This window comes from Micromys minutus, assembly GCF_963924665.1.
Source record: "Micromys minutus genome assembly, chromosome: 4".
NCBI classification, from domain to species: domain Eukaryota; kingdom Metazoa; phylum Chordata; class Mammalia; order Rodentia; family Muridae; genus Micromys; species Micromys minutus.
In genome coordinates, this window is record NC_137973.1 from 28,025,713 (window position 1) to 28,097,801 (window position 72,089).

General features: G+C 38.4%; 1 protein-coding gene across 4 annotated transcripts; it reads right to left on the bottom strand.

The window, feature by feature from the left end:
• Nucleotides 1-2,676: 2,676 nt before the first annotated feature.
• Nucleotides 2,677-31,246, bottom strand: LOC308420401 (uncharacterized protein; the record flags this gene model as incomplete). 4 transcript variants are annotated; one of them, XM_080916407.1, is made up of 2 exons in its annotated part: nucleotides 2,677-2,766; nucleotides 30,878-31,246. In XM_080916407.1, 2 exons carry the CDS (start codon nucleotides 31,244-31,246, stop codon nucleotides 2,677-2,679), a joined length of 459 nt encoding a protein of 152 aa, XP_080772533.1. The 4 variants fall into 4 exon arrangements, with proteins under 4 accessions (XP_080772533.1, XP_080772532.1, XP_080772534.1 ...); XM_080916408.1 differs by lacking the exon at nucleotides 2,677-2,766 and having other exon boundaries at nucleotides 30,639-31,003; nucleotides 31,121-31,246; XM_080916409.1 differs by lacking the exon at nucleotides 2,677-2,766 and having other exon boundaries at nucleotides 30,639-30,901; nucleotides 31,046-31,246.
• Nucleotides 31,247-72,089: the final 40,843 nt, after the last annotated feature.

Sequence of the window (72,089 nt, forward strand, 5' to 3'; positions counted from 1 at the left end):
ATGTAGCCAAAGAATCCTCAGTTGAAGAATGACAGGTGATAGGTACATATTTTTGCTGGCCATTATGAAGTCAATAGGGCAGAAAAAGCAAGAATCCAGAGAAACATGATTGCTTTAGTTACAGTAGTTGTCACAGTTCAGCTGAAAGGAAGAGATTTATAGAAATGACCTGGCCAGCTGGTTAGACTGGGAACTCTTGAGCTGCTAGTGTCAGTGGATTTTGGATTGTTCCAGTTTCATAGAAGAAGCCTGGGGCGGAAATATGGAATAGTGCCAGGACATAAAGTTCAGTGGTTGAAAGGGCTTGTATCTAAGGCAGACAACCTGATTTTCATCTCCGGGACCACAGAATAGAAGGGAATCAATATCTAAAGGTTGTTCTCTGACCTCCAAACACTGCATGCCAATCGTATATACACATGCAATTACAAAGGCAACAAATAAAATGTAGTGATTATTAAGTATGTGTGAAAAGTAAAACTCCTAGGAACTCTTTCAGCAAGGAGTCATCGACAGGATCCTTGCTCTCTTTGTATGGGATCTATGCTGAAGAACCCAGGAATGATTTTGAAAGAGCAGAACACATAGCCTTCCTTTAGCTTACTAGTAACTTGACTGGCTTATATTAAGTATCACAATAATCACTATAAAATAAATACTAGATAGCATCACACAATGCAAATTATTCGGAAAGACAGACAAAAGTGAACATTAACAAACATTGCCAGGAAAAAGCATTATTTGTATTTTGCTGAATTTGGCACTAGGGTTTTTTTCATGTTTCAAAGCTCATTTGAGTTCAGGTATTTTAATAAAGGTATGCACTGCGTATTGCAACAGTGCCACAGAATTATGCACCATAAACAATCTTAGCAGGTAACATGCATTATATAAGTTAATCTATAATAATACACATATTATAGTAATGTATTTAAAATATTTTGAAAACCACAACTCTAAACAATAGGAATGATGAAAGTATATTACTCTATATTCATAGTAGCTTCATATCACACACTGGGCATCTGTACTTAGAATCAGCTTACTTAAGAGTGATTCATCCGGCACTCATCTCTAAACTTTTCCATCACTGAAACCAGTGGTGATGTGAAGCCACCTCAGCATGTACATACTATCAGGTAACAGGGATGTCCATTCTTACCAGTCTAACAACTTCTCATCATGCGGTGATGATTTGGAGAGTGAGTTTTCTTCTGCAATTTCCATATATTTCAAGAACACTTGTGAAACCTACTCGAAGTACTTGTGTAACACGCTGCTTCTACTTGCGCCGGACTCATACCTCTGACATCATGGAACTTACTAAGAAGGCAATGCATCACCTAGGAACTAGTGCAGGTTTTCTAAAATTTATGCTTTGTCAACTGCTGGAGATGGCTCTCCTCTCCATTACAGACTCACCTGTTCGTCATCCCTGAAACCAAGATTATCTCATAGGAGTGAGCAATGAACTGAGATTCTGAGCTCTAGGTGTGAGGCAAACACATATTTATCATTGTTTATAGAAAAATGGAGCAGCTGTGCTCAGTGTTCTTGTCCCCCCTTTACCCCTGTGTTGTCAAATCCCAGTGACCAGCACTTTCCTAACTCATCTTGATTATGAATTCCTTATCTGTGCTTAAAACTCGGGCTCTCTTTCAATCACTGCATAAATTATCCTGTGCATTATTCCTGGGTAAATCGACAATGAAAAAGGAGAATGGGAATCATAGACACATATAAGGAGTGAGTAAGGCATGCATGTTTGTATAAAAAGGGAGCAGAATATTATAATCACTAGAGGAAACAGACCTGTTCAAGGGGAGCACTGCGTTTTCTTTCCTCCTGTGTCCCCGGGCACATGACTTCTTATATTCTGTGTGTGTAGAGAAAGGGAACATTGCCTGAGTAATGAGGGTAGAATCTGCATTGATCATGAGAGTGTGTAGAGATGTGCAGGGAGAGTGGTTTGGTAAATATCAGTGCAAATTAAAAGGGGAAAACAAGGGAATTAAAAGGCAAAGTGAGAAGAGTATAAAAGTAACTATCCATTGAATGGTGACTTCAATACTGTGTCTAAGAGGTATCTTAGGGCAGAGAAAACATTTAGCCTAAGGATTAGTAAAGTACAGAAGGGCCTTGTTTAAACTAGTGCTCCAAACAGACAGGTTTTATGTGCTGGTAAGCAGTACCTAAAAACTCTCCCCTGATAACCTCCTAATGTGTACCCTCAAGGCCTTCTTGGAATGTACTGTTAATGTTAATTATATTACATCCATGCCACCCTTATCAGTATACAGGTCTTGACTCACAAAGGAAGGCAAAGGAAAGAAAATGTTTCAGCAAATAACACACAGAGGCAAGAAGTTGAGTTTAAAGTGATTATTTAACGGTGAAACATGCATTGTTTTTCACAGAAAATCCCATAGAGTTCTGAAGAACTTAAAGTACCCAGTGGCATTCAAGGCACTAAGATATTCTGCTTAACTCAGAGCCTCTGGAGACACCTTAGAGGGTATGAAGAAGGTATAACAGCATGCAATTTTAGGTTACAAATAGAGACCATAGCAAAATAGTGTTACATGGTCTCCAGACAATGAGGACACAGAAGCAGACAGGAAAGACTTCAGCAGCAGGTGGTCAGCTCTTTAAGGGCATGACTGGCTGTGCACTATATTACTTCTGCTTGGTCTTCGGCTGAGCTAATCCTGGGGTGCCAGTTGTGGGACACACCTCAGGAATCCTAGACTGACATGGCTCTGGTACCTTAGAGAATCCCTGGTCAGGTATCTTGGTGTGGGTGGGCTCTGAGGTATTCAGGTAGCCAGATTCACGAACATTGGTAGAACACGACTCTGAGCTTGACTCAGAGATGTTGGTAGCGCATGGTCCAGGAACCATGGCACAGCCTGGGTCAGGGATTTTGGTAGAGGATGGGCCAGGAATTGTGGTATAATCTGGCTCTGTGATGTTGGTGGAGCATGATCCAGGAACCATGGTAAAATCTGGCCCAGGGTTGTTGGTAGAGCATGGCCCAGGCATTGTGGTATAATCTGGCTCTGTGATGTTGGTAGAACATGGACCAGGCATTGTAGTATAATCTGGCTCAAGGACCACAGGGTTGCCTTGCTCAGGCACTTTGGTGCTGCACGGTTCTGGAATCTTGGTGTTTCCTGGTTGTGGAACATCTGTATGGCATGGTTCAGAGGTGGCTATGGGAAGAAATTGTCCTTGTGGTGGAGGTTGACAAGGTTGTTTCACTTGGTGCTGTTGAGGCTGAGGAGGTGGGATAAAGGGCTGCTTTTGCTGGTAAGAACTCATGCTTCAAAGGATGTTGACCCTAGATATAAGACATCTGATTCAGTTATTTGAGGAAATTGGTAGAATCCCAAAATTTCCTATTTGCATTTTCCTTATAAATTAAAGCCTATTCTATTTCCCTGAGCTGAATGGAAATTATTGGTTAACTTATGTATTTGTTACTCATTTTTAAGGCAAAAGATTAAGGCAACTTGATCATCTCTGTATATGAACTATATGTTTATGCTCAATTACAGTGTGATGGGGACTACACATTCATTCATGTTACAGATTACAAAAGACATAGAATCCGATCTCCCCTAGCTGACTTGGCACCTGTTTGTCTGTGAGTTAGATAGCCACAAGCAGTTTGCATTGTAACAGCCTATACCCAGAAAAGGGGGAAGCTTCAAACACCAAAGTATAACTGTTTAACAATATTATTATTATTATTTTAATTTAGTAATATCATTTAATAAAATAAATTTATTATTTCATAAATATAATTATTATTAATTAGATAAAGCTCTGTGTTCTAAAACATTTGTAAGAGAAATTTGGGAAGGGAGCAAGTTCTGACCTATTGGAAGAAAATTCAAGAATTTCTTAAGATCTTGTCCCAATCTGATACTGCAGACACCTTTATTTTTTTTCTCTGCTGACATCCCTATCTGCAGAATGGTACATTAAAAACTGCTTCTTCTTCACAGGTATCCTGAATGTTATTTTTTTCCCCACATGTGTGAATGAAGACCTTCTTTGATATTTTTCTGCATTTTTTAACCTGTATACAGGCCATAAACAGAATACAACTCAAAGTAACAGCAGGGTTCTAGGATTGCTGGGAAACCCCAGATTTTGTATAATCTCAGAGAATAACAGGGCAAAGAATTCTAGATTGGAACTCTCTTAGGAAGTTTTTTGTGACCATCCTCATGCCTACAAGATTCACAACTGAGCCCCAATTCACACTTTTTCTGTACACATGTTTACTGTGAGTTCTCACTGTATTGATGCCTGTTCATGCAGGATTACCCATATTGACTTCCCAACCCTAGGCTTCTTCCCTATTCCAAGTAGTCTTCTCTTCCTCTTTATTATACTCATTGATTGAGTATATATGGAGCAAAGAATATTTTAAGATTTAAGCATCCAACTGCTCTGTGCAGTACCCTTGATGATGAAAATTCTCAACAAGATTAGAGGAGACTGGCCTGACCCAAAACTTGCTGTTAGGATTATGCTGTTCATTATAGAAGAGCCCCCTTTCTGATCCTCAGTCTTACAGCTGTAATTTGAGAGGTAAGTCAAATGTGTACAGCGAAACTCAAGTAGATGAAGTTTAGGTTGTCAAGAGTTCCCAACCATGATAAACAACAAAGACAGAAAGTTCTAAGTGGAGAGTCTTACCTTAGATACTGAAGCTCTCTGGACTCTTGGATTTGTTGCGGACTCTCTGGTCAGATGGATTTTTATACAGAAAATGAGCCCTTCCTTCAGGAAGTAGATTTTTGCAGTTGTTCTGCCTACATTCCAGATTTTGTGAATGAAAATCTGTGGCTTAACATTGCATTCATGCCTAATGTCTGACGGTGATGTCACCTGGCCTGACTCCATTGTCCACCCTTATGGCTGCTATGATGGGGAACAAGCTTCTTGGTAGGTGGTGCATTAAATCAAGAGGAAGTGCTACCTAGATGCCCTGGACAAGAAACAATGCTACCAATCCACTAATCCAGTTCAGCTTTTTAGTATTTGGAGTGGATGTAGAGGTATATCTGGTTCTTCTGGATGTTCAGGGGGAAATGGCAATGAAGAACTCATGTGTCACTAGAATCATGCAGAAGAAGGGAAATAAGAGGCTTTGGAGACCCCTTTTATTTTTTTCCTGCAGTGGAGAAAGCCCTTAACATTCCAGACTGACATTTAAAATATTTTGAATTGAAATTATTGATTCCCACATCATATTCACTTTTATGAGTGAAAAGGTGATGTTTTGCTTCATAAAATCATTGGGTAAAAATCAAATCCAATTTATTAGTCTCTATCACTTTAGACATGGTGTTCCATCTTCAAGGCAACTGCATTAAAAATTCCCTCTTTCAGTTATTTTGAAATGTGAAATGCATCATTGCTCACTTATTTATGTCCTAGTGCCATTTCACAGTCTCAACCCTACTCTCCAGCCTCTGATAATCATAATTCTACTTCTAACTCACATACAACTGTGTGGAATGGAGCTTCCATGTAAGCATGATTATGTAATATTTGTCTTCCTCATTTTACTTACCACAGGTTTACCAATTCTAGCCATACTTTTGGAAATGAATAATTTCATCCTTGATTATGGTCCTATACAATACCATTGTGTATATGTATCCCATTCCTTTGCCTATTAGTTTTAAACAGGGTTGCAATGAAGTTCAGAGTGTGTTGTCTCTAAACATGTTGATTTCACTTCTTAGGGGCCTATGCCTAGTAGTGGGATTGCAGGATTGTAAAATATACCTGCCTATATACTTTTCTGTGTTCCATAAAAGCTATAGTAATTTGCATTCTCACCAGTAGTAAATGCGAATTTTTCTTGCTCTTATTGATAATAGCATTCTCACTGGAGTGATGTGGTATCTCTTTGTAGTCCTGATTTGAGTTTCTCTCATGGTTGGGGGGGGGCTGAGCTATAAAAATGTATCTATTCATATCTTCATTTGACAAATTCCATACTTTTCCCGCTAGTTTTATTGGACTTTTAGGTCATTGAATTTTATTGAATGATTTTAATGCCTGTATAGTCTGCACAAGAATATCTTTCCAGATATGCAGTTTAAAGGCACTTTTTTCCCATTGTTAATTAGCACTTCTATTTATGTTTATTTTATTTTACTTTGAAGAAGCTTCTGAGCCTTACCTAATTGTACTTGTCAATTTTGGCTTCATTGTTTATGTTTTGTGTGATATTGAACATTTTTAATCAGGGCAGTGACTTGAAGAGTTTCCCAGTGTTTGTCCAGAAGTCACATAATTTTTTACTATATATTTAAGTTTTTTTATCCATCCACAGTTGACATCTCTAACTAGTGATGGATAGATAATGTGGTGTAACTCCTCTGCATTGTGTATACCATCTGTACAGCACTGTTTATCAAGGAGTATGTCCATGCTGCCCCAGTCTTGGCTTCTTTGCTCAATGCAGTTGATTCTACATACATGGGTTTTATTTCTAAGCTCTGTATACTGTTCACTGATCAAGGAGTAAGGGTTTATTTAATATCATACAGTGTTAGTTTCTAATGATTTGTGGTATGTTTTTCAAGTCTAATACTAGATGCTTTCAATTTAGTTGTCAAGATAGATTTGACTATTTGGTAATTTTTGTGGTTTCTTACAAATTTCAGAATTTTTTGTATGTCAATATTTTGATATTTGGAGAGGCATTTCATGGATATTTTTTAACACTTTAAATGTATCCAACCAACTAGTATGGAATACTTTTCCATGTATTTGTATCTTTCTTGGTTTCTCCTATCAGTGTTTCATAGTTTCCATTTTAGACATTGTGAATAAAACTTTTATTCTCCTGAAGTCTCATTCCTTCTGTTTGGTAACCACTGCCTATTCCTGCAAGCTTCTAGTCTCTGTAGAATTGTATCTAGACCTAGAATGTATTCAGTCTCTGAGAATTTCTACTGAATAAACTCAGCCCTTCATAGTTTTTTTTTTTTTTCCTGAACTCTGGATGGCTGCTCAACTAGACTGTTCTGGATCAAAATCTTCTCCGAGGTGACTGATTCAATCTGACATCTCTCAGTTTGTTTTAAATTACTCTGCTTGGTGTCATACTAAATTTGGCCACCTGTTCTACTCTTCTTGCTCCTTTTCCTTCTCTGTTTTGCTTTTGATTTCTTATGTAAATGTTGTGATAATGCCTCCTTTTCTTTTTCTTTGCTCTCTTAAATAGCCTATCTTTGTCTTCTCATAAGAATTGGGCATATCTTAATTTGTCAAATTTTTTTCTGATTTTTCACTTTGTCTGCCACCCAATTAGCCTTCACTTTCAAACATAGCTGCTTTCTTCTAGAAACTAACTTTTCCTTCATTATTTGGGACTAAAGGTTTGTACTAATGATGTGCCTGTATATGAGCCAGAGGGATTAAAAGTGTATGTTAAATATGAGCCTTACCACAACTAGAAACAGATATATTAGTAACTAATACAATCTTGGAGTTCACAGTGTAATAAAATATTCTGCAACATTTATAATCTTGTTATTAAGTTTCTTAATAGATATTTTATTGTTGTAAATATGATAATTGAAATGTGTTCTTAAAATTTCTTTTTATGGAAACTGTGCTATGTATATGTAGAAATGTTATTTTCCACTTGTATCTTATACTACTGAATTAATTTATTACATTTATCATATTTTTTGACTTCTGTATAGTTTTCTATATATGAGATGTTTTGATTTCTTGTCTTTGTGTCTCTTATAATAGTGTTATTTATTTGGGAAGATAGTTATATTTCTCTACATTTATGTATTTTTGATACTGGCAGAACTTCATGATATATTCTGTCCTAGATTTTGATGAGACCAGCACAAAATGCCCTGGCCAGACACACCTTGCTTTCAAGTCTCCAGTAGCATGAAGTACTGAAATCGGGTGGACCAGGTTATTTTTCTTATATCTGGTGATTAATAGATCAGTGACTGATCTCTGCAAGTAATTGGAGCTGCTGGAAACAAAAATAGTCTATCCATTCAGCCACTATCTAACTTATTGTTCTTATCACTGAGACAAAATATGGAACAGATACTACTTGAGGAAGGTCCAGGTTGTTTGGATCTCATCTCTCTTAAACATATCCATTGTAGTAGGGAATACACAGAAGCTAGGGATTGCTTTGTTGTGGTAGGAGCTCATGACATGACTTGTTAACCTTTCAGTAGATTAAAAAGCAGAAAGCCAAGCCAGGGGTAGGACAAACACTTGATACTCAAAGTTATACATCTCTTGGTCCTATATTTGACAGCTACACCAAATGTGCAAAAGGTACCACAATCCTCAAAGAAACTGCCACCTACTTGGAACCAACAAATAAGCCTCTAGGGACATTTAACATTTATGTTATAATAGCTCTACCACCAGCAGTAACCACTATTATATTTCAGTAATTAAAACAGTCACAGGAGGGGGTCCTATGGTTCCATGGCTCAGGGTGAATCGGTCAAATGCTGTTTAGTAAAAGGCTGAGGCTGGAGGAAACACTCAGGTGTGGCCTATCAGGCATTATTCATGACAAAGATCTTTACCTTCCTTGGGTGGATCAATGGTTATGGAGTGAGGCTGTAACTGGAGACTAGCATTATAAGAATTTAATTAATACTTCAAGTTTTCTGGGAGTGACCAATTAACACTGCATATTTTCTTTGAGCAGAATAGAATGAACCTTAGGTTGTCTTCAATATACAATCATTTTCTAGACACTGCCTTTATCAAGCCCCAACATGTACAAAAGTCTTCCTTCTCTACTGCTAACAATATTACCTCCCACAAACCTGATACCACAGGCTCAGCTACCATCTTATCTCCTTCCATGCATTTTTCAAAGCCACTTCATTCTCACGAACTCTCTGGTCATACATTGTCTCAGTGGGGCTACCCCTTCTCAGAGGAGAAGTGGAGGAGGAAATGGGGTGCACATGCAGGAACAGATAATGGGAGGAGTAGGAGGTTGATATTGAAATACAAAAATAAATATTTTTTAAAAAATAAATAAAACAGTTATTTGATGACATATTCTTAGGTCCTTGTGGACTTGACCCATGTGTGAATATTTGAAGTACAGGGTGGTTAACTCTCAAATTGACTAGTGGAATTTTGCTAGTGGAATTCTGGTGCCGATAGGAAGTTTCTTTTCTATTATCACCAGGGCAAGGTCTCTGAGACATAGTTTCTATGCATTATCAGAAGACTGCCTGTGGACGAGAACTAGTTATGTTGGTGGTATGTGACCATCATCTTTATGGTTCCTTTTCCTTTTCCCTACTTTGTCTTTATAAAATATTTATATTTTACTTCAAATTATGTGCATGCATATGTGTACACCTGAGTCCCATTACTCATGGAGGCCAAAGGCATCAGGTCCCTCTGCATTGGAGTCACAAGAGGTGACTTCACATGGGTAATATGAATCAGATTCCAGTTCTCTGTAAGAGAACAGTAAGACCATTTAAGCTGTGATCCATCTCTCCAGTCTGCTTTGAGATAATTTTATTCCTTATCCTCTCCTCTACTGATACTTTTGTAAGTAAGTTATGTCTGCATAAAATTTTATTTCAGAAATCTTGGCTAATATTTTAATCTAGGCATGTATTTTATTTGGAATAAAGGGGAGAGTATAAATTATGAATCAATGTTTGCTCCAGAATTAGGCAAAAGTTGACTGATGTATTAGCATAAACATTTGGAGTTGATCTACAAGTTTTTCTAGAGGCTGTAACACTAGAATGTCAAATAGAGTGCTGCGGCTTCCCAATGGTTGAGTTTTTTTTCATTTCATACACAATAACATTTATTGTAAATGACCATGAAGAGATAAAAATCAGCAAAGGAAATGATTTCAAGGGTGGAATCCTGAATGATTGAGGTATGAGTTGCCACTTAATCATTCACCATTGCATTCACATGAACACCTCTTAATTCTCTCAGCAATAGTGACTGAAAACCCACTCAGTGACTTTCCAGGGAAGGTCACCAAGCTTCAGTGCACTTGCTTTTTATTAACACTGACTAGATACTCACTCTAAAGCCCAACTAGAAGCCAAATTGATTCAACATGGTGGAGACGCCTAAGTGATTCATAAAAAGACATTTATTAAGTTACTTCATTAGCAAAAACTATATGTGGCTACTCAAGATACCAAATGTGCAAAAAAAAAAAAAAAAATCACTGATATGAAACAAGGTAGTTCATATGCTCAGTCCATCCCAAGATTGAAGAGTTCCAAGGTCTTCTTTCACATATGAATTGATGAGTTGGTTAAAGAATCTACACAGATTAACAAAGAAAAAAAGTTATAAAAGAACAAAATAGGAAGACATGCTTTGCTATTTCAATACTTGTTCAGAGGAACTGTGCTAAAATATGTCTAATATGTCTTACTCTCATAGAGACACATATATAGGTTAATGGAACTTGATTGAAAATTGGTAGCTTACTTGCAAGGAGGTTCTAAGATCATTAAATTAGTGAAAAGAATCTTTTCTATAAATAAGAAGGATGGACATAGATACATAGTTGCATGCAAAGGATTGTTGTTTACTGTTTCTTAAACCCTAACAAAAAGTTAGAACAAAATGCTTAAAAAATTAATGCAAATACTAAAATTATACAACCCAAAGTAGAAGACAGAGTTTGTCTTCTGTTTTCAGATATTGCAGCCAATATTTCCTGTTGAAATTTTTTTTATCTCTTTGTTGATTGTTCCACTTCTTCATATTTAACTTTCATAACTCTCACCACATCTTTATTAAGCACTTAGAGAAAAATTAAGCCTTTGTCTTATAATCACTTTTTGCCTGACATGTATCATCAGGAATTTTCAAGTTTATCTCTAGTAATTCACCTTGTGTTTCTGTAGCACATCATATGTTTCCCTTTCTTTGAAGATTGTTTTAATACCTGTACGACTGGCTGTAATCTACAGAATAAATTAATTTTGCCATTACCAGGTTTTACCATCATTCTTTTCCTTATATTATTGTAATATGAACCTGTTAAAAATAAGCCTGGTCTATGAACTTGAGGTCCTTTAAATTCATTCACCAGACTGTTACTTACCATGAATTTGCATTGGTCACCTTTGTCAGTGTGATAAAACACCAAGGACAAAAGCAACTTATGAAAGAAAAATTATGTTTGCTTAGAGTTCACCAATGCCAGAGACACCATGGCAGCAGAAGCAGGAGGCTAGAAGATCTCATGAGACAAAGATAGTAAACTAGAAGTGAGGCAAGGCTAATAAGCTCTCAAAATCTGCCCCAGGAAACATACTTTCTCTAGAAAGTTACTATATTCTAAAAGTCTCATAACCTTCCCAATCAGCACTAAAGACTGGAAACCAAATATTCGAATATGTGAGTTCATGGGGTACACTTCTCATATCCTATTTCCTGGGCACCACAAGCATGTAAATATCTGTTTATTCAGCCCAACTCTAAAGTTATTATTGTCTTAACCATTTTAACACTGTGCAAAAGTCCAAACATAAGACTCTTCCATGATTCAAAGCAGTCTCTTAACTATAATAAACAATAATAAAATGATACTAATACAAAATTAAATAATATAAACTAAAACTTTAGTACATTAAATAATAAACCAATAAATTACATATTAATTAAAATAATATTGAATAGTAAAAAGACCCTAAAGTTATTTACTTCTAACATAAAATGGTATAGGATATATATTCATATTCTAAAATGAAAGAATGAGGACATAGTGAAAAGTTACTGGCTATGGAAAGATTCAAACCCAGTTGGAAAAATACCAAATACTATAGCATCATGTCTAGCATCAAATGGCTTACCCTCTAGCTTTGCTGCCCACAACATATATTTAGTTACAGGCTGGATTCAGCTCTCCTTATCAGATGTCTCATAGATCTAGCATTTTTAATATTTTAAGGTCTTCATCTCAAACTAGATTTCACTCTCACAACTTCACCCAGTGGCTTCCTGTCATTTCAAGGCCTTCATGCAAAGACTTCCCTGGCATATGTTGCCTGGTCTCGATGATCCTATGAAACCCCAGAAGAAAAATCCATAACTCATATATTTTCCATGTTTTCAAAGTTAGTAAGACATGCACTACACTGACAAGTTCAGCTGACCACTTGGGATGGACCCTAAACCCCTTTTGACTCTGTCCCTAGCATCTGTTGTACACTGAAACACCTTTCTCCTAGGAGAAAGCAACTTCATACAGATTCTCCTACAGATTAGAAGAACTGGGTGGTATATGTCTTGAGCTGACATCACCCACTGTTCTAGAGAAGAGAAAACCAGACCTTTTTTTTAATGTTAGTAATTTTCATAAGATTAAAGCATCTTTAAGCATATGGTGTGGCTGTCACATTTTGCATCCCAGTCCTTCTTTTTCACAATAAACTACATTTTTTCTGCCCCTCTAATTCTTTTTCTTTGTAGATACCTGTAAGAATTTTCATCAATAACCATTCTAAAGAAAAGCTAAGCTGTCTTAAATTTTCTACCACCGAATATTATCCTATTATTTTTTAATCCAAACCTAGGCAAGTGCTTAGGACTCAAAAAGAAGGCAACTGGAGTATAGACCATAAATTTTCCAAAAATTAAAAATAAAAAAATTAAAATCTCTAACTCAGTTGTTGATAATGTGTTCATCTGAAACTTCATGAGAACCATGTATGTATATATATAAAGAGAGATGATGCTGGCCCTTTAAATTTCTTGAAAGTAACTTCAGCCAGATTACAAGGGACTTTTAACTATTAACAATTCCACCATATTTTTCTTTGTACTACCATGTATAGAAACAATAATCAGTAATATTCAGAATATAGGATACGCCTGGTCCCACCATAGATTTTCTAGTTGGCTAGAGACAAAGATGTCTATCATGACACTGGATGTCATGGGATGGTTGGATGTTTTCATACTAAGAGCACAAATAGACTAAAATAATTATAATATAGTATTTAAGCCTTAACATGGTGACATCACATTTTAGACAGACTCTGGAATTGTGAACTAGTTAATAAAGCATAGTTTGTCAATATAATTGTATAGATGGAGAGATGGGGCCATTGTGCATCTCTGTAATCTCTAAAATTAAATATATGGACAATTAATAAAGGCAGTACTATTTTCAAAATTATTTGTAACTCTGCTCTTTGTTTTTTTGTTTGTGATTTGTGCACATAATGTAAAGATGTAATTGTAGGGGAAGAATTTTAGTAAATTGTTGAAGTGAAAACAATGGTTTAAAGTATAATTTCAGGATGTTATATATAGACCTCATGCCAACTACAAAGGAAACACTTATAGAAGTAGAATATAAACAAAGAAAGTAAGTAAAAAATAAGTAGATTAACAAAGTAATGAATGTGGGGAATGAGATAGAAATAGCAATAATCAAATACAAAACAAAAAATGAGATGATGGACATTGGGTCTTCCCAGTATCTGCTACTACTTTGATTGTAAATACATTTTGCCTTTTTTCAACCAGCAGAGACCTGATGGACCTCTCTATGTCCCGAGAAGATTTACTTTAGACCCAAAGAATCAAAAAGCTTGAAAAGAATGAAAAATATTAACAAATATTTTTGTATGGTCCACACACAAATTTTAAGCATAAATTTATCAAACAAAATAGACCTTTTAAAGGGATGTTCAAACAAGATTGGGTATTATATAGTAACAAAATTTTCTAAAGTAGCAAGAATATAATACAATGACAAGCATGTTATATGCTTAATGTTGGGAAACCACCTATATATATGAATAGAAATAAAGTAAAAAATAGAAAATTAATAATAATAATAATAATAGCTGGAGATGATATCAATATTTCACTGTTAGTGTGGATAAAATTAAGACAGAAGATAAATAAAAAAACAAAGGACATGGACAAAGAAATAACTTGATTAAACAAATGCATACTGAACAAATGTGTAAGAAGACAGAATAGCTATTCTCCTTAAATATATGTCAGCGTTTCTGAGAACATAACATATGTTAGACCAGAAGTTAAATATTTTCTTGTATGTATGCATGTGTAGTATGCCTAGAGAGGTGTGTTTTAGTGACTGTGGTCACACAGTTATATAGGTATATGTGGAGGCCAGATAAAAATATATTACTAGAAAACTACAGATCAGTAATTCTGATGAATACTAAGATAAGTATTCTCAACAAAATATCAACAGACATCATTATATCATATTCAAAGAACTATATGCAATAACCAAGTCAGATATCTAGAATACATGTGATAGAATTGATTAATGTATTACACACATTAACAAATTTAAAACATCCATATGAATTTTTATGCCCAAAAAGAATTTGAATAAATTTAACATCTTTCCATGATAAAAACTCATAGAAAACTAGGAAAATCAATATACATATATCATAATCAAATATTTAAGAAGCCAAGAGTCTTATCTGAAAAAACAGAGCTAGCATGCTACTAAGTACTGAAAGACTAACATGGTTTTCTCTAAGTGAGACAGAAGGCAATAGTGCCTGATTTTTAAAACATGTACGAGTAGAAGTTTTAGTCATAACATTAAGTCAGGAGAAAGATATACAAGTTCCTAAGGTGAATAGAACAAGAGCAGGATACCTGTATTCTCAGATTATATGACCTAACTATTTCACACAAAATTTTAGAACTAGTAAATTAGGAAAAACAATGGGACGCAAAAATCAACATTAAAAAACAATGTACTAAGAATGAGCAATTTGAAAGGGTAGATAAGAAAATAATTTTACTCCAAATGGTACAAAACCAAGAAACTTCTTAGGAATTAATAAAGAGACACATAGACTTGTACCTAGAAAACTATACAACTTTTTTGAAAGAAAAGAAAGGCGACATAAATTTAGTGCAAGATCTTGTTTATTGGGTTGAAATGATTTCGCACTGATGAGAAAGCTGAAAAAGCCAAACTAATGCACAGTCTCAATGCAGTACCCTTTAAAGTCTCACTAATTTTTCTATGGAAAAAAAATACAAAAACATTTATAAAATTGATATAAAGTCTCAGGGGATTTGATGTGCCCAGAAGAACCTTAAGAAGGAAGGAGTATAGGTGATTATAAGGAAAATTTTGATAGCTATGTTACACTTGAAGTTATGCACAGAGGATATGACTAGGTAGCTTTCATGAACAGACATTGCCTCTAGAGAAACAATGCTAATAAAGCTCTTCTAGGCAAATAGCAGCCTGGTACCTGGCTCATGTAGTATCTGATTTGTAGAGAAATCTGGGGACTCCTAAGATATTTAGAGTACTTTAAGAAAAATTCTCAGGTGATTTACAGCCACTAAGTACTAAAACTTAGTTCAAAAACAATTTTTTTTTTTAGAGTTCTTAGTGTTCAGATCTGGTTCTTGTCTTCCCTGGGATTGAAAAACACACTAAACCTGGCAACTTGATATAAGTTTAAAAGTTTTCACCACAGCAGGTCTTCAATGGACTAGCTCTGTGCCTGAAGCTGGTCACACAAGATAATTTCTGCCCAATATCTAGTAAAGTTATCAGGTGACTTTTTTTTTTTTTTTTTACCAACTCTTAAGAGACACGCTCGGATTTTTTTAATGAGCAAAATGGGAGTGACTGATAAATTGATTTATATTACTCAAAAGAAAGAACATTATGCCTCTTTCCTTCCACAAAAGAAGAGAGTAAGCATTAAGCAGACTCCCTTAAGACCTTCTTTTAGTCTGGCCTCTACCTTGGCCCTCATCCTAACAGGACTTGAAGGGCCCAGTTTTGCCAAAACTTCTGATTAGTTAATTTAAGAAAAACTTCTCACTCTAGATATCTGGTCATCTTGGCTTGCCTTTATAAATATTCTTGTCAAGTGGCTTTTCCTTTTTTTTTTTTTTTACTCACGATGTTTCTTCATACTTATTTTAAACCTGTTGACTCTGTCTGCACATATTCATTCATTGTTTTGATGGTTGAACTTTGGAGTGTGATGTGCAGAAGCACAGTCTAAATTTAGAGGGGTCATAGATCAGTGTCCAATGTCTAGGGTCAAACAACGATATGTTAGACATGATGCTGTTTTGTGAGGCAGACTTTTGCTATAGGATCTAGTAATATCCTCTGGCAAAGGGGATCATAATCTTTATCATCTTAAGCACCCTTGTATGCATCTTAGAGAAAACCATTCAGCAGGATTTTACTTCTCAGAATATTATAAGAGTATAACCACTATCAGTTATTTTGTCTACCAGATTTTCATGTTTCAAGCAGGTAGTTTTAGCACTCCCCTTCTCCCCAACACATATATCAGTTAGTAGAATATTTCTCTTCTTTCTTAATCGTCAGTTTAAAAATCAAGTATAGATGAAATAGTTCCATATATTTAGAGTACTAACATGTAGGGTCACCACAAAGCTCCCATATTCTGATTGGAAAATTTTATGAGTTGTTTTGGGGTACAAGTCTTGGGTAATTGAGGGCAGCTCTTGTATTTATTATAATTAATAATATCCCACTATCCATAATCAGGCAATATACATATACATATATCCTGTGTGTCATTGTACTATTTCTGTTTATAAAGTTAGATATGCATTTGTCAAAACTTTAACATTATGTCAAAGAATAAGAGCATATTGCTGTTTTACACATTTTTCCAAAGAAGGCCTAACACATAGGATAATGAATATAAGGAGCTACAAAAGAAAAAGATAGATTTGCCTATGAGGAGAAATCAAGTGTGTGTTTCTTTTTCTGTACAGAGATCATCAATAAAGAAGTGGACCTAAAGTTTATGTAACTGTATAGTATGAACTTCAAAGCTATCATAAACAATATGCTGCTTTATGAATTGCTAAACTAGCGATATACATACTGCCATATCATGGAAGAGAAAGTTAAAAGCCAAGAAGTATAGGCAAGAAGGAGTAAGGCCTTCATGTAGTACTTAACTGGGTTCATAAAAATCTAACTGTTCAAACTGGAAGGTCTTGGGCTGCCGCTGCAAGGAATAGTTGGATTCTCGTAAGTTCTTTAGTAGAAGATTAGGAATGGAGTAAAGGCACCATGAGCATTCTTAATAAGGAAGCATGGTCTACACCACTGGACCGTGTGTTTTTCTGTGATATTTGCAGAACGCAAGATCATTCTGGATGGTTAGGAAAATTTTCTTCTAGCTCCAGTTTAGTAATTTCTTTGATAGCCTCTATATTTTTAATACTGAAATGAAGTAACCCCATATAATGGGGGAAAACACAAGATGTTTTTAAAAAGGAATGTTATAATAGGCAAGTTCATCTTGCCAGGTTTACTGTCAGAATTTTCTGAATGGGTCCATATGTGTGCATCTATTATTAGCACGATGAAGTTTTTCATTCATGTTACTTAAACTCTCCGTGTTGTTGATATAATCTGAACCTTTTATATGTCACTAAAATTATTTTATGGCAATCTTTTAAAAATAAGTATGTAGCATTCTTTGTTGACAGATGTTTCCTGTATGGTTTATAACCAACCCAGATTCCATTGGCAGTTACTTAGACTCATGTGACAGCTGTGTGAAAAAGTTGTCCAACAAGGTGATGAGTAGTTGTCAAACTGGTAGAGAGAAGGACATCATCTGTTCTGTAAGGGATGGGCATGCTGATGTAAGTACATATCATTGCTCATATTAGTGATAAAATAGTCCAGAACCCATAGATGACTCCAGGATCATCATAGTTAAGTACTTTGACCCAGAGTGAGAAAATGAAATCTAAAATGCACAACTATTGATAATATGAATATGAGAATCTCTAAACATTTAATTAGAGAATTTGTCTAGAGGGTTTCTTGTAACTCTCACCCTTGACATTTTGCAGCTTAATGACTTACTGTTTACTAAATTCAGAGTTGATTATTTGCCTGAGGTAGATCAAATATTCTCATCCTTCTAATCACTGCTTAAGATTTATTCCTATTTTATTCTTTAGTTTTGTCTTTTAGTAATATTTTATTAATTCTTTGACAATTCATACATGTATTCAATATATTATGATCATACTCTCCCTTCTCCCATTCTTTCTAGAACTCCTTATTCTTATCTATCTATCAATTGATTGATCAGTCTATCTATCTATCTATCTATCTATCTATCTATTTATGTATCTATCTATCTATCTATCATTTTTTTTCTCTGTCTTTCTTCCTTCTTTCAAAACCTACTTTGTCTAATTTGTACTGCTCATACACTCATGGTAGATATAGAGGCATCCTCTGGACCTTGATTCATGTACCAAGTGTCATACCCTTAAAAAAAACTTAGTTTTCTTCCTTAAAAGGCATTAATTGGCAATAGGTATTCAACTAGGATTAGTATTTCATAAGCCATTTTCCCTCCATCCTGAAAAGTTTACTAGATTGACTTCCTGCAGGTCTTGGGCAGGGGCTGTATAACTGCTGTGAGTTAATGAGAGGAGTTTTACTGACAGTATTTCCCTCAGGTCCTTGTATAACCTTTATCTCTGTCTTCATGATTTCCCTGAATCTTAATGGTGTGGCACAGATGTCCCATCTGTAGATGAGCACAGCAAGATATTCTTTCTCTGAGCTTTGAGAAGCTATATTCTGGATTTGTTTCAGCACAGAACTCTGAGGTCACATTCCATTACTTAGGGAAGTCAAGTCAAGAACTCAGGGCAGGAACTAAATCAGAGGTTATAGAGGAAAGCTAATTATTAGCCTTCTCATCAGAGCTTGTTCAACTTCTTTCTTATACAATCCAGGGCCACCTGTATACTGACACCTACTCCCACAGCTGGCTGGGCCCCTTTACATCAATCATTATCTAACAGACTTGGCTATAGACGAGTCATTAGAAGAGATTTTCTCAACTAATCTCTTCCTAGGTATGTCTACATTTGTAACAAGTTGAAAAAATTAACCAGCACACACACACACACACACACACACACACACAAACACACACACACACACACACACACAAAGAGAGAGACAGACAGACATAGAGAAAGAGAAAGAGAGAGAGAGAGAGAGAGAGAGAGAGAGAGAGAGAGAGAGAGAGAGAGAAATGTGGATGTGTGAATGTATGTGAATCTATAAGTTTTGCGGTATCTGAGAAATTAAATGAATGACGTGTCTCCATGGAAGCTCACAGTGACAACTGTGACAACATCCAGACCAAGTCTTATCAGTCTCTAGGTCTTAACTCACAAAGATAGACAAAGAATGGGTAAGATTCAGCAAAAGTCACCCAGAGGCAAGAATGGAGTTAAGAGTAATTTCATGACCAAAGTAGGAATCATTCATTTTCTTCTATAAGGAAATATACTTCAGCGGAGTTGAAGAATACCCAAGGCACAAAGACCTTCTGCCTAATTCAGAGGGTGTATGGAGTGTATCATGGCACTTTCTCATTACATCCTGCTATGCTATGCTATGCTATGCTATGCTATGCTATGCTATGCTATGCTATGCTATATTATGTACTAGACAGGGTTTCTCTGTGCAGCCTGAGATGTCTTGGAACTTGGACTTTGTAGATCAAGCTGTCTTTGAACTCGTAGATATTCTCCTGCCTCTGCTCCTGGAATGCTGAGATTAAAGGCTTGTGTTAACACTGCTCATGGCACATACTTTTAGGATACAAATAGTGTTGTTCAGTGTAACTACAAGTGGTTTCAGACACTGAAAGTGGCCTCTAGACAATAGAGACACCAAAGGAAAAGAATGTTCATCAGATGGTGGTAGGCTTGCTGAGAGCTGGACTATATTACTTTTAGTTGGTTTTCAGCACCAATGGACCTAAATTTTCTCTTGAATGGTATGCTTCAGGAAGCATGGTATATATCTTATCAGAGACCTCAATATATCCTGGCTCAGGAACACAAGCTACAGTAAGATCATGTGAATACAATCACATCAAGGCTGGATGAGGCAATACAGTAAGAGGGAAAGGGTTTCATAAGTAGGCAAAAAGAGTCAGAGAGGCTCCCCCACACCCACTGTTAGGATTCCCCCCAAGAACTCTAAACTACTTATCCATAACATATACACAGACAGCCCTGGTCAGACCCCTAAAGGCTATCTGATCTCTTAGAGCCCCACGAGTCCTGGCCAGTTAATATTGCAGCCCTTGTTCTCCTGATATCCCTCATGTTGCAGAAAATATTTTAAAAAGAACAGAGTTCATTTCCAGTGTGTCACTGATCTAGGATGCATCCTGGTCTTCTCTGACCTGGGCAGTCTCACCCATGTTTGTTCCCTCACTGGAGGGCCCTATAGGACTAACAATATATTTATCTCAGCAGTGGCCATCCTCCAGTTAGTACCTCTAGCAATTCCCTCTCTGCTAGCCTGGAAATCCACTCACATTCCCTTGTAGCCATCTTCTTGTCCCATTGGTGACTACCCTCTTACAATTCCTTTGGTGAGTTGCAATCACACCAGGCCCACAAATCCAATTTTCATGGCGGGCTTGGTGCATCCCACCACTGTACTTTCTCTTGAACTTAACTGAGTCACTTCGTGAAGGAAAACACATAATAAACTCTGATCCAATTTTCCCACCTACACAAGACAAATCATCCTGTATAAATTCATCTCTTATAAAATATTTATAACAACCTGTATGTGTAGAGGATCATCTGTGTCTTTCTCTCCATCTTCCTCCCCCCAGGGCCCTGGCTTTTCCCTCTCTTTCTCAAACATTGTTCCCAACTTGCTTTTTTTCTTGTCCAAGGACAGGCCTCATTTTATCTTGTGCCATTTCCCGATTCTTTTAATTCAGACCACACCTGATTCCTCTGTTTTCTCCAATCCTTCCACCCCTTCCTCCCCAGAGCTCCCTAAAGTTTGAATGTGGGAGTCTGACTCTACTTCCATCAGTTGCTGGATCAAGTTCTCATGGTCTCTTTGGCAATGATTCTCATATGGCTCTGAAACCAAAACACTCAGCAGGCAGAACACACCATTTGAAGGTATATTGTTAACCCATCCTTTCCCGTCATATTTCAAGTGCCTCACGTCATTTTCTATGCCTTCTATGTGCATTTCTTCATTTCCTTTCTCTGTCAATGCAATAGGGATCACTAGCCTTACCCAGACTTTTTCCACTTTCCAAGTAACTGATAACACACAGACTACTAGAAAATGTTTTACTCCCTAAAACAATGCCTGCTTAGGAAACTATTAATTTTGTGTTTGATTGTGATGATAATACTTTCATTATGATGTTATATTTTTATCACTTCTTTTATTTTTTGAGATTATAATATCACTACATAATTACTCATTTTCTTTTTTCCAAATCCTCCCATATACCTCTCCTTGCTCTCTTTCAAATTCATGACCTGTTTTTTATTGATTGTTTTTACATACATGTATGTGCATATACATATATTTCTAAATACAAGCTATTCAGTCTGTATAACAATGCTGCTATGAGTATTTCGGGGGGGGGGGCTGAACATTGATACTGGGTGGCTAATTCATGTATTCTTTCCTAGTCAAGACTAATTCTTCTGGTTTCAGCATTCTTTAATTGCCTCTACTCCTTTGTGTAAGGTTAAGGCTGTATGGTATTTTCCCCATTCTCCTTGGCATGCCCTCTGCTCTCGTCCTTGTTCAGGTCATATTTAGGGAGTCTAGTTAGTGAGACATTATGTGTGTAGCTTCTGGATTTCCTGGGAGACACAACCTCACAGCATTCTCTTTGTGCTTCTAGTTTTTAGAATTTTTCTGCTCCTTCTACAATGTTACTTGAACTCTATGTGCAGTATATGTTTTCTAGATCCATTGAGACTGGGCTCCACAACTCTATATTTTTATCAGTTGTGATTTTTTTCTGTAATAATCTCTATCAGCTGCAAAGAGAAGTTTCCTTGATGCAGAATAATGACTGTAGTTAACAAGGCATAAGAGAAAATAGTTATCTCTTGACAGTGCTTATTGCAGAATAAAATATTTAAAAAAAAGAATAGTATTAAACATTGTTCACTAAGTCTCATGCAATAGTATACTCAAAGCAAACAACATCACATTATAATAATTAAGTTCCTCTTAAATTTTGTGAACACTTCTGCAGAGAGAATAAGAGAAAAATCTAAGAGAAACAAAGCCAAAACAAACAATAACAACAAGAAAAATCAAACAAAAATAAAATGTAATCTATGCCTTAACTTCAGGTGCTTAATTCCCAATCAAAAAATCACAAGTTAAAGTATAAGTTAGTGCAAAGTATATAAGGGGAATTTAGGGGCTGGAGACACGAGTGGTGCTTAAGAACACCTGCTCTTCTTCTAGAGGACACAAATTTGCCTTCCAGAACCCATATCAAATGACTCAAAGCTATTCATAACTCCAGCTCCAAGGAATCCAACATTCTTTTCTGGCTTCTCAGTGTATTTTCATGCATGTACACACACACACACACACACACACACACACACACACACACACACACACAGAGAGAGAGAGAGAGAGAGAGAGAGACAGAGACAGAGACAGAGACACAGAGAGAGAGAGAGGAGAGGGAGGGAGGGAGGGGAGAGAGATTCACATATACATGGAAATAATAAAATAATCTAAGTGAATTTTAAAATGACAAATTTGATAAAGAGATTGATAAACAGAAGAAAGTGAATAGGAATAAAGAGATGATTAGGTTGGTAAAGTGGTTGCTATAAAACCATGATGACCTGAGGTTAGATCCCCACCTTCCATATACAAGCTGCGGATGGTACTCCACATGAATACTCTAAGTACTAGGTAAAATAATAAAAGAATGACCAGAACTTACTGGTCAATTCGTGTAACCATTCATACAGCTCTAGGTTCATGGAGAGACTTTCTTTCAAAAACTAGAAAGTGATAGAAATAGAGGCCTGACAACTGTTGGGCTCCACATACATTTGAACATGTGTACATGAAAATGTATATCCACACATGCATACATGGATGCAAAACAATAAGTAAGTAAATAAATAAATTTTTCAAGAAGAAATATAATGAAAAAATAACTTAAACACAGGAAATGAAAAATTAAAAATAATTCTCTGTGAAAAGCTTTGTAACTAGAATAAATCAAAGAAAAGGCATAATATCTAAGATTAAAGACAAAGAATTAGAACATTTAAGCAAAATAGAGTATAAACTAATGAGAAGAAATGAATGAATCTTCAAAACATTTAGGAAACTATGAAATGACTAAATCCAAGAATCATGAATGTAGAAAAAAAATAATTTTATTCTGAAGGCATAGAAACTATTTTCAGCAAAACCATAGCAGAATATCTTTAAAATCTGATGAAAAGAGGGCAATCCAGTTACAGGAGACATAGAACTACAAAAAGACCAGATCAAAACATAACTTCCCTCATAATATTATAATTTAACTCCTAAGTGTGCAGAACAAAGGAAGTAGAATAAACATGACAAGAAAGTATAACTAAGTCTTATACAAAAGCAGGCTGGTCAGGATACAGGCTTTCTTCATCAGACACTTTAAAGGCCACAGGGACTTGGAATGATGCATTTCAAGTTCTGAAAGATGCCTACCAACCAAAACGACTATGCACCGTGAACATATCTGTCATCATTAAAAGAAGTATAAACCTTTCCTTGATTAAAAACAGGAAAAGGAATTCAGTCAGCTCTGTAGCAGATAATTGCAGCAATGTTTTGGAATGAAGAGGCAGAAAAGGACTCTTGAAGTCACGGAATAAAATAAATCACAGTAGGATAATAGTTAAGAAACAGAGGAATGAGAAAGCTCCAAATACCATAACACCAACAAAATGGCAGGAATTGGTGCATCCTTTTTAGTAGTAACTGATTATTAATGATCTAAATTTTCCAATTAAGCAATAAAAATAAGAATTTACTAAAAAGTAATATCCATCCATGTGTTGCCTGCAAGAAGGACACATTATCATTATGGACAGACATTACTTTGGGCTGAAAGAATGGCAACGGGTATTGGTATTCTTGGGCTGGGAACATCACTCAGCAGATACCAGCCCATGCTGCTTTTGCAGAGTCATAGGTAAGGGGAGAGTGGTCTGCCACAGCTAAATGTGCGTGGAACTCTCATGAGAAAACCGACAACTCTGTAAGCTAAGTTTAAAAACAAAACTAAATAAATTAGCACCCAGCCTAAGGTAATAAGGCTTACTTGGTGTATCAAGCCCAGAAACTTGAGAATGCAAAGACTGTATTTGAAGACAGGACCAAATACTAGCCACTAGTTGTAAGTCATGTGTCAAAATAGATGTGAGTGAATGTGATAATATTAGGTGAAGTAAGTCAGACAGAAAGACAAAATGTATGGTGTTTTCTCTCATTCATGTGACTGCTGTGAAAAATAAAATATGTGATTATCATATGAGGATCAGGTTTAAAGCTAAAAACACTATCACATTTGACCCCATTGTGAAGCTGGCATTTCAGCAGAGAAGGAGGTGGGGAGGAGAGCTGAGGGAAAAGACAGAGAGAGGAAGGGAGGAGGGAGGGAAGGTGGGAGGGAGAGAGGGAGAAAAGAGAGAGAGAGAGAGAGAGAGAGAGAGAGAGAGAGAGAGAGAGAGAGAGAGAGAGAGAGAGAGAGAGAGAGAGGAAGGGATTGGGATATATCTATCTGGAATTAAGTAGACTTAAAATACAACCTGAGGGTTTGCCAAGAATATCCAGAGGCCAAGGTGGAGAGAACAAGAGGCTGAGAGGTAAATTAATGAAAGGTGAGCTGTAAGGGTAAGAATTTTTAGACTTACATTTCCTATTTAGGCTGTAGTTGCTTTGGAATTTATGATGAACAGGAGATTTCAAACTGTAACTCTTTTATGGGCCCACTTTGAGCTACCCAGTCTGCAGATGCAAATTATACCAAACCGTCTAGTGCAAAATATACGGAATGATATGTTTTGATGCCTCTAACTGTTACGGTGTCTAAATGTTCAAATTTTTAGGAGTTTCTACAGTTTTTGGAGGAAGGTAATTACAAAGGTGGATCCAGGTCATATATGATTGTCTTTTGGGAAGAGTAAATTTGCTATGTTAGGAGATACCCGTTCATATCTTCTTACTTGATAAAAAAATAAAAATAAAGCAATAGTAACCTAAGGTGCATTAGCAGACATCAGTTTTATATTCTTAATTGATGAAAACAAGTCAATAGTAATTCTAACTAGAACACACTAGCAGAGATTAGTTCTTCTGTTCTTGGTTGAGGAAAATAATTTATTCTGTGACCAATTTGAAAAAAAATGTTTTAATTGATGAATGTTAAAAGAATTTATAATTTGGATATCTTTGATAGCACTTCATGGAAAGTTTTACATAATGGCATTCTGATATTTTTATAAGTTATTAGTTCTGATAAAGAAAAATGCTAAGCAAATATGAGACTCAATTGCAGTGCACAAGGCAAAACTAAAATACTAACATCTGATAGGCTCAAGTCCTATGAAACATGCTATAACACCCAAATCAGAGTTGTGTCATTGCTTCTATGCGATTCTGAATCTGGTAATCATGCAGCCCTTCTTGCTCTAGCAAAGGCTGGATTAATGACTCAGTGCTTAAGAACACCAGGTGTCCCTTTAGAGGACCTAGATTTGATTTCCAAAATCCATATACTGGCTCACAGCCATATGTAACTCCAGTTCCAGTAATCTACCACCCTCTTTTGGGTTTCTCAGGCAGCAGGTAGTGCACTGATATTCAGACAAACAAAATACCCATACATATAAAATAATGCAAAAGTTTTTTTTAATTATGATATGTAGAAAGCAATCCTTGCTCATAACCCCGATTTAACATGCAAGTATGGAATATGGTGAGAAAGACCGTGGAAGGACTTGCAAGGTTTTATAGAAGCACACCTTGCCAAATGCTAGCTTAAGATCTTCAAGCATTTTATAAGCATGGCTATAGAAGTTAATGGTCAAGGCACTGAGATGGGAGAGGGTGTTGGGAGAGGGAGCATCTTCATGGAGGCAGTGGGAGGGTGAGGGGGAGAGGATTGGGGGAAAGGGAATAACATCTGAAATGTAAATACAGATAATATCTAATAATAATAAATGAGAAGTTGTTAAGAGTCACAAAAAAGCTCGAGACATCAACACAGATAATAGAGGACCTGGGGTTACACCCAGAGTGAGGTTATGTTACTTAGTAGGTAGAGTTTCTGCCATCCTTCATCCACACAAATATTATTGAAAATTTCCTTCCTTTATTTACTATGCCACATTGCTTGGGTAATGAGAAAGAGATAATTTGTAGTTTTAATGTCCTAATATTTTTGGTTTATAAAGACCTGATTCATTCTAAGCTGATGTAAATGACTATATATCACCCCTAAAAAGTGAGGTGAAGAGTGAAAGGTTAACTTCCTGCTGTCACTCCTTTGGCAGAAGCTGTTGTATATGAATGATAAGTGGGTGGCAGTGTTTAATATACAATTGATGGATAAAGGATTGGGCTGTTAAAGTCTTTAAAATATCCTTGATATCTGTGTTTTTTTTCTCAAGCACAGACATGATTTATACTCCATATTTGATATATTTTCATAATATTATAGAAATGCTTTGGTCTCAGTGGACAGTAGGGCCAGTGAAGAAGATCACCTCTGGGTCCCAGGAATTAGTTTTCCTGCCCATGAGCAGGCCTTTTCAAGTCCCTACAGTAGTGTGAAATTGAGAGACTTGGAAGGTGTTTGAACTACACAGGGAAAGTCACCTGGGTGACTGGGTAGAACAAACTTCTTGGCCAATCCATAGGGTAGATATTTCTGTTAAATCACTCATTCTGCAAAAGGATGAACTATCAACATCCAATGCCTTGGACAACTTGATGGAGCAGGCTGAGTCCAGTGTATACAGGGAATGTTCCTGCCTTCATGGAAAGTCAGATCTGAGTACAGATAGAGTATGTGACATGGGAGGTACAAAGCACTTTGGGATGAGCTGTGCACACTGAGTGCTGAACCAATCAACATTCAAATATCAGAGGAGGTCTGATAACCAAACAATCCAGACTGGCCACTTGGCTCAGGTGAAGGATGATGTGGGGGGGGAGGGGGCAGATGTTAAACATAATCCAGAAAATGGACAGGGGGCAAAGGAAGAACCAGAAGAGAAATGAGGAGTCAAGTAGAGGTGGAGACAGTTGGCTGTAGAGGAAGCTGACTACAGAGGAAGCTGACTAGTTAGGTGGTTGGCACAGTTACCCACAGAAGAGACGTCAGATAGAGCTAAGTTGGATTCAGCCAGCAGTCTAGTATGAACTACCTCATACGTGGTTCTTGTATAAACCAGATACTGTGACTTTTCTACAACACACGTGGATGATATCAAACACAGACTATGTGCTCCAAAGCCACCCATGCTCAGTTTGGCTAGGTAAAAGAGCCACTTTGGGGGCCAGGGAGTTGGCTCAGTGCTTAACAGCCCTTTCTCTTCTAGCAGAGGATCTGCCTGATTTTGGTTTTCAGCATTCATATGGTATCTTAAAGCCATCTGAAACTCCAGGTTCAGGGGATCTTCTACTCTCTTTTGACATGCTTTGGCACCAGGCACACATGGAGTACATTTACATGCATGCAGTCAGACATTCATACACCATATATGTTCAATAAAATAAATAAGCCTAAAAATATTGTTGAAAGACCCAAATTAATGGTGAAAAGTAGAAAATGATTTATTCAATTGTTCAGATTGGAGAGGTGGACAGAAAGACACAAGACAAACCCTGCCCCAAGTCTATCTGCCTTAACTAATTTAAAGTTTAAATATCTGTTGAGGGATATGCCAACTAACCAGGCCTGGTCAAAGTGTGTCCCTCATTGTCTGGTCTGTAATGTCATCCTGTAAAGCATTAAGCTCGTAGAATTGTGTGAAGTATCTTTCTGGAGATACAAGTCATACCTCTGGCCAGGGCATTTTCTTTTTCTCAGCATGAGATTCTTGGAGAAATTTTCATGTCTTTGGGATAAAATTATTAAGTCTGACAGACAGATTGAAAGGCACAAATGGATCTTTACAATATTTTGTTGGTTTGTTTGTTTCTATCAGGCTTTTGTGGCCCCACTAACAGCGCTGATGTAACCATGAGGAGATTTTATCTGCATAAGGAGCAGTGAACCTGTAGTTCTTTGATTCTTCATCAAAAGACAGCAACTGCCCTCTACTGTTCACACAGGAAATGACAGACTCTTACCGTAAAAGAGGACCTGTGGGGGAACAGGATAGTTCTGTTCCTGCCCAGTGCCCTGTAATCTTGGGATTCCAGTTTCAAAAGTCAGCAAGCCAAACTAGAGTAGCTGTGAATTGAATAGAGTAATAGAGTAACATTGGTTATCACACCCAAATTTGTTTCTGGCCTCTGTGCCCACACACAGGGGAGAGAGGGAGGGAGAGGAAGAGGGAGAGGAAGGAGAGGGAGGAGGAGAGGGAGAAAGAAACTTCCAGGTTTTTGTTTTGTTTTGATTTTCTTCTTTCATATATTACATCTCACCACAGTTTTTCCTCCTCTCCTCACAGTCCCCATGACACAGATCTTCTTTTTATCCTAGATCTACTCCTCCGTTTCCCTTTGTGTTGGACATAGATATGGTTATGTGTATTACATGCCACGGTATTTTATATGACTCTGATACTGTCCAGGATTTCTTCTCTATGATTATTCTTATTTGATCATAGTCAGATACACATTTAGACACAAACATCCGAGCACTTTTCTGTGAGGATGCTGCCTCAGTCTCATCCTTCATGTTGTGTGTAAAACTGAGATGTATCAGGAATGACTGATTTCCAGTACATGTTACCATGTGTGTTTCTGGGTACTATGTATGTTTTACCTATGTAGCTCCACGCTCTGTCACTAAACTAAATCCCTCAAAATATTTTTCACTTATTTTTTGAAGCTGGCTGCAATGAATGGATAATCCCATATAGATTTATCATCCTTTATAATCCTTCTGCCTTAACCTTCCAAAATGTAAAGAATTTGATTTTGCTAAACCCCCAAAGTCTCTTTCCCTTATATCTCTGAAAGCTAGTGTCCTGCCCAGTGACCTAACTCAAGGTCTGCCTATGATGACTGTTTCTAGAGACACTAATGACATTTTTCGTCCTGGCAACAAGCCATGCTTTGAAATTATCTCACTGCATGTGCACACATGTGATGTCATTCTCTCTGCCAGATTGCCAGCGGCCAAACTTACAAATCCTTGGCAATCAATTTTTACCTTTGGCTTACCAAATATCTCTGAATATTTTCAAAATTCGGAACCCATGTATACCCCACATGTACCAAAATTCTGTTAGACACATCCCAGGGAACCCTGAAGCCCCTCTGAAGTTTCCCCTTGCCTTCTGTAGTCAGTTTCATGAATGCAGACCCTCTGATTATGAGGCAAAGCTAAAAGAGAGTCAGAAGGATAAACCAGAGACATGAGCCATATTTGTGTTCAATAAATCATAAATGTAATTTCTTGGTGACCTTTAGTAATTATAGCGTCATGCCAGGTATCTGGAATATGAACTAGATCGTTTTCACCACTCCTTTACTCCAATATTTTATGTCCTACTAACCCACTCACACTTGACTTTATGTTTTGGTTTCATCTTATCTGCACTAGTCTGTCATCTGAAACCTGTTCCTTAACCCTTTCCATTTCATGCATTTTCTCTTAAGTTTTATGTAGAGCAGTAAAAGGTGAAATACCAATGCATGTAAATATGAGGGGGAGGGAGGGGGATGGGAAAGGATGCTTACATGGGGGAGGGCACTGGACAACTTTTCTTAGGTAACTCTTAGAGCAGGCACCATCCTCAGTGAGCACTCAGTGGTACTCAAAGAAGAATGACTGAAGTGATGTGGTTAGAGAATATGTTGCATGAGTTTGGAGATCTAACCATGTGGAAATGTGTTGCAATGTCTGTGGGAAGAGTTTTTCTCTTGTGTGTGTTTGGTCTATATCTATTTGAGGTCAGAACATGTTTCCATGTTTGGCACTAAATATTGTGGATGTCAAGAAGGAAAGATAGATTAAAAATAAATATGCAGATTCAATACACAGCACTGTTTCTTTGAAATAGTTTAAAGAAAATCAAGTGAGCAGAATAAGAACAATCCAGGGCAAAGCCTTCTCAGTGATTGATGAGACAAAATATGCATTAAACACCCTTGTCTGTGATCCACTCCGGTGAAAGAAGAAAACCCCTGGCTTTTCAAAGTAATTGACACCAAGTGGCTTCGAATACATTTGTACCAGTGTGTTCTGTGTATATTACAGCTACACACACACACACACACACACACACACACACACACACACACACACCCTACATACTCAATCACAAAATTAGGCATAATTTAACTATAGACCTATTAGCCAGTTTTTTTCTGTGCTAGTTCCTGCTTCCTACTGAGAAAATAATGGCAGTTCAGCTAGACACTGATGCGTACACACACAGCCAGGTAATGGGGTTAAAAGGTATTTAATGAGGGGAAGAATATTGAACATGCACTTGTCTCACCCCCTACCCCTTACAGCTGAATCCTGGGTCATGAAAAGATGAGCCATTCAGTGAGACTTTGGGCAATGTTGAGAGGCTCAGGAACCCTTGAGGATGAGGATTTAGGTGGTGCAAGGGGGGAAGATTAAGACTGAGGTAACAGCATGTGTATCACAAGGCAATGGGACTCATAAGCAGGACTGAAAGCAGCTTCAGCATCTGGTAATCAGGTCTCCGGGGATGGCTGTGGACAATATTACTTCTGCTTGGTCTTCTGCTGGTATGGTGATGGAGTGACAGTTGAGGGGCAGGGCTCAGGAACAACAGGGTGGCAGGGCTCAGGTGCCTTGGGGTGGCAAGGCTCTGGCACCTTAGGCTGGCAGGGCTCAGGCACCTTAGGCTGGCAGGGCTCAGGCACCTTAGGCTGGCAGGGCTCAGGCACCTTAGGCTGGCAGGGCTCAGGCACCTTAGGCTGGCAGGGCTCAGGCACCTTAGGCTGGCAGGGCTCAGGTACCTTGGGGTTGCAGGGCTCAGGAACAGGGTGACAGGGCTCCTTGGTTTTAGGAGCACAGGGTTCCTGAGGTGGTGGCTGGCAAGGCTGTTTCACCTGCTGCTGGTGCAGCTGAGGGGGTACGGTGCAGGGTTGCTTCTGCTGATGGGAACTCATGATTAGATAGCACTTGGTCCTGGAAAAAGAAAAGACAATTTAGTGATTCACTGAAAGAGAAGGTAACCTCAACATCAAGTCAACTTAATTTCTGTCCCCTTTAGAGAAAAGATCCCCTCTTCAGGATGACTTCTACACTTAAAAAAAAAAGCATGGTGTGATAATTTCTGGACTTTTTAACGATGATGAACAGGAGAGTGGATTGCTCTGGTCCATCTCAGTAGTTCTCCCTGGTCATGTTTTCTACCTAGTTGAAGAAGCTCCAAGGCATATGTGAAAAGAGCAAAGCATAATGACACATGCATATAAAAATCTCACACTAAAATCTATGCTAACCGACATATAAATAATACTTTTTAAAAGGCAAGGACGTATCTCAATAAAGCTGGTTTCCGATAGGCTTGTGAACATATCCACCAGGGCATCTGGAAAGTGGTGTCACCCAAAGGCAGCAACATACCAACCTCCTTGTCAAATAAGTCGCTGTATGACTTTCATGAGGACTGCATGTGAGTCCATGCCCATATGCTTTTGCCTGTTTAGTTTCTGCTCTCATGGCTTCCTACAGATTTTCTCCATTTTTGTCCCTGCCTATCAAGAGCTCTCCCATCATATTACATTGTGCTCCCACTAATGGGCAGTCCTTGAGCCAAGTCTCCCTACCATTACTTCTTTCAGGAGCACTGTCTATGCATGGCATTTCAATTTCACATGTCACCTTCTCTGCCAGACTTTAAGTATTACCAATATGCTCCATATTGGCTTAACAGTTGCTTTGGAATATCTTTTTTAATGACTGAATTTTCTATATTGATGTGCCTACCAGTAAGTACTGCAATAACTCTGAAAGCTGTCTGACATAAGCCTTAGCCTGTATCCAGCTGTGTGCTTCAGTGAGCATTTGAGTGGATCCTTCCTTCCCCTGCCCTGATCTCTGATCCCATGGCTTGCTACTAACATGGCCAAACGAACAATCTCTCAAGTTCCCAGACCCAAACTGTGCTATGAATTGAGCAAACAGTGACTCTGTCCTCTAACTGTCAGAAACACCCCACATCAGCTCCGTCAAAGGAGGATTTCAAATCAGTTGCAAGCAGAGACTTACCTGATATTCAAAGAAGAGCAGGCTCTGTTAGCGTGGATTCTGTGTGAAGGCAATGGGTAGCTGGCTTTTTATAAGAAGAACACCTCCAGGAAATACACTTGTCCCTGATGCTCTGTTTTCCTTTCTTACCAGTCACCTATGACTCACCCTCCTCCCCTAGTTCGCCCTCTGACTCAGCTTTTGTGATGGAAACCGCCCAGCTGACATAATGACACTGACAGTTTGACAATGATGTCACCTGGGTTCCCTATCACCCTCCTCCTCAGGCCCAGGTGTCATGCTTATGTTGTGAGAGGGTTAATGAGCTGGCATGGAGGAGGTTTGAAGTGGTCCAGACACCTGCTGCCTTCCTTAAGGTGGCTTATCCTGGTATTCTGTATGGAAGAACATGGTGTGCCTGTAAACAAGAGAAGGGGAAAGGGGAGATGGGGTGGGCACTTGCTATCTCTTAGTGAAGGTTTGTGCGGTAGACTCAGAAGTATCATAGACTTTACTAACTGTGTGGATGATTTATAACTTTATGCACACTTCTTACATTTTCCCCCAACTCCATAGAACTATACACATTAAAAATTATGTGCATACCACCCACAGCCCCACCCATTTCTGGTTGGTCCCTAAGCTGGGAAAACCTGCTTTTGCTTCCTTACCACACCTTCCCCACATCTCCCCACAACCTGATTCTGAAATTTCCAACAGCTAAAGCTGATCAGTTTTCCAGGGTAACCTTTCTTCCCACCCCACCCAATCATCTGTCTGTGGCTGCTTCCTTTTTTCCAGATCAGTTGAATTCTTGCCCACACCTGAAAACCTAGAAGCCTTTTGTAACTACATTCATCCTAGTGACAACAGGAGAGATTTGGATGGCTCTGTGAGGAGCCAGAAAGAAGCCCGGGCCTGCCTTGTGGTGGGGCCCTAAGCTGTTACTGAGATGAAGCTGTGAAGTAAGAGTAAGACTGTGCTTACAAGGCTCTGAGGATAAACAATAGCCACTTCTAAATCTGCAAAAGGTAGAGGGGTTATGAACTGGCATAAGAAAGGATAAAATAACTCCAACAGCTGACCTGGGAAGTATGGGTTTTAAAATTTTTGTACAAGTGTATATAATTGTGTGTGTGTGTGTGTGTGTGTGTGTGTGTGTGTGTGTGTGTGTGTGTGTGTTCTATCTTCATGCACACTGAAGAGGGAATCAGATCTCATTACATATGGTTGTGAGGCACTATGTGCTTGCTAGGAATTGAACTCAAAACCTCTGAAAAAGTGATGAATGCTTTTTAACACTGACCAATCTCTCTAGCCCCACAGGTTTTCTCAAGCCAGCAATCCCAGTGGTTGAAAATGATGCAGTGTCTCCCTCAGAGAGGTTCCACATTTACCATGGAAGCTCCTGGGACAGAAATATTATACTGTTAGTATTTGTTGGAATGAAGAAATATAAAGAAGAAACACATATCACCATGGGAATATCAGTATTCGAACAGGCACAGAAATGGCCTTGAGAGCCCTCAAGGGTACTGATTCAAAGAAGGCAGGAAAATAGTATAGTTCATGAAACCTCCAGACTGTCAGTGTCTGAGAGAGCAATGAAAATGCCATGATGCTAAAATGACAGTTTTAGATTTGTTTATTTAATGTGTATGAGTGTGTTACCTTCATGAAATGTATGCAGGGACCACAGATGTATGAAGAAGGAATCCATGTAACTTATATGAAGGATGGTGGTGAGGAGGCAGGTGGGTGTGAAAACTGAACCCAGGCCTTCCACAAGAGCAGCAAGTGGAAGCAATTATTAACCACTGAGTCACCTCTACAGACCCCAGAGACTATTTTTGAGCACAATGTGGCATCAATAATAGTGTGGGAGTTTGGTGCCTGCCCATGAGATGGCTCCCATGCTGAGCCTGTCACTGGATAATCTTTCCTTCAATCTCTGTTCCATTTTTGTCTCAGCAGCTCTTTAAGTCAGGAACAATTCTTTGTTGAATCCATCCCTCCACTGGTAGTCCTTTCTATCTATTGGAGGTGGTCTCTTCGGCTTTCACCCAACACTGTTAGGCATTTTGGTTAGGGTCATCATCATTGAGTCCTGAGAGTTTCTCACAATCCAGGTCTCTGAGACTTTATAGAAGTTAACACCCCCATGCCCTGCAACTGCATGTTTCCATTCATTCCCCTGGCCCTCTGGGTTTCTCTCCTGACTCCCAACATACCTGATTTTGCCCCATCTTTCCCTTCCATTTCCCCTCTCCCTCCCAGGTCACCTTCCCTCTCCCTCCTGTGGTTATTTGTTTTCTCCCTTCTAAATGGGATTGAAGCATCCTCACCCTGGTCTTCCTTCTTAAACTTCTTATGGTCTCTGAATTGTATCACGGGTATTCTATACTTTTTGACTAATATCTACTTATCAGCGAGTACATACCATGCATTTCCTTTTGGATCTGGGTTACCTCACTAAGAATGATATTTTCTAGTTCCATCCATTTGTCTGCAAAATTCATTATAGCCTCATTTTTAGTAGTTGAATAGTATTCAAATTTGTACTTTCAGACAGGAGTCTAGCACAGTTGTCCTTTGAGAGGCTCTACTGGCTGACTGAGACAGATGAAGATACTTACAGCCAATCACTGGACTGAGGTCAGGGACCCCTATGGAAGAGTTAGGGAAAGGATTGAAAGGGCTGAATAAATGACAACCCCATAGAAAGACCAACAGTATCAACTAACCCAGACCCGTGGGAGCTCCCAGATACTAAGCCACCAACCAAAGAGCATACATGGCCTGGTCCATGGCTCCTGGAACATATGCAGTAGAGGACTGCCCTCTCTGGTCTCAGTGGGAGAGGATGTTCTTGATCCTGTAGAGACTTGAAACCCCAGGAAAGGAGGATGTGGAAGGATGAATGGGATGGGGGTGGTTGGGGACAATATTATCTCAGAGGCAAAGGGGAGTGGGAGGAGATGAAGAACTCTTGGGAGGGACTGAGAAGAAAGGCAACATTTGGAATGTAAATGAATAAAACAACAAAAGTTTAACTTTTAAAAAGAACTATTTTGAATTCAGTTTATATTACTTAGGAGAGGGTTTTAAGATAACACAGTGACATGGCTTGGGGGACACATGTCTGAATACATGCCAAGAAGTACAGTCCCTTTATGATGACTATTTTCTGTGGATTCTCCCTATCACAGAGACTTGTGTGTTTCCGGGACATACAAAGAAGCAATCATTTAGACTGGCACCGACAAGTTCTTCTGATCAACATAACATGAGACTAACGTCACTGATTCAGAGCCACATTCCAAACACTACCTGTTAAAGGGTGTCACTTTCGGGACATCTAAATTATCTTAAAACTCAGGTGTAGATGGTGCCTCTACTTCTTCCCACACCTTTGTTCCCTCCTCTCCACAAACACGGCTAAATGTTTTTGAGACACCTGCGAGCTGTACAGCTAGATCACCTCTTGTGAACCTGAGTCAAGATCTTCTTTGACTCTGTCCCAGTAGCACTGGCTCTCATTCATAGAAAGATGCTGCCTGATGTACAGTATTTGCTCAGTGATGGGCAGTTGTAGAACTGAAGAATGGGTAAATGAATAGAGAAATAAAGGAGGGAGGGAGGGAGGAAAGAGGGAAAAGGAAGGGAGGAAGGGAGAGATTTTTTTCTAAAGAGAACTTTGAAGAATTCCCTAAATTCTTTCTTAGTTATATTTATCTTACTTTATGTGTATGAATGTTTTGTCACATGTATATATGTTCACCTAATATGAAGTTCACAAAGAAAGTGTTGGATCCCTTGGGATGGGCGGTAAGAATGGTTGTGAGACATTTTGTAGGTTCTGGGGACAGAAACCAGGTCCTCTTCAAGAGTAGCAAGTGCTCTTAATTCTTGAGCCATTGCTCAGCTGTGAGCCTTCTTCAGCAGTGGTTAGAAATTTTTAAAAAATGGTATCCCTTTTGTGATGGTTTTTCAGGATGATATGAGGAAAGGTTATAGGAACTCCGAACAGGACATATGATACCTCTGCTGCCTTCTTTTTCCCTCTATATCATTATTACCTAGTGTCATTACCACCTTTTTGTGAGATGATGGCTGAGCAACCAAGAAACCTGAACCCCAAGTCTATTGGTTCACTTCAGTCTGCTCTACTTGGATGTAAAGTTGTTTCTCCCCAAGTTCCCTCCTCAGGAGCTCCAATAGCAGAAACTCTACAGTGATACCTGATGCTATCTTCAGGCAGAGGTTTTTCTCCCAAAAGAACCTACTTCCCACTTCTCTGACACTTGCCACTACATAGAAAACTTCTCTGGTCTCCATGAAGTCAGGCAATGGTTGTCTTTAATTTCATTGATTAGGAGGCAGAGATAGAGGCAGAGGCAGATCTCTGTGTTAGAGGCCAGGTCTAAAGTGAATTTCAAGACAGCCAAGACCACATGTAAAAACTCTACCTGGAAAAAACAAAAAACAAAAAACAAAAACAAAAAAAACAACAACAACAAAGGAGCCTTTCTCAATGGGCACATGCCCCAGGTTTATTCTTCTTCATGTCTCAGTCTGTGCTGCTTTTACCCTAAGACAGACTCTAACTCTAGGTACTGGTACTTTCTCTTGACACTAGCACTAGTCCTCCAACTAGCAGTGGTTTCAACATCTGAACACTGCTAGCTTGCCAAGGAAGTCTTATCCCCCTCAGTATTCTTAGTTTCTCTCTCACCAGGGCCAAAGTGAGTACCACCTCATAAACTACCACACGAAGAGTTAGGAAACTGGCTAGCTGCCAAACATCTTTCGGGATTTCCAGTCTTGTCCAGGATCTCCTACTGGTCCCAGATGGCTGCTGTTCTCCCCATGATGGAAGCTGGCCCCTTTCATCTCAGCCTCTTGATTGGCCACTGAATAGAACAGGAGTTGTGCCTCTTAGATACCTCTCATTTACAAAGTTATTCAGATTGACTAGGGTGGTCAGGCTTTCCCCAGGTTTCAGGTTTCCCTCCACTTCACCTCTGTTGGGGTCTGGATTGTATGAAGAAAATCTAATTTTCATCTTTCTGTAAAACTGCACATTTAAAGTACAATCAAATTGAGAAACACTGAGCCTTTAAAAATACTTCCTTTGACTGTTACCAGGAAGAACAAAGAATAGCAGAAATTGGCTTCTGAGTTCAGGCTATCAAATTGTTATTAAAGTTTCTACAAACTCATGATTTTTTTTTAAATAAAACAGCAGAAGTAAAAAAAAAAAACAAAAAAAACAAAACACCAGCTCCTATAAGTGTTGTAAGTGTTGGATCCTCCTGGAAAATTTGGTCTAAACAGACTGGAGAAGATTGGGGTGGGGACAGTAAATAGTGAGCACTTGAACTCAATACTAGGGCGATTTTAAACAACCGCTAACCCTGGGTAGGGGAAGGACAATGTGTGGGAAGGACACACTTCAGGCTCTACAGCTTTCTTCTTAGACAATTTGGGAAAAGTCTGTGGTTTCTGAATTTCTCTCCCTTGGGACAGAGCAATCTTAAATCCTCCTTTTATTTTTTCATCCTTATAGAGTTGAATAAAAAATTTAACCTAGCTTTTCTTGTTTGAAGTGGTAGAAGAGTAAGGTAGACTTAACTAACCCCAAGCCCAACTCTTTATGTCCTTTTAGTTGGGTTACCATGAGCAACATAATTCTTCTTCCTATACTTTAATGTCCTCACCTTTAAATTTAATTTACTCTACTCACGAAATTCTTATAAGGATGAAATGAAAGGATGCTTCAAATACTTTGAACTATTCTTCCTGTAGACAATGTTTCCCCTCTCCCTCTCACTTTCAGATAGAATACTTTTTTCTAGCATTCTTGGCCTCTGAGATTACATTATCTCCCTTATTCATTTTTATAAAACTTTCAGGTTTACCTTATCCTAACTTTACCTCAAAATATTAGGTAGTGGCAATGACAACTAAGTCTTTGCTTTATAAGACCAGATAATGACTAAAGTCAGTTGGTCATTCCATGACCTGAGCATGCCCTGGTTAAAGAAACAGAGGTAGGGAAAACGTCAACTTTCCAAGAGTTCATAAAGATGAGATGTACAGCATTACAGTCCCTTGACAGCTATGTGCAGTGCTATGGAAAGTAACTCTTAGAAGAAGCAATAGCCAGGTCATGACCTGATCACAGATCTCCACTGAGCAGATATGAGATCCCCTGTGTTTGAGTGATCAAAAGATACGGAGACTATACAGAACAGTGGAAGTTCAGGCTGATGCACTCTTGCTCAGAGCCTTCATTAATCCATGGCCTGTCGAAGGACAAATATAAAGCTAAAAAATTTCTGCTAGGACTATCTGTTGTTAAGAAAATTTGAGAAAACATTGTGGCTTGTATGGTTGATGTTTCCTTCTATTTGTGTAGTTGTGCCTCCTTAGCAAGTTTCTTCAGAGTACAGGGTGTCCTCTTGTAGACCACAAATTTGAAATCTCAGCTCTGTGTCTACCAAGTTATATTTGTGATGTCAGAGAGTTTATAACAATAACTGTTACCATTGTTTTCATCCATATCTACCCCCTTATAGCAGTATATGAAAGAGAGACATGGAAGCTGAGGCACAAAATCTCTTGAGAAGTTTGGGCTAATCAGGTGACAGCCAAGATGTGAATGCAACGCTGTGAGATTGGATTTATCTTACCTGTATCTTCAGAGTGATAATATTTGCCTTCAGAACTGTTATTACATGAAATTACACATGCAAAGCAACTCTATGGTGAGTGGCACAAAGCAATGAGCAGCAGATAACACGTTCATTTTTCCTCAGGGTTTGAACCACAGCTATTATTAGAAAATCATTTCTAGTGACTCAGAAAATTGTTTCATTTTCTTCATTTTTGAAGCAGTCACTCATTTGTTGAGCACATGGCTGCTGAATGACCAGCAAATGATCAGCAGGGATCATCTGAGAAGACTGGTGAGGAAATAGGCAACACTCTTTGCACTGCCTGGAACTACATCAGATCATAGGAAGAAAACTTTCCAAACTAGTGTAAGAGTAATAATTGTATTAAAATGTTGGGGCTGGAGAGATAGCTCAGCATTTGCGATCACCGGTGGCCCTTTAAGAGGTCCTGAGTTCAATTCCACGCAACCACATGGTGGCTCACAATCGTCTGTAATGGAATCTGATGCCCTCTCTCTGGTGTGTCTGAAGACAGCAACAGTTTACTCACATACTTAAAATAAATAAATAAATCTAAAAAATTTAAAATGTTGCAATGCATACAATTTAATTTTTACATTAACATTTTCTAACATGGAACTAATTTTAATTCTAATGAAAGAATACTAGAAACTGATATTGATTCTGAGATAAATAGCTAAGAAATGGAACTATAGAATCTTGTTTCTGGAAACAGACCTTGGGTAATTTTTGGGTCAGATAATTTGGGCAAGAGTAGAGTGTAAGCACAATGCCTTCCTTTCTTAATTACAATTCACATCATCTGGTGTCTTTAAAATTGTACATATCCAAGCTTCACCAGAGTTTTCTCTAATCAGCATATGTGTGCCTATATGTGTATATGTTTTAGAGTCTACTAATAAAACTAGTCTTGAAGAATGACTACTTTAAGGGAAGTATCAACTTCTAGTATCTAAATCAAGTAGGACAATCGCAATCCTGTAAAGCACCACAAGTAGAAGGAAGCTCAGGCAGGTGCTAAGGTGCCTGGGCAGATGTTGATGTTGATGAGTCTAGGTGCTTTTCAGGGTAGGTGTTTGGCCTAAGGACACTGGGAACCTTGTGACACAATTATGTTCCATCTAAGGAAGGCTAAGTACTTCCACACACCCATGTTCCTCACTCTCCCTCTAGGGAATCATCAAAGGGCAGGCTCCGGCTCGTTTAGCAGGTCCGGGCCTAGATCCAATAGCCGACAGCCAGGAGATGATCCCATGTCACCTTTCAGGACACTATAATGTCCACAATATGAAGTCTCTTTGCTATAATAAAGGACCATTTGCCAGTCTCCAAGGACCTTCTGGGTAGGCCAAATTAAAACCTTCAAGAACCAAAATAATATCAAAATTTCATTTTCTGCTATTTGACAAGAACGACATTTCTCTCTACCTGTTAGATTAAATGATATATGCCTGAAAATTTAACTGACAGACACAGATTGACAGGAGAAAAGCATAAAAGTTTTATTTATTTCAATTGTTATACATTTGTTCAAACTTCATAGAATAGAGGTGAGTATTCTAGGATTAGAGTTAAGATACAATCCTAAAATTCATATGTAACAACAAAAGGCCCAAATAACCAAAGTGTTTTTAAGTCAAAAACTCAAAGCTATGTACAATATACTACCTGACCTAAAAGTAGTCTACAAACCCATTGTAACCAAAACAGTGTGGTATTTTTATTCACAGACCAATGGAATGAAGTAGAGAGCTAGGAAGTAGGTACATTCATTTATATGTAAGTTATTTTGACAAAGTGTTGGCAGTATACCCTGGGAAAAGAGCACCAGGGAAAGAATAATAGGCTTTTTCAATCTACAGTATTAAAAAATAATCACATGTAGAGGAAAAAAATAGCTTAAAATTGATTAAATAATTAAATAAAAGCCAAAAGCCATGAAGACAGCAGAAGAAAATATGAAGGAAATTTCATGACGTATCATACCCTGGCAATGACTTCTTTTTCCAGTTGCCTTAAATGCACAGGTAACAATAACAGATAATGGGGTTATTCAAAGGTAAAAAGGCTCTACCCATCAAAGAAAGTCATCCACCAAGTTGAGACCATTTAGAGCATATAAGCAAATACATCCTAACCATAAATATTAATTTTTATTAAAATTTATAATGCATTCAATTGAACAGCATGAAAACACCAAGATAAAAAAAAAAACAGGTTAAAAAACTGAATATTTGCTTCGCAAAAGACTACACTGAAATAGCCAACAGATCTGTGAACAAATACACCAGTAATCATCAAGAAAGTGCAAGTCAAAACCACGATGAAATACGACCTTGTACCTGTTAGAATGGCTATTATTTTAAAAGCAAATATAAATGTTGATTAGGACTGAGAGATAAGCCAAGTAGTGCTTACTGGCTGGAATCTGATATGGACGCCTCCTCAGAGGCACTGACGCAGCATACTGATACAGAGGACGATGCTTGCAGATGGTCATTGGACTGAACACAAGGACCCCAGTGAAGGAGCTAGAGAAAGGACTGAAGGAGCTGAAAGGGTCTGAAACCCCATGGGACAAACAAAATTATTAACTAACCAAACCAGCACGGCTCCCAGGGACTAAAACATCAACCAATGAGTTCTTATGAAGAAGCCCATACTCCAAGTGCATATGCAGCAGAGGATATCATTGTCTGGCATCGATGAGAGGAGATGATCCAGCGAAGACTTGTTTTCCCAGTGTAGGGGAATGCCAAGGCACTGAGTTGGAGAGGGTGGTTGGGAAAGAGAACATCTTCATAGAGGCAATGGGAGGGGGAGGAGGGATGGGATTGGCAGAAAGGAGATAACACCAGAAATGTAAATACAGAAAATATCCAATAAAAACAAAAAGGAAAAGAGAAAGAATTGAGAGATAAAGAACCCTAACATACCCTTGGTGAGAAAGTCAGCCTAGCCTTCCTGGGAAGCACTGTAATGTTTCAGTTAACCGTCTATATGATATAGCTATAAACAAAATGAAGTAAAAATGAACATGTAGAAGAGATCCTCCTATTTCTACATCTAGTATAATTCTTCTCACACTAGTTAGAAGACGATGAGGCACCCCACTGCTCACCAACTGATGAACGACTAAAGGAAATGTTCGACACAGTGCAATACTAATCAGTAAATAAACAGAAAGATGCTGCTGCAATTGGTGATAACATGGAAGATTTTTGTATGAAATGCTTCAACCATGCACAGAGAAACCTCAGTGCCTCCCTCGTGTTCAACTTCAAAGGGCTGAATTCAGGAACAGGGAATAGAACCGTGGTAACCTTGGAGATATGTACGGTTACTGGGGAAGGAGGACTGGGTGACATTGAGGAATCTGGAGTTGGATTTGAACAGTGAAGTATTTTAAATACATGCAAATAATAAGCCAATATGAAGAGATGAGAAGGGGATAATTGGCTGAGGTTAGGGGCAAGGAGGGAAGCAATGGGGGAGGAAAATGAGATATGGGGGCTGATGTGCGTGGACTCATGTTTCTATGATGACATACTCTGAGACAGGCTGTGGCGATGGCTTTACAACCCTGGATGTACTTAAACCCATATATTCTTTAGACTCTAAGTGGGTGATTTATATGATGCCTGAGTCATATTTTAATAAAGCTGTTTTAGAAAGAAGGAACACCAAATAAAAGGAAAATCCTTTAATAGCTGCTCTGGGTTTGTAGGGCTAACATGGCAGAGAGAAGGGAACATGTCATCTTGTCTCTGTGAGCCCAGTGATAGGCTTGCTACCAGTGCCCTTGCCAGGAGAATGGGTAAACTACTACTACTTTTAGACCAATAAAAGGGAAGGCAGTGCACTGTGTGTGTGTGTGTGTGTGTGTGTGTGTGTGTGTGTGTGTGTGTGTGACACATAAAGCTCAATCTGAAGTTTCTCTTGGAATCTGAATTTCATCCATTCATCCATTTATTTATCATTGCCTTGTCTTGCTTTTAGGAGAACACTGCCTTGTTAGCTACAACACAGTGGAGAGGAGAGGGAGGAGTAGAGCACAGGCGCCACAGAAATGCAAAACCTCCAAAGAATTCTAGGATCCGCCTAAGTTTAAAGCTGGGAGAAAGCATCCAACAAAACCTCTGAGCCTCTAGTTTTATGGACTAAAGTTAGGAATGTTACTCAAAGTCACAGATCTTGTCTGGAACAGATCCAGAACAAGAATCTAAATCTCAAACATCACAGCCTAGAGTTCCCAAGGCTAAGAAAGAGGGGGCTGTGTGTGTGGGGGGGGGATCCTGTTCAAAAGAGGAGGTGGCAGGGAAGTTGAGACTGTCAGGTTTATAACAGATGGGAAAGGTGGGGTTTGTTTTGGTTCTGGGGTGGAGTGGATTTTCTGGGCATGTGGAATGGTAAGGAAGGAGAAAGGAGATGAAAAGAGATGAGTGCAGTGGCCTGGCCTGCTATGTCATCCTTCAGAAAAGCAGACATGCTTTAGTTTCACTACTGTGTGAATGAGGTTTGCAGGTGTAATGGAGATAAGAATCTGGAGAATTCTGCAGAGAAACAATGAAAAAATGTTTAAAATACAATCCAAATGTTGCATTGATACCAACCATTTCATTCTATAGAGTTTTTGAAAAATCAGAAGTACAGGGAAACGTACATAATCACTTTTCACAAGGTAACCATATATGTGTTTTGCTCTCAGACAAAATAGCACCAGCTTCTGAAGTCCATTTCCCATCATGTGATATTGAAGTCCTGGAATGTATACTTTTAATATATACTTCCACTCAAGATTGTGAGACATCCTCATGGAGTAGTTTTTCTAATCTCACTGTTTTGTGATATACATTATAGAATTATATTGTGATTAACTTGGCAACAACTTTGCCAATGAAAATTTGGAGAGGGGTTTTTAGGTGGGATTATTACAATAAATGCTACTACAAACAAACACATACATGCTAACACTCATGTGTGTTCATTTCTATTGTGTGTAAAGAGTGAAGTAATAAGGATGTGGATATAAGAACTCGGCTTTCAGAATTAATTTGTTATGAGTGTATAATTCCACAGTATTTTATGAAGAGTACCAAGCTATGTGCAACATCACCAAAATATAATATAATTTGCCTTTTAAAGTCAGTATGTCAAATAGTGTAGCTCCACCACCATTTCATCTTATTTTTAATATTTTAGTCAATTTAAAAATAATTGACACATTCTTCAAAATTAATTCTTCCACTGTATAGTTATGACACATCTCTGTATTTCTTAAGAATATGAATATGATGTCTTTCATTAAATTTACTAAGCTTATTTATACCAGTTAATGGTATCTTTATTTTTATTTGTGTTAAATAAGTGAATACAAAATACAAATGCAAATGAATACAAAACCAATCAAATTTAAATACAGTTATATATACACACATGTATTAGCATACATATACATATAACCTCTATCCATAAAACCATCAAATTTTCTATAACCCTCCAAAATTTCTGTCACATTAGGACTTCTGTTTACAACTCTCCATAAAAATTATGTGGTGTCTAATAAACTGTATTTTCTTCTGATATTTCACTTTGTAACTCTGTCTGGTAAAATTTCTAGTCCTCCCCCTCCTGCCTTAGTACAGGTTGTCAGCTTTATTCTTTGCCATATTTATCTACAAGGCATCTGCTCTTTAGAGACTGTCTGCATATTTTTTTTTATCCAGGTATGATCCTCGTTAAAGTTCATTAAATTTGCTTAGTGGAGAAGCGGTTATTTGTTTGCAGACCAGACCAACACCCCCAACACCCCAGCATCTAAAAAGATCTATGTTTCTTTGTCCCCAGCCAGAGTCTTCCACGGTGGAAAAACCAGAACTTTCCTTCTGCTCACACTCACAGCTCACAAATCCTGCCATGCTAAAAAGTATTTTGCCCAACCTCCCAGTGATTCCCCCTCACAGGATCCTTCAAGGCCCAGATGAGTAGAGATAATTCAATTCGGTCTATATGAACACTCCTCACACCCATTCCATGGTTAGCCATAAGCTACTTCATTAAATAGCATTTTGCATTTGAGGACAATAAAAACAACAGGACCCCTTTGCTTCCAGGGCTCATCATTTAATGGGACAATTAGGTATATAGAAGTAAATTTAAAGAAAATGATGATGTGATTAATAATTAAAATAATTGTGACTCGAGAAAAGGTTCTGCCAGAAGACCTAGGTTAGGTTCCTAGGCAAAAAGTCACATGGCAGCTCAAAACCATCCATCACAGTGGTTTCAGTGGATCTGATGCCTTCTTTGAGACTCTACAGCCACTGTATACTAATGGTGACTAGGCATGCATACTGCCAAAGCACCCAAATATATAAAAATAAAAATAGTTAAATAATTATATTTTCCTTTAAAACGCATATAGCTTATAATGAGACTTTAAGGGGGTACAATGAAAATATGTCAACTAAGCTTTTAAGGCCAATGGCATCTGTAAACAACAGTGGTAACATTATATTCAGGCAGAAGATATAGTATGAGCCAATAAACTAAATCTAAAAGAACAAATTCACAAAGATATTAAAATTGCTTCTCATGCACAGTCACACAGGAACTTGTCTCCTCAAAATTCAAACAGACAGAGACAGCTGTGACCATGATCCTAGGTCTCTACTGGCCATTCAGGCTCTTAGCAGATATTATCATTTTTCACACAATAATGGCTTGTGGAGGTTTCTCCTTAGATTTCCAATAAGAGCCTAGTAAAACAGGCAATGCAATAAACACATTTTGCAAATAGCCTTTGAGAGAATGAACTGTATAACTTGGTGGGTGATATCATAACTGTAAGAGGGCCCAAGGGAATTAGAATTATGAAGAACAAGGAGCATTTGCCCAGGAAACCAACTTTTCTATAAGTTTACTCTCCCCAGTGCAAGGATTCTTTTCTAAGGTCCCTCCCATCTCCCAGATCTCTGGTATATTCTAGAGGGTCCTCCCACCTCCTACCTCCCAAGATTACCTGTTTCCATTGTGTCTGCTGGCCCTCAGGGCTTCATTCCTGTTTCTCCCACTCAATACATGGTCATGTTGCACTTTTCCCCTCCCTATCCCCTTCCCAACTCAAGTCCCTCTCTCCTTGCCTCCTGTGATTGCTTTCATCTACCTCCCAAGTGCAAATGAGGCATCTTCACCTTGGCCTTTCAGCTTATTAACCTTCTTGATTTCTGTGGATTCTACACTGGGTATTCTCTACTTTTTTGGCCAATAATTCACTTATCAGTGACTACATACCATGCATATCCTAAAAGACAAGGCATCAAATGGAGGGATGAGGTTGCCACCTCACAGTCAAACACTCTGACCCAGAATTGTTCCTATCTGGAAGAACTGCAGGGACAAAAATGGAGAAGAGCCTGAGGAAAAGAAGTTCCAGTGAGAGACCCAAGATGGGATCCAGATCAAGGGGAGGCCCTAAGACATGGCTCTCCTCCAAAAGGCCCAGCAAGTAGCTGAAAGAGTCAGATGCAGATTATTTACACCCAATCATTAGACAGAAGCTGGTAACCCATGTGGTTGAATTAGGAAAAAGCTAAGGAGCTTTATCTAACCTGAACCTCTGAGACCTCTCAGACACTGAGTTACTAATCAGGCAATATATACCAGCTGATGTGAGGCCCCCAACACATATACAGCAGAGAACTGCCTGCTCTGGTCTCAGTAAGAGGAGATAGAACCTAAACTTTGAGAGTCTTGAGGCCCCAGGTAGTGGGGAGGTCTGGTGTTGTGGGGGTGGGGGTATCCTTGTAGAGATGCCAGGAGGAGGTATGTAATGTGAAATAGTCAGGGTAGACAGGGAAAGGGATAAAAATGGGACTGTAAGAAATAAATTTAAAAATTAATTAATTAAAAATCATTTCTGTAAACTGCCTATGGCTTGGATAATAACAATTCAAAGAGTCCTGTTAAGTAGAACTGGTCTTTCTATTCCTTAAGAGCATTTTGTCAGGGGTGCAGGAAATACAGTGCTTGAACATCAGAAATTCTATCAAAGTTTTTTTTTAAGCTTATAAGATCTCACAGAATATTCACTATATTTATTATTTCAACTGGAAATATTAGGTATTAATAATGATTTTAAGGGGAAAATATATAGGAAGTAATCATTAAGTAATTTTTCAAGCAGGTGTGTTCAGTGAAGAACTTGCTATTGGTGTTACTAACAGGAGAGATTAAATTCCACATCAGTTGACATTGTTGTTCTTCCTATGAGGTTGCAAACCCCTTTAGCTCCTTCAGTCACTTCTGTAATTCCTTCATTGGAACTCCATTCTCAGTCTAATATTTGGCTTTGAGCAAAGCCCCAGAGCTCCCAGGGAATAAACCACCAAACAAAGAGTACTCATGGAGCAACCTATGGCTCCAGCTACATATGTAGCATAAAATGGCTGTATCAGAAATCAACAGGAGGAAAAGCCCTTGATTCTGTGAAGGCTTGATGCTCAGAGTAGGGGCATGTTATGGCAGAGAGGCAGAAAGGAGTTGGTGGTTAAAAAGAGAATCTCAGAGACACTTTAATACATAACAAAGATATATGCACCACAATGTTCATAGCGGCTCTATTTATAATAGCCAGAAGCTGGAAAGAACCCAGATGTCCTTCAGAAGATGAATGGATACAAAAATTGTGGTACATATACACAATGGAATACTACTCAGCCACCAGAAACAATGACTTAACCAAATTCTAAAGAAAATGGCTGCATCTAGAGAATATCATCCTGAGTGAGATAACCCAGTCACAAAAGAACAGACATAATATGCAGTCACTGATATTGGGATGCTAACCCCAGAGGCTTGCACTCCCCCAGAAACAACTCACAGACTGTATGAAGTCCAAGAAATAAAGAAAACAAAAAATATAATTACAAAACAAGAAGACTTTGACTATTTCATGTTGCGTTTTGTTTTGCATGTACTTTACGCTCATGGTAACTATTAGGTTTTCAATGCATACTGTCAAGCCCTTGAAAAAAATCAAGTACTGACTAAAAAATATATTCACATAGTTTTATGTAAAAATTATTTTAATATCTGAAAAAAACAGTACTGACAAAAATGTATAATTTTAAGCAAAAAATGTTTAAAATCTATACATTTGTCTTTGTTTTGTAAAATAAAGTCGTTTAAAAAAAAGAATGATAAAATTGTAAGCATGGAAGAAATTATTTTAAAATAAATTTCTTTATGAACTATTACCAGTAAAAAAAAAAGAGAGAGAGAGAGAGAACCCTCATAGAAGCAGGCAGTAGGGATGTTCTAGGTTGGATAAAAATTGAAATGTAAGTAGAAAAAATATCCAATAAAAGAAAAGAAAAAAGTTATGCATCAGTGAGCAAATCCTTGAGAAGAATATAGCTCAAAGGAGGAAAAAAACTTTGATTGGTTATTACACCTTAAAATTTTTTTAACATTTTTATTTATTCTATGTGTATGGTTGTTTTGTTAACATGTCACCGTAGCACAAGCATCCATGGTGCCCTCAGAGGCCAAGAGAGAGTGTCATATCCCCTGGGATGGAGTAACATAGGTAGATGGTTGTAAGTCAACATGTATGTTCTGGGACTTGAATCTGAGTCCTCAGAAAAAGCAACTAGCACTTTTAGCCACTGAGTCATCTCTACAGTTCCCAACTTATTTCTTTTTAATGTTCTATTTTTCATGAACTTGTGTCTTTTTCTAGACAGGAGTATTCAGCTTCTTTCTAATATAAGCAGCTTATACCAAAGGAAAGATGGTTAGGACATCAGCTGTAAATGTAGGACATAAGCGTTCATAAACTGTATGAATTCAAATTAACTCCCCAAGCTAATTATTTTGCACAATTTATCAATACATAGACATCCCAGGGACAACAAACAAAATACTCTTTTCACATGTAAGGAAATATCTCTGACCTCCTAGGAGTAGACTTAGCCTCAGTATAGTTATCTCAGAATAATCTGGAGGTCCAGCATGGGCAAGGCAGAAGTTTATGGTAGATAAATAAGTGAGTATGTATGAGTGAGTCAAAAACATTAAATAACAGGAGCAGGAGGATGTCTTAGTGGCCAATGGCACTTGCTCTTTTTGCTATTTGAACCCAAGTTCAAGTCCCAGCACCCATATCTAAAGGTTCACAACTACCTATGATGTAAAGTCCAGGGAATCTGATGGCCTCATCTATCATCTGTGGGTACTTGTACACATGTGAACATACATACATATACATAATAAAAATAATAAAAAGGCATCTTAAAAGGCATAAAAGAATAGACAAGTCCATGTAAAAGTCATTCACACCTCTTTGTATAATGCATTACACTCCAGTCATCTGTATCTGTTTCGTCTGCCTTGAAAGAATGGCAATTTCCAAGCACTGAAACCTACACTCACCAAGTGTGTGGAATAATCATGTCTAAAGGATTTCTTTCCTCCTTGGTGTCCCCTAGAAGGGGTTAGTCAAGGAAGTCTCTCAGAAGTTTATTCCAAGAGGTTTATTAAAAGTCTCCTAGCTTATTTTTCTCACTCTTTCCACTGGTATGTATCAGGATCTATCTATTCCCCTCCATCAGTTCCAGAAATTAACTATTCTCATAACAGTGGCTTCCTAAATTCCCAGGAACATGTCCTCACACCCTACCCTCCTGAAATGTGATGACAAATGAAACTGGACAGCCCAGGACACAGACACAGTCATTTTTACACGAAGCACATTTTATTAGTTGGGTAATGGGAAATAGGTGGAAAGAGATTGAGATGTCAACTCTGGCTAGAGCCTTAGAAGCTGTTGTGTAATATGGAATGGATAAGGTCACAATTATGATCACTAAAGAGGCTGGAGTGGTTGAATTTTCTCTCATGCCCCCTTGAGAGACAACAGGGTAGGATATAGAAGCCTTGGAGTAACAAGGGTGCATGTAATTAGGGGATTGATAAGGAGTTAAGGAGCCTTATGATCCAAATTCATTGCACATAGGGGGGAGGGAAAATCTTGTAATCAGTGGGAATAGAAGCAGGAGGAAGACATGACTTCATTTAGTAGTCTGGTGGTAAGCAGCTGTTGGTTGTTGGTCCCCATCCTTACTTTGGTTTATACTTAGTATCTTGCTGTGCAGAAGGACACTTTTGATTAGCTGGGTTAGCTGTGCTCCTTGCTGGATATTGTCTTTTGGCCTGAGGAACACATGGATCTTTGGTTTTGGGTACACATGCCTCTTGACATTTGGTAGGAGGTGACTGACAAGGCTGCTTCACCTGCTGCTGCTGGTCTTGTGGTGTGCACTGTTGCTGATTCTGATGCTGATGGGAAGGCATGTTCCAGGAACAGGTGAGTCTGGAGGAGATCTGAAGACATTACAAAGACACCATGAGAGAGGTCCCATATGTACCCTCCTATCTGTTTCATCAAGGAGTAGTTTCCACTAGTACCCAATGATGATTGACAGCCTCATAAAATGAACTTTGCTGTAATATATTTTCCACTGTCTTTCTTCTGCCTTCTTTCTGTGTTATTATGAGTTCTTATCTTCCTTATCTTCCCATGGACCCTGGACTTAACTGACTTATTGGTCTTACCAAAAATAAATCAAAAGCATTGAGTTAAAGATTAAAAAGCAGCTGAGACATTTCTTTCAGTTCAAGGTATGGGTCTGGGTAACTGCCAGTTGACTAAATTAAGTGATGCAGATGTATGAGGAAGAGGACAAAAGCAGTGTCTGCTTCCAGGAAACAGTGTCAGGGAATATAAACAATAGGTCTCAAGAATAGGTGAACCAGCAACAGAAGTCTCGGTTCTAATCTCCCCTCCGTCCTTAATATGCTAAGGAGAATCACCGGATATGGCTGTAGTATAGAAGTTTCAGCCCTTTATGGAGAACCAGGGAACATGGCGGATCAGTGATTTATCAAGGAGAATCTTGGTTCAAAGAAAAGATTACCAGTCCAGAAGGCCGAGGAACAAGCTCTAGATGGAAATCTGTAACTGACTGGCGAGTCATACTTCTACAACTTTAGTGGATGGTATGTGACTAGAAGTTTTCTGAAGCCTTCCAGTTCTGATGGATGCTTCTGGTTTTCTTTGCAGAAAGCACTACTCACCTTCTAAATTATAAATGGTAGGTATACACCCCAGAAAGCAGACCAGTAGGAAAACAAAACTAAGATATTGGGTGTTTTAATATGAAACACAATATCCAACATGCATATTAGATTTCTATAAGTCTAAGACCAAAGCTTTATGCTTGTTGACAGGGGACAACAGACAGATGAGAACATGAACATGATTTAGAGAAGACCTAGAATTATGACAAAAATGCCGCAGTTTTATGTGTACCAGTTCCAATGAGAAGATCCCTCAGGCTGAGTGGTCAAGCTTCAAATCAGAAAAGAAGTCACACCTATCCATGATGCAGAGTGAAGATAGTGTTTCCTAGGTGATAATTGCTGTGTCGTTTCCATAATTGTCATGAGGCTAAGTCACTTTTCTAGTTACCCAAGAACAGGAAAGGAGCTTGGCCTAGAGGCTCAATGCATACGAAGGAGAGAAACCAGGAGAACAGAGACATCCGTACTTACCAAAGGCTATGAGCTGGACCCCAGTTGAGAAGGCTGAGAGCAGATCCATATGCAGCCATTCCAGGAACGCTTATAAGAGCCCCCAACCTGCCCCAGGCCCTTGGTGTGGCCCTGATAATCACCTCCCAAGCAATTCCTCACCCACTTCTCCCACCTGCACTTCCTACAGGGACTTGCTTTACTGGCCTGTTTTGATTTAAAACCACCCACCTGATGTTTCCGATTCTCTGGGTCCCTATAGATGAGTTAACTTAACATATTAAAAATATTGGCTTGAACAGAAAGATTCAAGACACATATATATTTCATACATATCAGCAATTTTCCTGCATATATGTCTGTGCACCATGTGTGTCTAGTGACTTTGGAACTGGATCCTCTAGTACTGGGGTTACAGAGAAATCTGAGCCACTATGTGGGTGCTGGGAACAGAGCCTGGGTCCTCTGAGAAGAGTCTGTTCTCTTAACAATAGAGCTATCTCAGCTCACTGGATTTAAGACCTCAAAACATAACAAGCACGAGGAACTGTTTTCTGATTATGATAAATATTGAGGAGGAAGTGTGGGAGGATATAGGACTTGGGACAATTGTAACAAAAATACAAATATCTCCTTTCTTGCTACTTGCTTCCATTTGTGGAGAATCATTTTGGCTAGTTGCGAGATGATTATTATTTTATTTTATTTATTTTATTTTATTTTATTTTATTTTATGTTCATACTCCTTCTAGTCTAGACAAATGCCATTGTCACTGTCTTGCAGATGCAGCTGAGAAATATTTGGATAGTAAGTGCCCAAAAAGTGATTTGGAGTCAAGTCTAAGTGACACAGAGAACTTCCGTTCTTACATACTGGAGAGGGAGAAAAAGCCTAGCCACGAATACCATCCATCTCTGTTTTTTCCTCATTCTCATGCTCATGTGTTTCCTGAGCCAAAAAAGCCACTTGCGTGCATTCTGAATCCTCTGCTGGAGCCCAAGCAGCAGATGTTGAGAATAATCATACTGATGGTGCTGCTCCTCCCTCCACACCACCCATCAGGATGTGGCTGCTCATGGATATTAGTAATAGCCACAGAGGCACACAGAACTTTATCCCTGTGGTAGGCTTGCCACCCAAAATATAAGATATAAAATCCAATTTCATAATAGTTAGTTCTAGAGTATGTCTTTAATATGGTGGGAGATATACTAAAAGTGTTGTGTTTGTTCACCTGAAACAAATTTAACAAGAGACTGTCTATTTCTGTTGGAAAAATTCAGCAATCCTTCTTAGGAACCTTTTCAGGTTGGGAGAAAGGAGCTCTGGTTCTTTACCTGGTGATCGGACTGGAATGAAGGAAAGCAGGATTGCAGTGGCTAATGATCCTGGATCTTCACACACACACACACACACACACACACACACACACACACACACACACACACACACACGTTTATCCACCCCAAGCTTTCTGTTTCTTCTGAAGACAAGTCTCTTGGTGTTCACCCTCTGCCCAGAGTAAAAGGCTCTCCGATGAGTGATGAGCGCCCAAGCACTTTTTTAAGCACTTCTAACCCCTCTGCTTCATTTAATCCTCATGAAAATCTGATTTTACAGTTTGAAGAAACAGTCCCAAAGGAGTTAACTAACTTGCTCAACAACCTCATCTAGTAAGCATGGAGCCAGATGGGTGACTGGTCCAGGGCTTATTTCCACTACATCACAACAACCAGCATCTATGCAGTGGACAAATGACTGTCCTTGGGTGGGGACCATGATTAATGAGCTTTTCTGAGCTTAGCAAACAAAATAGTGCTTTTACCTCACCTTCATTTTGAAGTTATCTCTTCCTTTAGATTGTCCCTCCAGGCCTGGCTTTCACCTCCTCCTCAACTGCCTGTCAATATTAAGAATGTGATATTCTGGGCTCCAGGATTCAGACATTGCATTCCATTTTCTGTCTTCTCTGTTTCTCAACTTCCTCTGCTCCCCTCCTACACCTTTGTTTCCACCCACCTTTCTGTGCTCTTCCTGATTTAAACTTTTTGGGGAATATACTGCAAGAGTATTTTAGCAGCATCAAAGATCAAGGAATATTCACAAACCTGGCACCTACAAGCCATGGTTGTGTGTGTGTGTGTGTGTGTGTGTGTGTGTGTGTGTGTGTGTTTATGTGTGTGTAAAAATACATGGTCTACATCATCTTACATTTGAGTCATCCGTAGGCATCTTTGTAGTGAATTTTATTTTTCCCAATCTATCATTTGTCTCCTTATGAATAAACAAACTCTGCTTAACTTTTGCCATATTTTGTCTAGTGATAAAAACTTGTAACACAAACATTATCTCAGATGTTACCCAAGCCAGACAGAAGTCTAAATGTGATAGATCTGATACATCATAAAAATCCAAGCTACAATCCACCTCATGTGCCTTAAACATGTTAAGTCCTTTGAAATCTTGGTATTCAGCTTCCTTATTATCTGGATTATCCCTATATTACTAACAGGGAAACTGAGACTTAGAATGGGGACCTGCCCTACCCAAGGTTACACAAAGGTTAATGTAGGAACAAGGATTTGGGGGTTAATATCTGGTTTCATCTAAACTGACAACTAAGCCTATGGAACCATTACAGCAGAGGATTTCCTGAGAATAAATTAGGACATAGGTCTGGTGGTCTCTGCCTCTTCTAGCCCCACTCTCTCCTGGCTTATTCTCTAGAACTCATGGTTTCTGTTGTCCAAGCTTGTGCTTTCTCCTTCCTCAAAGGCATCCTAATTCTCCTACCTCTACCAAGAAGTCTAATAGGCTGCATCTTATCAATTATTAAGCCTAAAGCACTTCTATACATAGTGCTCCCAAGATTATGAAGAAATATGATTTTGTATTATACTTTATAATGAGAAAAATGTGGAGTTCTCTGGTGACCAGACCTTGAGTCCTTCTAAGAGAGCTGATTCAAAAGTTGCTATGTCTGGTTTCTAGATACCTTAACCTGCTGGGGCAGTGGATTATTTTCTCAAAGGAGGTGGGGAGACTTCCTGGCACCCCTCAAATCACCCCATGTAATCAAACCCCTCTAAGCAGGGCAGGCCCTGAGAAGCTGTGTGCAATGTCAACCCTTCCTCCTTAGTTCCACTCCCACTAGCCCAGCCTAACCATGGGACTGTCACCAGGCTCATTCAGAGACTCACAGCTGCTTTCTCATCTTCTAAGTGCCATGCATTACTGAACCTAGGATGCAAGGTTCTATTTCTAATAGCTCTAAGAAGCAGGTACCTGAGAACAGGTGTGTGCCTGTGACTCTGTCAGGGAGGTGAGGATACAGGTAAGACTCATTTTTAAGGTGAGTCAAAACTTGAGAAACTCCAGCCCCACCCTACAAATAAACAACGGGGCAACTGGGAAACAGACTTTAGCATGGGAGGATCCTTGTGGAGTGGATGCCAGCCATTTTACCATCCATTCAGATGCATCTCTACATTGACTCATGGCTTCTGAGTAAAGAGGAGTTGTTAAGGCCCTATATAGAGGCAAGTGGAATATCTTCATTAAGCTTTTTCCAAATATATGCCAAAAGAAAGCCAAAAATGTTTTCTAGCTGACCACAGTGTTCTTTGAAGAGTTCTATGCATAGTAGATGTGGCAGGAGGAGGAGGTACAGTTGCAGCATTTTTAGCTGTCTTTCCCGTACAGTTAATATTTAAAACTGAGTGAGGGACAGCTCATCTTTACATTCACAATCATGTCACACTTGCTTTATCTTAATTTTTGATTGACGCATAACGAACACTCATGACATAGAAGATTTTAGTTTCGAGTTTCCAGTTTCTGCCTCCACTATTTCTTAATATGTGAACAAACACTATGGTGGATGCTACTTATGAGGAAATCTGAAATGTTTGTAAATGTAAGAAATCATTTTTCCCCCTGACTCATATGTTTGCAAATAAGATGCTTCAGTGCCATTGTTAGGTGTTTGAAAAATAGAGAGAAGAATAAGACAGAAATTTATCCTCTCCAGCTCAATCTCTAATGCCACATAAAATACTTCTAGAAGAACTGAAACACTGATAGTTTTGTAAGGGGAACAAGGAGGAAAAGCAAGCTTCAGGCTTGGTAAAAGGCAACTTCCAATAGTATACTCATAAATGGCCAGCATGGGAACCTAAGCACTGTGTAGAGTCTCTGAGAAGACTGCCAACACCTGAGGTCCTGGTGTTTTGGTCTCTCTTTCTTGTGGTGGAACTTACTTTTAGTTCTCCATGAGAAAGAACCCCTCCCCAGTGGGTGGGTGGAGGCTTTTCTGCTAGTCAAACTTCCTGGGCTGTGACATCTTGGCATTCTATAAGTTTCCTGAGACTTCGTGTTCCCATTTTTCAATGTAAGAGTTTGAGAGTTTAAACTCATCCCTGAGCCCTCTTTGAGAATTAATGACCTCTATGTCTGACTAAGTATGATTAATAGTGAATTCAAAGAAACAAGGGTGAGTTCAGGATCAACCAGAAAAAAAAAAAAAAAAAAAAAAGCTCTAACTGATGCTGTCTTCTAAAGGAGGGGGATGCAATCACAGGCTGTCATAATCTCTGGTTGGATTCAAAATATATGAGAATTTATGAGTAAGATTTTTCAACATTCTTGAAAATGGAGCATGAGGTATTTGGAGACTCTAAACATGCTGACACCATCCTTAGCTTGTTCATTTAGTGTGAGAGAAAAAGAACTGTGTTTCTAGGATCTGCTCCACACCTTCCTACCTGGACCTTTCAGTCAGTGACTAGCCAGTCTCCCTTTCTCAAGAAATTTGCTCCTCAGGAACAGTCTTCCTTCAGCCTCCTTTGTTCTTTATCTTTCCTCTCTTCTTTCTTTTATCTTCTCCACCCCTCCCATCTCTCTTTCTCTTCCCTTCCCTTTTTCTTAGTACTTGGTATCAAACTCAAGGACATGTGCATTTTAGACAAATGTTCTACTACTGAATTATATTCCCAGCCCTTAAAAATATTTTAAAATACCACTTTCCCCACAACCTTTTTCTCTAGACCTTTATGTTTTCCTCCTCTTCTCAGCATAGTAAGCTTTTTATCTACACCTGTTCAGAATGTTTCACATGTAATATGCTGATGGTGCTTATGTAAGCTATACAATGTCTGTAAACTAAGTACCAAATCTAAGTTCCATGATGCTAAAAGATAATCTGTCTCTATCATTCAGCCATTTTTATAATCTCATAACCTAGCCAGTCACACATAGATGTGCTCCATAAATATGAGCTATCAGTTGCATGCATGAATGTGTTTATAGATGAACTGAAATAGAAACTCAGCACCAGACAGTTCGTCTTTAACTTTTCAAAAATTGTATGTATTTATTACTTTACTACTTTATATGAATGGGTATTTTGTGTACAGGTATATTTGCTTGGGTACAGCTATGAAAGCTAAAAGAGGATGTCAGATGCCCTGGAACTAGAGTTATAGATGCCGGTTAGCCATTGTGTGGGAGCTTAGAGGAGAACCTACATGCTCTAACATATCAACCATGGCTCCTGAGCCATAATTCCAATCTCATCTTGGCTTTATAAGCAGAACCCATGAGGTTCTATTTCTTTCCCAACTATCTTATATTCTCAAATTCAATGTAATGTTTATTACAGTCTAACCATTATATTCTTTATACTTGAAGATCGATGCTAAGACAATCTTTACTTTAAGAGTGCTTGGCTAACTTATACATATGTGAGTGATTTTTATACCCAGCAAAAGTACATGTTCACTATGAGCAAGAAAGGATATTCAGGACAAAAATCACATCCCAGTCACTGGTGAGTGTCCAACTAACTGACTAACTAGTAATTGAGAATTTCAGCAACTAAAAGATTCTGCCCAGTGAGTGCGTTAGTGGGTGAGTGAAATGAGGCTAAGTGTATATACTAAAATGAGCTCACAGCATAGCTGCCTAACTACAAAGCTCACTGACCAGCCAAATATCAGACTGGTGGAGTTGTTAAGCCATTGATCCCCTGATGACTGGTTGGCTGATGTTTAGCTGAAGTGTTAAGATATATTGGTGTTAAGAAGGAAACTCCATTGCCAACAGGTAAGTAAGAGTACACAAATTAAATCCTTTTGGTAAGGACCCCATAAGAAGTGTATCATATGACTTGGTCAATTATTTCTAATCTTTTTTTTTTTTACCCTTTGGGAACATTCTGTGATTTACATTACATTTACATTGTCCAGCTTCATTTATATCATAAAGATAACTTTATTCTGGGCCCTAGAATAGACATAGGGTCTATTAGAATGTGATTTGAAGTAGAAAGAGCACCTTGGCTCAACTCCAAATATGGCACAGGTACATACCCTGATATAATCTCTATTCAAGTCGGAGGTGGGAGTCTTGGACAGAATGTCAACAAAAATAAGCACGAGATATTAGGAGTCTTGTGGCTAAACGAACCTAGCAGGATTCCTGCTGAAGATAAGCTATGGCAGTAAGACTACAACTAGGGGACTATAAAGAATGAGGAAACTGAATTAATGTCAAAGGTGATCAGATATCAGGGTAGGGGGAGGACTAAAAAGGTATGAGATAGGAAAGAATGCTCTAATATTAATGAGCACTAGGGCTGGAAAGTTGACTCATCAGATACAGATACTTGCAACCAAGCCTGATGACTTGACTGTGTTTACTAGGACCCACATGATGTAAGGTGGCAACTCACTCCTAAAAGTTATCTTCTGACTTCTACATGGTGGGCCTAAACTCAAGTAAATATCATACACACAAAGTAATAACAAATAAATAAATAAAAATGTAAAAGAAAACCTAGAACTGTATCACACGATCTGGACAATTATTTCTTAGACTTATTTCTTTTAACTACTTGTTATAAAGCATTGTTTCACATATTTTCAGATTGATAAAGATTTATTTATTGCTAAATTACCATACTAGTTTTCTTTGATAAAACTGAATTTTCAAAGAAATGCACAGATGGGTTTAAAATTGGCAAGACCCTGATTAAAATGAAGTCTACCGAGTTCTCAGATGTAATATCAGCTAAAATCCAGCCAAGAACATTCATGGTGAAGGAAGGTCTCTTTCTAGAAGAGGCTGCTTATATGTATAGCACATCCCATGTGGACAGCCTGAGTTTTTCATGAGCCCTGTCTTCTCCTCTAGGTCAGACCACCTCAGTGATGTTTGCTGAGAACAAAAACCAAACCACAAAGATTGATTCACAGATACTGAAGCCTAACTAGTCTCCCTCCCTTTCAAACAAGAGCTTAAGGAACTAGCTGCAGTAGGCAAGAAGCAGAATCAGCCTTACACAGCTCCCTGCAAGGACCAAGACCCTTAATTCTCACCCTGAGTTCTCCGGGCTTTGAGTCTCTGTCACCCTGAATTGTTATCACCTCAGCATTTGCTCAGCAATGTGTCAAAACACCCCCCTCCATATCCATTCCACACCTTTCCTCCTGAGCTGTATGTTAAGAGAAAACACAGACAAATTTATATAAATAGCAGTCAACCCACTTCATTCTCAAATCCTTAGGGCCTCCTCACAGGCCTTGGGTTGAAGGCTACAGTTCTTGACATGGTTTTAAAAAGCTGCCATACTTGGCCCCCTCCAGGAAGACTCCAGCCTTCTCTCTTCCTTGTCATCCCCTCTTCCTTCTGTATCAATTTTCTGCTGTCCCAATCACACAGCATCATGAATAGTACATAGTAGAATTTAAATTTTTAAATGATGTGTTATCTTCCTCATGCTGACAAGCCAGTCTCTGTCTTGCCTGCCAATCCCTGGTATGTGCATGACCACCCCTCTTTATACTTTATACACTGGTGTGTTAATCCTTTGATCTTGTCACATTCTACAGTACATGGGTGCCCACTTGATACAAGAAACTCCTATCCTATTGTCTTCAGTGTTGCTTTTTATTGACCATCTATCTGCCCTTCTCTTCCTACATCAATTGGAAGCTGCTCAAGGCAGGAAAATTTCCAATTTTGACCATATGCACTGGGGAACCTGGCCCATGTTATATATATACAGTATATACATATATGTGTGTGTATATATATATACATATATATAATGTTTTGATTTGTTTTTAATATGTAGTCAGACCATAAAGTCTACAAGTATGCATTGCCTCCAATGTAGATGTGTTGAAGAGATTACCTCTCTGTGCCCTCTGCAGGATACAACAGGCCCCAATACATCAGCCTCTTTATAGGGCAGTTTGTTCCTCTGTGTTGGCCCATTTAATGTAAATTAGGAACTATGTTTTGGCATGTTTTTTTTCTAGTTGTGTGGATCCAGAAGCAGAATTCATGTATAGTAGGGATGCAGGTGACCCTCTGTAGCGAGCAGGGCAAGTGAGAAATAAAACCGTATTTAAGTTACTAGTATTTGTGATTCACTAGTTTACTGGAGCACAATTATGACTATACTAGGCTCTCTGAGAATGTTTCTTTCTCTCAAGAAATTCCTCCTTATAGTTAAACTTGACACTGATCGTATCAAGTCTTAACAAAGTTCACTGTTTACACAACAGCCATGGCAACATATGTGTGCGTGCCTGTGTATACCTATGTTTGATCACCTTTGAAGAACTAAAGCATATAGGAGAGGGGAAAGGAAGGAATGTGGAAGAGGCAACCTGAGCTAACCCACTTTAGGACTACGACTGTTTATAGGGAATTGATAATTTCCCCCGGGGGACTTTCTGTTTGTGGTTGAAAAGCTAAATAAACCACCGGTTTCCCCACTGACCACAGGCCTTGTACTAAAACCCTTTAAGTCTCTAGGTAGTTAGGGTAGAGTGCCACCTTCTGGGTGCATTGAGTGTACACACCTGTCCCTAATCTGTTCTTCAGGAAGCTGTGACTCATCTACAGGCGGGGAGACACTTAGTTGAGAAATTTGTGATTCTAACACCTCACATTACTGGCAGAGAAAATTAGGCCCAGATGGCTTTCAGCTGGTTCTTGTCTCATCCCCATGGCCTCCTAGGATGGACTACACTCCCCAAAAGGGGTGAGATCAGTGACATCTCTATCAAAGTCAGAGCCTTTCTTTTTGTTTAGTGTTTAAATTGTAGTTAATTTTTATTTATTTATTAATGGTAGTATGATTTGTTTTTATTATTTTGTTTATATTTACACTCTAGATTTTATTTCCTTCCCAGTTTACCCTTTGACTGTTCCACATCCCATACCTCCTCCCTACACCCCCTTCCTATCTCTATGAGGATGTCCCCACCCCACCCACCTCGACAGACCTCTAAACTCCCTGGTGCCTCCAGCCTATTAAGGGTTTGGTACATCTTCTCTGACTGAACCTGACCAGGCAGTCCTCTGCTGTATATGTGTTGAGGACCTTCTATCAGCTGGTATATGCTGCCTGGTTGGTGATCCAGTGTCTGAGAGATCTAGAGGGCCCAGGTTAATTGAGACTGCTGGTCCTGTTACAGGCTTACCCTCCTCCTCAGCTTCCCCCAGCCTTTCCCAAATTCTACCACAAAAGTCAGTAGCTTCTGCTGATTGGTTGGGTGCAAATATTTACATCTCACTCTTTCAGCTGCTGGTTGAGTCTTTCAGAGGGCAGTCACAATAGGTCTCCTTTTGTGATCAATCTATAGCTTCAGTAGTGGTGTCAGGCCTTGGGGCCTCCCCATGAGCTGGATCCTCCTTAGAGTCTGTTGCTGGACTTTCTTTTCCTTGGGCTCTTCTCAACTTCTATCACTGCAGTTCTATCAGACAGGAATAATTGTAGGTCAGAGTTTTGACTGCAGGATAGCAACCCCATTCCTCACTTTCTGCCCTGTCTTTCTGATGGAGGTAGGCTCTACAAGTTTCTAATGACTCTTTGCTAGTTGTAGGAGGGAGTGAGCTTGACTGATAGAAAAGTTCAGCCGGCCTGTGGGCATGGAAGGCTGGGGTTCAAGAGCATCAGTTTGGAGCAGTAGCCTCTATCCTGCCACTAGGTGTTGTCATTGAGCAGGTCTTGTTTAGGGCACCATGTTTAGGAATTTCATGGTTTCAGCTTCCCTGCCATGTATAAGAAAATTACTATTTCCCAATCAGACATCCTGGCCTTCTAGTTTTTGCAATCTTTCTGCTCCCTCTTCCATGATGCTCCCTGGGACTCCTCATGGACACTTCTTGGTTACTGCTTTTGTCCTTCTTCCTACAGAAAAGTGACGTTTAGTCCTCGGAAAAGCAGCTGACCTTGGTCCAGTCTAGAGGTGAAAGGAGCTTGGTCATCGTCCAAAGCTGAGCTGCGCCTGCTTTATCTGAGGGAAGTCATGAGGGAACACCTTGGTTGGCACACTCTCATGTGTTACTGCTGGTCCTCTGATACCCCTTCTCATTGCACCTTTCCCGAGACCACCAATCTCCCAGAGAGAACAGAAAATACTCTTCTATTAAGTACCCAAGGCTACTTCAGGAGGTACTTAGATGAATGTATTTAACTGAAAATGCTGTCCAGATTTAGGGTGCATTATCTTCAGGCAGGGTCTCTCACTTAACCTAAAATTCAGAAAGCCAAGTGATGCTCCAGTCTCTCCTATCCTCACAGAAAACCCAGCAGTAAAGTTACAGATGTGCACAGCCATCTTTTTACATGGATTTGTACACAGCTCCGACAGCATAGTCTCTTACCTGCTGAGCCAATTCTTCAACCGCTCAACAGGAAAACGATTTCATGTTAGTAACATTTTTGGGACTGTACATAAAGAGGTTATGTGTATGTCTACAATTGCATGCACACGCACACACATACACACACACACACACAGTGAGAGAGAGAGTTTATACAGAGGTATTATTCTAGAATAATTTGAAAGTTTTATTAAGTTATAAAATATTTCTGTATATCTTAGAATTGTCTAATGCTGACATCTAACATCTTTTATACTCTTAAAATTAAAAATATTATTAAATTTAATGAGCAAAAGTTGTATATATATATATATATATATATATATATATATATATATATATATACATGTGTGCAAAGTATACGTACATATGCATATATAATATGATGTTTTGAAATATGTGTTGTGAAAGACACATATACATCATTGAATTTCCACGCCACACTACACATTACCACACATGCTTATTTAGTGTCTCTCTCTCTCTCTCTCTCTCTCTCTGCTTATTTAGTGTCTCTCTCTCTCTCTCTCTCTCTCTCTCTCTCTCTCTCTCTCTCTCTCTCTCTGTGTGTGTGTGTGTGTGTGTGTGTGTGTGTCTGTCTGTCTGTGTTGAGATTATTTGAAGTTTACTCACTGATTTCCAAGTATACAATACACTATTACTGCAGTCTTCTGAATTCGTCTCCAGTGAAACCATGCAGCCTTTTTTCCTTTATTTATTAGATAGTCTCTGTATTTACATTTCAAATGTTATCCCCTTTCCCCCCACTACCATTTACCCCCTCCCCTTGCCTCCATAAAGGTGCTCCCTCTCCCAACCACCCTCTACCACCTCAGTGCTTTGGCATTCCCCTACATTGATAAAAGCAAGCCTTCACTGGACCAAAGGTCTCTTCTCCCACTGATGCCAGACAATGCTATCCTCTGCTACATATGCAACGGAAGCCATGAGTCTCTCCATGTGTACTCATTGGTTGGTGTTTTAGTCCCTGGGAGTTCTGGACGATTTGGTTGGTTAATAATTTTGTTCTTCCATAGGGTTGCAAACACTTCAGTCCTTCCTAACTCCTTCTTTGGGGTTCCTGTGTTCAATCCAATGGTTAGTTGCAAGCATCCTTATCTGTATCTGTGTGGTTCTGGCAGAGTCTCTGAGGAGGCATCCATATCTGGCTCCTGCCAGTAAGCACTACTTGGCATCAACAATAGTGCGTGGGTTTAGTAGCTGCATATGGGATGAATCCTCAGGTGAGGCAGTCTCTGAATGATCTTTTCTTCAATCCCTGCTCCTCTATTTGTCCCTTTATTTCCTCCCATGAGGATTTTGTTCTCCCTTTTGAGGACTGAGGCATCCACATTCGGGCCTTCCTTCTTTTTGAGCTTCATAAAGTCTGTGAATTGTTTCATGTATATTCTGACCATGCAGCCTTTGACCAATACTTCTGCTTCTGGCTTTTTACATTGCACATGAGAATGGTGCCATGACAAACTTTCCTTGCCACAGTAGTACCAACTTACTTGAATCTCAGCTCTTTAACTACAATTGAATGGTATTAGCCAAGTTTTGGTTCCTTCTTGAGTCTTATTTTCACCATTTTCAAAATTAAAATCTTAATGCTATCTGGCAATAATGATTATTGTGTAGGATAAACCTGTTAAGACTCATGTCTTGTTAAAATAGCAACCCCCTGCTTTTAAACAGCAGGAAAGATCTGTACATGTTGGTTCCCTGGAGGCAACAGAGTTCATGTTTATCTCAGATTCACTCTATTCTTTCTTTGCAGCTCTGTGTAGAAAAATATGGGTGGCCTTTCCCTCCCAATTTGTCTCTGTTAAAATTTTCCATAGCCATGACTAGCTTGGAAAAGATATTAAATAAAGATTAGCATGAGTCACGTCATATTGAGTCAGGACTGGAATGAAGCTGAGCATTAACCCAGCCAACCAAACATTCATTTCCATCAAGCAGAGATTTCACTGTACTGAAGTAGTACATAAATGAAATAAAATAAAACTTCACCCAAAATGTTAAGGGCAACAAGGCCTAGAGTAGGATACAGGCTTGACCAAAACCACAAAAGTGGACTGGAAAAAAAAGCCAAGACACTTGGGTCTCTAACTCTCTTTCCAGTCTTCTCTCTATTTGGAGCTACAGTGACCTTAAAGATCACTAACCTGGACTTATCCTGGAGCCTTTGTTGGCAGAGGAGGTTCCAGCAAAGTACGCCCAGAAAGCACAGCACACAGAACCCTCTTCAAGCCCCCTGGGTGAGTAAAATACTCTCCACCCTTGTCTGCTGCTAGGCATATTATACTGTTTCCTACATGTCCCCTTGTGTTGGAGGAGTCTGCGGAGAAGAATCTTGAGATACTTGGAGTTAGGATTCTCTGGAAGGAGTCCTTCCTGTGGGTGTGCCAGGGTTTGGTGGATTCTGCCTTCTACTTGTTTGTGCAACTGTAACCACCTGGAATTCTCCAGGGAGTCAGAGACACCTGGCATTGATGAAGCTGTAGGCTTTGTTGAAACTCATGTCACTTTCATCCCATTTAGCTCAGTGTGACTGTTGTCTGAGAATCTTGTTTATGTGTAAAACGCAGGCCTGCTTGTTTATTCATTTTCCAGGTCTTGGTTCATGGTATTCAGTCAGTCTTCTGAAACATTTATGTCAGCTATGAGGAATTAGACTCACATTTCTATAAGGAAGTCAAGAAAGATGGGATGTTAAATCACAATTACCATTCATACTCCATTTAAACATAGATATGTCAATTTTTTATCTTGTTTCTTCAGTGAGCCATTCATTATTCAATAAGGTGGTTTGTAATCTCCTTGAGTTTAAATATTTTCTGTAGTTTCTCTTGCTGTTGATTTCTAGTTTATTCCATTTTATGAGATTGAAAAGAAAAAATTATTTTTATTCCCTTATTATTATTTATTTTCACTATATATATTGTGTCTTGAGATATCTTCTATTGTGGAGCATGATCTATGAGCTGCTGAAATAAACATGTTCACTGTAGCTGCTGAGCATAATGTGGTACAGATGATATTAAAAGTCCATTCCATCTAAGTGTCATTTACCTTCAAGTTTCTTTGTCAATATTTTGGGTGAGCTAGGTGACCTATTTGTTGGTGAGAGTCAAGAATTATCAACCAACATTATTGTATTGAGTTAAGTCTGTGCTTTCATATCCAGGAATATTTGATTTATGGAATCAAGATTTAAATTATTGTATCCCCTTTTATTTTACATTTATTTATTGGCATGTTTGTGTGTGTGTGTGTGTGTGTGTGTGTGTGCTGATACTACAGTGGAAGTAGGGAGCTCAGAAGACAACTATCAGAAGTCAATTTTCTTCTACCACATGGGATCCAGAGAATAAACACAAAATGCTAGATTTACTGACAAGTCTATTAACTTACTGACTAACTTACTGGCTCATATAACTTTATAACTTGTTTACTTCTGTTTCTTTTTTATATTATTATTATTATTATTAATTTTGTATTATAATATAATTATAACATTTTGTTCTTCCTTTTCTCCTTTTATACCATCCCATATAAGTTCAGTGCTCTCCTTCAAATTTATGGCTTCTCCTCCTCCCACCTCCTCTTCCATCTTTACGTCTGTCCTCCTTTTCTTCTATTTCTTTGTATGTTTTTAAACAGGGACTCTCTATGTAGCTCTGGCTGTCCTAGAGCTATATAGACCAGGCTGGTTTTAAATCCGTAGCTCTGACTGCCTCTGCTCTCACTCCTAATGCTGGTATTAACAGTGTGCCACCACACCTGGTGTGCGTGTGCGTGTGCGTGTGTGTGTGTGTGTGTGTGTGTGTGTGTGTGTGTATGAGAGAGAGAGAGAGAGAGAGAGAGAGAGAGAGAGAGAGAGAGAGAGAGAGAGTTTGTGTGTATTAATAAATAAACATACTTGGTTCTTATAATGTTGCTTATATGTATGTCTATGGAGCTGACTATTTAGCGCTCATCAATTGGTGTGCTCTTCCCTGGGGAACAACCATCTCTCCTGTGCCAGGATTGTCTCAGTTGACTTTAGTTCTTTGTGAAGGGTGAAGCTTTGTGAGATTTCCCATGTATTGTTCCTGGTGTTAATAAAAAATGCTCTTCTTCCTTTGCTCTGACTCATTTGGGTTTGCAGTTGGCTTTTACAGATAACAATACAACTGCACAGGCTTGTTTACAGGGCAATGATATTTACTCTAAAATCAGGAACTAGTCTTTCCACTCTTACTTGCAATACTGTTTTAATTCTTAACTATTACAATAGAAATGGGGAAAAATAATGAAAACAAGCAGGAAAGTAAGAATCAAAATATCCCTATTTGAAGATGATATGATCTTATAGTTAAGAGACTTTGATGACTGCACAGCAATATCTTAATATTGATGAAAATTCAGTGTGGTAACATGATATAAAATTTATATGAAAACTCAGTAGCTTTTCCTATATGCTAATAATAAATATAAAAATCAGGAAAATCCATTCATAGTAACTTCAAAAAAGTACCTTATAAGAAACCAAATCAATGATGAGAAAGACCTCCATAATGCCTTACAAAACCTTTAAAATGTTGAAAGCAGAAATAGGTAGAGAAAACAATCTGAAAGATGAATTAGGGGAATGAGCATTGTAAAAATGGAATATTGCATTGCTATCTCCAACCTCCTTGCCTTTCCAGTAAAATTCTAATGACAGTCTTTACAGAACAAGAATGTTTCCAGAATTCAACAAAGATCGTGAAGAACAAAAGTAATTCTTAGTAAAAAGAAAAATGCTGGATACGTTAACTAAATTAAGCCAATCTCAGAAATGCGTCTGATGTTTTTATTCATTTATATAGATGCACAAAATCATGTATACACACATGTTGTGAAAGTAAAATTAAAATGGTGTAATTCAAAAAAGGGGACTGCCTAGAAAAATAAGCATACAATATATAACTGCACAGAAACTGTTAGTAGAAAAAGTTTTAAAAGAACCAATACTTTTCATAAGTATCATAACACTTGGTCTCAAATAGTACTGTAGCCATGGTAACAGTATAGTACTGGCACAAAGACTAGATGTAGTAGGACAGAGGTCAGTAGTAAATCCATAAAAGTCCAGCAATGGGACCTTGGGTGAAGTTGCTACAAATAGTCATCAAAGAAAATTCTCTTTTACAGATTGTGTGAGAAAAAAAATTCAATACTCACATGCAGAATAATGAAATATATCATTTTCTGTTATTCTGTATGAAAATCAATTCAAAATAAAATCATCACTGCAAGACCTAAAACTGTTATAGGGAAATATAAGTGAAACACTTCAAACACAGGCATATTTAATGACTTTCGGCACAACTCTGAAACTCAAGAAATAATCAGAACCATTGACAAAAGGAATGGCATAGTACTTAAGAAGAAATTTCAAACAAAAGAGCAATTTATTGAATACACAGTATTCATAATGATGGGAAAAATCTGAGTAATTATAGATTTGAAAGGAGATAATATCTAGACTATATTAAAAATTAAAAAACCTAAATCTTCCAAACTCAAAAAAAAAATCCAGTGAAAAAATGGGCTAAGAAATATGGCAGCTCTCAAAAGAAATTTTCAAATGATTAATAAACATGAAGACCACTTCCTTAACCATTAGGAGAATATAAATTAAATATATTAATTGAGATTTCATCTCACTTCATCAGAAGGAATATCCTTAGAGAATAATAGGAATCTACAAACAAAGAAGGAGAGGTCACCTATCCCACATGCCTGCCAATATGTTTTGTCAGTTATATTGTTGGTCTTAGCCATTCTTAGTCAGGTAAGATGAAATCTAGAGGATGTTTTAATTTTCATTTCACAAATTATTGAGGATGTTAAACAATGTTAATGATATATTTTAAACATTTTATTTCTTCCTTCAAAAACTCTCTGGTCAGACCCTTAGTTTATTTTTAAAGCTAGATTGTTTGTTTTATTTTCTCTTATTTTTGACTTCTTGTATATTATAAATATTAATCTTAGATCATATATATAGCTTGCAAAGATTCTTTTTTTTTTCTCCGTGGGCTTTCACTTCACTCAAATGATTGTTTCGTTTGCGGAACAAAAACTAAATTGCTGAAGCCCCTATAGAAATCATTGTGGATAACTTACAAAAAGTGAAAAGTTCTACATTATGATCCTGCTGCACCATTCTTAGGCACATACCCACAAAGACTTGACATAGTACTTTACAGATGCTTAATCAGCCAACTTTGCGGGCCACTCTATTGACAGTGACTAGAAAATAGAAACAAACTAAGCATTTCTCAACCTATGAATAGATGGTGTAAATGTGATACATGTACATAACAAAACACTATTCATATAGAAAGAAAATTTAAATTTGAACTAAGTGATTGAAGATAAAAATATATTAGTGAATTAGCTCAGACCCAAAAGGATAAATGGTACATATCCTCTCTTATTTATGAATCTTAGTTCTCAATTTTTATACGTGAGTGCAATCAACCAAAGCAACTGCTGTATAAAGAGAACATGGTGTACATAGGAGCTCTAGAGGGAGAGACTAGGAAACTGGTGCTTTAGATGAGGGAAATAGAAAAATGTCAAGGGGGCTTCAGCTGGGGAGAGAGGGCAATACAAAGGGAGAAGAGAAGGATGACAAATACTAAGAAAGTTTAAAAATTAAACATTGTTTATATTTACTTAGGAACATGAATGTTATATACATATTTACGTGTGTAAATAGTTAAATTAACTTACAGAACTAGGGGTAATAATGTTCCCACAAGAGTCATGAACTGTGTTAAAAATTCCTAATATCAGGCATGGGAAACCTCTCTTTAAGTTGTTTATTAGAGGACCCAAGAGACTAACTAAACAACATTGGTTACTAACTTTACATCTGATCACTTCCCAGAACTTAAAAGTATTATAATATTGCCAGTGACACTGTGTTGGACATAGGGCATGGAGGAATCTAAATGGATCTGGACTAATTTTCTAAGGATTTATTTCCATAATAACAAATGCATTTATGCAAACTGTCAAGGGAGAAAAGAAACCAATGGCCCTACCATCTGTAAAGCCTAGGAACAACAACGATCAACTGAATAATGGGATGAACCCAAGGATGCAATAGTGGTTACTCATGTCCAAGGGGCAACCAACAGCCATCTAATTGTACTTAATATAAAAACAGTAGGAGAGGACACATCCATTATAGTATAAACATAGCCAACTACCCACAGCTAGTGAGGTCATAAAACCTAGAAGAGAACCTACTACTATCAAAGTATAAATCCCTAACTGCATTCTAAATATCCGTCTTTATACCCACAGAAGCTCTCACCTCACAACAAAGGCAATTCCTTTTTTTTTTTTTCAGTAGGACACCACTGAGAAGTTCACAACTGATCAAAATGCAGAGAAAAATTATCTTGTAGCACCCACTCCCATATGTTACATCTATAATGCAACTACTGTACTCAAAGCTCATCCTTTATGTAGTGTTGAAGAGGGGGTGGAAATATTGCAAAAGCCAGTGGACCAAGGGTTCAGCTACAAGATATATACATATACATACATATACATATACATATACATATACATATACATATACATATACATACACATACACATACACATACACATACACATACACATACACATACATATACATATACATGTATATATATATATATGGCAGAGATTTCCACCACTGCGCTTCAAACCATGGAATTGGGAGTAGAAGTGGGGATACATTACTGATTGTGATAACTTGAAGGAAAATCAACTTTGAATGCTTGGTCCTCAGTTTGTGTGTTGCCTTGGCCATGGTGTCTTATTGTAGCAATAGTAAAGTCACTAAGACACTAAAGAAGTGATGAAAAATACACTGCTGTTGGGACTATATAGTAGTCTAGCCACTGTGGAAGTCAGGATTAGGGTGGAAGTTGGGAAGGGGATTCTTGCAATATCAACAGTAGAACTGTGAATCACCTGTTATGGATAGAACCTGAAAAACTTTTTGTGGTAGATGAGAATCAACATAGAGACCCACAACTGGGCAGCATGTGGAGAGTAAGAGACTCTGTAGCAGTCCTAAATTAAATGTCTTCATCAAACTCCTCTCAAGGCTCATGTAGATATGAGGCCATATGTGCATGCAACATTTTGAAGTATCAAAGGTAAATGAACACAGGACTGGTGTTCCCCAGGAGCATTCCCATTTTTGTGAGTATTGTTGAGTTAATGCTTACATGTCCAAATAGTTGTCCCACAGATGGCAAATAGCCAGTGCAGAAACCTCTCGGGCTACCACACTGTGCTGTGACCCTGGCTCCCTGCTCAGCCACACCAAGGGGAAGTTAACAGGCTTTATCAGAGGCCTTCAAGGATCTATTCTACATTTACTTCCCAATTCTCTATTGCTCTATAAAGCTGAAGACATAATTTGAGTACCAACCTCACTGGTAAAATCTATGTGATGCATACACATGCATATTCACTTTATAGAAGTATGTATGTTACTATATGAGAATCGGCTTACTTGGCTTTCCTTATGCTCTGAGGGTCATAAGTTCTGAAAGGACATCTGGACTATATGTTTCTCACATCTCAAAACTCCTAGTAGAGTGCAAACACTTGTGTTCTGAGACATAAAGCTGGTCCAGATTTTGAATCTGAGCTGTACCACCTACATGATGTCATCACTGTGGGCAAATAAGAACAATCTCTGCATCCATCTCAGAAATAATGACACAAGCCACAATAGCATGTGACTGAGTAGCTTATGTGACCATGTTCTTAAAGTCTCAGCCTCAACCAAGCTTCTGCCCTTTAGCTACTTCTTTATTTGCTGCTCTCGTTTCTTTTTCTTGGAATTACAACTTTCATAAGAAAGTTGATCTCCCTGACAATCTACATTGAATTAATAAACTGGCTGGGTAGGACTGTTTGAAAAAAATGAGACAATTGTTGTCATGACCCCCCTCATCTTGTACTTAAATATGCATAAAACTACCTGGTGGCATAATCTTGATGTTTGAACCAACACTGAGTATGGAGTTGTGTTGAATTGAATCACCTTCTTGCCTTCTCTGGATCAATAATCTCCAGATCAATAGTCTGCAAAACCACAACACTACCACCACACACACACACACACACACACACACACAGAGAGAGAGAGAGAGAGAGAGAGAGAGAGAGAGAGAGAGAGAGAGAGAGAGAGAGAGAGAAGAGATTATGAGTATGAATAACATGTACACATATGTAAAAACAAGTGTAGACATATGAAAATTATGATAATAAATAGAAGAAAAATTAAGTGCAACCCATAAAACTAAAGCAAATCTTAATATTAAGTTATTGTGTAAGAGGAGATTTTACAAAAGAAGGAACAGAGTCAACTTGAAAGAAATTCCATGAGGATAACAGCTAGAAAGAGGAAACATGAAGACATCTGTTTACTCTAGAGTCAGACATCTGAGTATGTGGTCTATTTCCATCATCTAGGAATTCCATCAGGGTTTATATCAGTACTAATTTTTGCATACCAGATGAGGTTTTATTAAATGCAACGTTCTGGAGTAAGGGTAATGAGGTACAGAACACAAAACTGGTGCCTTTCACTTAGATTTCTGTAGCCCTCGGCATGTATGAGTAGTCAAGCTTTCTTGCCACCTCGTTCTGTAATGCAAGAATGGAAAGACTGGCTTTCCTGGAACACCTAGCCCTCTTGTGCTTAGCTTGTGTTAACATGCAGAT